Genomic DNA, 71,547 nt, shown 5'->3' on the forward strand with positions numbered 1-71,547 from the left:
ATTTGTTCCTCCTGGTTAAAGGCTAGCTTCTTGACCATCTCTGTCAGCTCTGATAATTCAGATGCAGGCTTGTTTCTCTCTCTTCTCACGTTCCCGCCATCCTCTGATGTAACATGCACCTGTGTGAATGTTTTCTTGGTTTTGTTGAGGGGTTGGAACTTAGGAACTTCTCTCGCTAAGTGGCAGAGTCTGGGTGTCATTGGTGCAATTCTCATGTACACCTCCTCGTCGGTTAGCCCCCTCATGAACTGCCGCGTGAGTTTGCTATCTCGGTTGGGGAAAGGCTTTCCCCCTCTTTCCTTGTCTTCCACAGTCCGCAATTTCGCCTCCAGTGCTATGGCATAAGAGCAGGCGGACTCACCTGAATTCTAGCTCCGCTCATAAAAGTCAGCTAATGGGTCTAGTGAGCCTCGGGTGTCACTGTACTCTGCCCTCAGTTCCTGAAATGCTTTCTCTGGGGTCTGTTCATGGGGAGGTAGGTTAAGTACCAGCTTTCACACAGGTTATAAGGTGAATAACGGTGCAAACACATGACAGCGTAACGATACGCTTCCAACGCTTTGAGTGGGCGTGGCGTAGCGTGTGGAAATAGCATAACAGACTGGACTAGTGAGCTAGTTAGCAGGTGTTGTGGCGAGAATGGGATCTCACTACACCTTTTCTTTCAATCAGAAGACCGGAGACTGGATGTAGAAATCTGGAGGTTTATTATTGTAATCAATAAGCTACAATAAGGAGATGGTCCATGGATTAGTTCGATCTCATTGTATGAACGTTTTGCATGCAATTTTAAGGCCTGTAACCTGTGGGATGTGTCCTATCTGGCTGTTTGCCAAAACCAATCAGAAATATAGCTGCAGGCAGCAATGGCGGGTTCCTCCTCAACATTCCAATCATTACAAAATTGACATGACACTGACATGTATTTCATACATGTACACAACATTGGACAGATAATTGGATCAATGGCTGATTTGAAGTCATTTTTTAAAATTATTCACAAATTGTCACTGTCGAGAAATATCCATGCTGGTGACATTATGGGTTCTTGAGACTTTTTTGTTTCCCATGAGCAATAAGTGATGGGTACCAAGTTTTAGACATTTTGGACTGACAGGGTTAAAATGCCACCCTTTTGAAAGTGACAAGTTTGAAGCGTGTTCTGTCAGGCCACCTGTGCTCTGGTCAGGCCCTTAATGCAGAGATCCATTCTTTAAAAGCTTTGATTACAACAATAACTGTATGAAAGTGAGGATACACTTCACTAAAGGACGTTTGTAGGTTATGTACTACTACTGCTTGCTCTGCCCACACACTTTCCCCATCCATGCTGTTTCCCTCTTTCCCAGTGCAGGTCACGCCAAGGGATGAATGCGGCGGCCGCATGAGGATTAGAAGTAGCCCAAAAAAACATAGTCCCACATAATAACACTCTTTTCAAAATTTCCCAAAACTGGTTAAAAATCCATGGTTATAGGAACTCTCCCTGAATTGACATCTCTCTAGTCTCAGTCATACACAACTGACAAGAGGCATGCAGTGAACTGGACCAAGGTACAGCTAATGTCCAGCTGTTTGCAAGTGTACCTTGTGATGGTACAGCAGCTTGACAATACTTTATCATGGTCAGACTCTCTCATCCCATTTAACTACACAACATGCACAATCAGGGTGACCAACAGTATTATTAACATGAAAGCTTGTCTCGGGGGGTCATGCATCTCACTACAAGCTTTTGATTAAACGTGAGGACCCTGTTAGCAAGTTATTTCTATTCATGTTTTGTTTGTGATTGAATGGTAATGTCAGCTAGCTAAAAACAATGTTAGTTAGCTTGGCTAAAATGTTTTTTATAGCAACAGATAGCAACAAATCAGATCAATGGAACTTTATTCAGAAAGGGGGGTGGATGGAACATATACAGTAAAGGTGAAATGGTAGGCATTGTTCTGCCCTGAAGCTGCATGCGCATCCTCATTGTTTGTAACTACCAACCCATCTAAATGTAAAGATAATATCCAAGCTAGCAATTTTGCCAAATTTGACTGCAACTTTTTAGCATTGTAGGGCAAACACACTCACTGCAAAGTGTACTAAAACGTGTCACCACAGAGCTGCCAACTTTTCAAAAAACCTTGGAGTGAGAAAATGTTGCCGCGCACGCAGCTACACACGTTGGGTGGCTCAGATATCAGGGAATTGGAATTAATTTGGCGTTGTACCCATGTTGTGCTCTGCATTCTGTTGGTTTTTGGGGCCCAAAGTCTGCCTAATGTGGGGCCTACTGGAGATGGACAACATTGGTTACATTCTGTGAAGCAAAGACATAGCTGAAGGTCCACCCCCAGGACATTTTGGTTTAAGTGGATGTTATTTCCTGCATTCTAGTGGATTTTTGGGTGGTATGCTAAAGATGTGCAATACCTGAACTTATTCTGATTCATGTTCATCTGATCATGACTTGTAGGGCCTTTTAGACTTGAGCTGAACATTCAACCAGAAAACTATTCTTGTGCCTCAATGACTGTCTATGTACCACAATATAGCCTAATTAATAGACCTGTGTTTAAGATTTTACCAAGGTAGGTTGATTGACATTTTGATTACAATGGTATTCAACTAATTCTTAACTGGAACCTAACCTATATTGTTAATAATTGTATTTAATGATTTATGAGCACTTCATTTAAGAGCACTTAACGATTTATGAACAGCAAAAAATGACACAAGATTAGTTAGGGAGAAATATTTTTCACTATTCAAAGCCTCCCACCACACGTTCCATCAAACAAAAAAGTGCAACAAATAAAGTGCTTAAACAGTAGCCTTTTTAAGCAATAAAATAGATCAACACATGACAAAAATAACTAAAATGAGGTATCAGGTGCAGATCAGAACCTGGTTAGTCATTTTCTAAGATCTGTGGGCAGGGTTGTACTGGCCTGTGGCCTTCTTGGAGGCCTTGATGACCTCTGAGGGGGGCTCCCATCTGAAACAGGGCTCCAGGTCGGCCATCTTTATGGCCATTATTGAAGACAGGGTGCCATCCAATGCCAGGCTATTTCTGGTCTTAGTTTTGTTCAGTCCCACTGAACACTGAAAACACCCTCTCAGCATCTGCATTCGAATGGGGCAACACCAGGACCAGCTTGGCGACGGCAACAAGCCTCTCAAATTCTTTGGTTCCTGCCACCTATTGAGAATGAACAAAGAACAAAATGGAAAAACATACCATATTTTGTTTTGAATAATACTGTAAGTACACTGTAACAAAGTTCAGATACAACATGCATAGTTTGCATCATGTATGACACGATATAGGCATGCATCAATAATAGCAACAGATGTAGCCAAGCCACACCTGCCAAAAAGAAAGCCAAAAAAAAGTATACCTTATGTTTCCGTGTTGCCATTCCAGCCCAGAAGCTTTCCATCTCAGTTTCGTCCTGAAGGGAGGTGGTTGGCATGGTCTGATAATTTAGAAACTCCTCACCCAGGTGGTCGTGCTCCTCTGGCCCATGGTATGGGAGGAGATGGGGAAACCTATTTATGAAAGTAGAGTTACAGGTTGTTAAGTTATAGGTATATTGTCATCGACCAGCAGCAGTTCATACACATGTCTGAGGAAAAGCCATATAAGAATAACTCAGGTGCAGTTTAGGAGTGAACATACCTCATCAATCCTGTCTTTATGTTAAATTCTTTGGAATACATCTTACCTGTTCAAAGTGTTGTTTGGAAAAGTCTTCAGAGTGAGTCCTTTTCTTTGGCCTGTTAATAAAAAGATAAATGCTATGTGAGCAGCCTAAATAAACAATGCTATGATGATTTGAGCATGCAGGATACCACGAGGTTAACAAGGTGCTCTCCTGCTGCTTGTAATGACAGCTGAGTTTACATTCACCACACAAAATCAAGTTCACACACACAAACACAAACGAATAATTTCTTTCAAGATTTAAAGTTTAAGAGAGTGAGTACTTAATTGAACCACATGTCATTAACATATCTAGTCTCTGCTCAGATTGGAAATGAAGATTTTCTTCAGCGATAGATTCTCTTTGCGAGTTTCTCCCGCAGTTGTCTCTCTTTGTAACTAACGGCACTTTTCTACCGTTACATATGTTTGAAGCACAACAACTACGACAATCCAAATCCTTATTTAAACACTTCCACAATATACAGTACCTAACGGCACTTTTCTACTGTTACAATTACTTAAAAACATTACTTCTTGTGGAAACCACTTGTAATGAACCGAAGTTTGTTCGAATTATTTACTTTGATGAATATGCTAATCGCTAACGCAGTCTCTATGGAATTTCACATATAAGTTAGAAACTTCATTAGCTTAATGCTATCACAATTAAACATGCAATGCTAAGTGATTGTTTTTAGAAACGAATGTTACGAGATGAGATTACTAAAATGTATTCTGTATGTCTGCTCAGTTTTACAGTGCTTCCTAAGTAAAGGTTTGAAAAGAAAGCTTCAGACTTTCTCTTGGAGAAACAGTTATCTATCTGCCAAGCCAATGTAGCAGGTTGTCATGTTAACCCATTATTAAACTGAGCATATCGATTGTTACTGCATTTTTAAACTTATAATTTAGAGTGTTTAACAGAACAGCCGTTGTTTGACACTGTCCGGTAACTGACATAGCTATCTGCCGCCACCTGCCCCCGCTCGTCAAGCGAAACGTGTCCGATAAAAGTGCATCTTCTCGGACAGGCAAAACAACCGTCAGTTAGCATACACGTAAATATTAGCCAGCTAGCTTAGCATAACTGTCATGCAGATCCAATGGCATCTAATGCTACCTAGCCTGGTATGCTAATTGTCGGTATACATCGCTAACTCCACCAAATACTCATGACGCTAGCTTTAATCTGAGAATGGCATGTTAGTAGTACATTTAATGTCAGTAAATTGTTTAATTACCGCTGATACTTACATTTACGGTCTGCAGCCTCGTGAGCTATTGCTAGCCACCGTAGCCATCTCGTCCGCCATTGTTTTAGAAATGAATTGAAAAGCTGATGAAACAGCTCCTCCTCTTTCGCGACGTAGCCAAGATGGCGCCCGTTTAGGGCAAATAGTGCCACATTTTTACACTGCAATATAAATGCTTTATATCAATCATTTTTGAAGATATGAAGTTGCATTTGCACATGGGAACATGTTGTAGTGTCTTCCACGTGCATACCAAGTTTGGCGTTGATATCTGAAAGATTTGCTGAGATATGACTTCACTTCCTGTTTGATGGCTTTTCTGCTGAAATTCAGTGGCTGTACCGGACAAACGGTTGTGAGGATCAAAATTCTGTTGAAGAACTTTTGTGAAGCTTGGTCTGAAGATCATCTCTGGTGATTTTGAAGAAGATTTGACAAAAATTGTAGGAGTTGATGCCTTTCAAAGGTTTTTGATAAAACCGGAAATTGCGGAAAATCTATATAACCGGAAATTGACGCCATAGGGTGTGTTGAATTCGTCTTGATCCAAGGAATCCAATGGTACCTCATTTTTGAAAATCGTCAAACGGTTTCAAAAGTTACAGTGTTAACAAAAGTCCAACTTTGACCCGTTGGTGGCGCTAGTGTGGTCTAGTGGGAGACATGAAAACTTGGTGTGAGTAAGAAGGGACTGTCCTTAATGAGTGTGCCAAATTTCAGAAAAAGTTACCATACGGTTTCTAGGGGCTGCCATTGACTTCAATGGCACAAGAATAATAATAAATATAGCTGCAGGCAGCAATGGCGGGTTCCTCCTCAACATTCCAATCATTACAAAATTGACATGACACTGACATGTATTTCATACATGTACACAACATTGGACAGATAATTGGATCAATGGCTTGATTTGAAGTCATTTTTTTTTAAATTATTCACAAATTGTCACTGTCGAGAAATATCCATGCTGGTGACATTATGGGTTCTTGAGACTTTTTTGTTTCCCATGAGCAATAAGTCATGGGTACCAAGTTTTAGACATTTTGGACTGACAGGGTTAAAATGCCACCCTTTTGAAAGTGACAACTTTGAAGCGTGTTCTGTCAGGCCACCTGTGCTCTGGTCAGGCCCTTAATGCAGAGATCCATTCTTTAAAAGCTTTGATTACAACAATAACTGTATGAAAGTGAGGATACACTTCACTAAAGGACGTTTGTAGGTTATGTACTACTACTGCTTGCTCTGCCCACACACTTTCCCCATCCATGCTGTTTCCCTCTTTCCCAGTGCAGGTCACGCCAAGGGATAAATGCGGCGGCCGCATGAGGATTAGAAGTAGCCCAAAAAACGTAGTCCCACACAATAACACTGTTTTCAAAATTTCCCAAAACTGGTTAAAAATCCATGGTTATAGGAACTCTCCCTGAATTGACATCTCTCTAGTCTCAGTCATACACAACTGACAAGAGGCATGCAGTGAACTGGACCAAGGTACAGCTAATGTCCAGCTGTTTGCAAGTGTACCTTGTGATGGTACAGCAGCTTGACAATACTTTATCATGGTCAGACTCTCTCATTCCATTTAACTACACAACATGCACAATCAGGGTGACCAACAGGATTATTAACATGAAAGCTTGTCTCGGGGGGTCATGCATCTCACTACAAGCTTTTGATTTAACGTGAGGACCCTGTTAGCAAGTTATTTCTATTCATGTTTTGTTTGTGATTGAATGGTAATGTCAGCTAGCTAAAAACAATGTTAGTTAGCTTGGCTAAAATGGTTTTTATAGCAACAGATAGCAACAAATCAGATCAATGGAACTTTATTCAGAAAGGGGGGTGGATGGAACATATACAGTAAAGGTGAAATGGTAGGCATTGTTCTGCCTTGAAGCTGCATGCGCATCCTCATTGTTTGTAACCACCAACCCATCTAAATGTAAAGATAATATCCAAGCTAGCAATTTTGCCAAATTTGACTGCAACTTTTTAGCATTGTAGGGCAAACACACTCACTGCAAAGTGTACTAAAACGTGTCACCACAGAGCTGCCAACTTTTCAAAAAACCTTGGAGTGAGAAAATGTTGCCGTGCACGCAGCTACACACGTTGGGTGGCTCAGATATCAGGGAATTGGAATTAATTTGGCGTTGTACCCATGTTGTGCTCTGCATTCTGTTGGTTTTTGGGGCCCAAAGTCTGCCTACTGTGGGGCCTACTGGAAATGGACAACATTGGTTACATTCTGTGAAGCAAAGACATAGCTGAAGGTCCACACCCAGGACATTTTGGTTTAAGTAGATGTTATTTCCTGCATTCTAGGGGATTTTTGGGTGGTATGCTAAAGATGTGCAATACCTGAACTTATTCTGATTCATGTTCATCTGATCATGACTTGTAGGGCCTTTTAGACTTGAGCTGAACATTCAACCAGAAAACTATTCTTGTGCCTCAATGACTGTCTATGTACCACAATATAGCCTAATTAATAGACCTGTGTTTAAGATTTTACCAAGGTAGGTTGATTGACATTTTGATTACAATGGTATTCAACTAATTCTTAACTGGAACCTAACCTATATTGTTAATAATTGTATTTAATGATTTATGAGCACTTAACAATTTATGAACAGCAAAAAATGACACAAGATTAGTTAGGGAGAAATATTTTTCACTATTCAAAGCCTCCCACCACACGTTCCATCAAACAAAAAAGTGCAACAAATAAAGTGCTTAAACAGTAGCCTTTTTAAGCAATAAAATAGATCAACACATGACAAAAATAACTAAAAATGAGGTATCAGGTGCAGATCAGAACCTGGTTAGTCATTTTCTAAGATCTGTGGGCAAGGTTGTACTGGCCTGTGGCCTTCTTGGAGGCCTTGATGACCTCTGAAGGGGGCTCCCATCTGAAACAGGGCTCCAGGTCGGCCATCTTTATGGCCATTATTGAAGACAGGGTGCCATCCCAATGCCAGGCTATTTCTGGTCTTAGTTTTGTTCAGTCCCACTGAACACTGAAAACACCCTCTCAGCATCTGCATTCGAATGGGGCAACACCAGGACCAGCTTGGCGACGGCAACAAGCCTCTCAAATTCTTTAGTTCCTGCCACCTATTGAGAATGAACAAAGAACAAAATGGAAAAACATACCATATTTTGTTTTGATTAATACTGTAAGTACACTGTAACAAAGTTCAGATACAACATGCATAGTTTGCATCATGTATGACACGATATAGGCATGCATCAATAATAGCAACAGATGTAGCCAAGCCACACCTGCCAAAAAGAAAGCCAAAAAAAAGTATACCTTATGTTTCCGTGTTGCCATTCCAGCCCAGAAGCTTTCCATCTCAGTTTCGTCCTGAAGGGAGGTGGTTGGCATGGTCTGATAATTCAGAAACTCCTCACCCAGGTGGTCATGCTCCTCTGGCCCATGGTATGGGAGGAGATGGGGAAACCTATTTATGAAAGTAGAGTTACAGGTTGTTAAGTTATAGGTATATTTAGAACGCCGTCTCACAGAAGCAAAAACTATGTTCAAATTAGTACTACTGCTAACACTTCAATAGCTAATCGTATCAAACGAACAATTACAAAAATACTGTACTGTAGTTCTATATGTTTTCAATGGAGCTTCTAAACGATCAAACCTTGAACCGCTTAATACGTAGCAAGTACAACAACCATGGTAGTGTAGCTACCATTGCTACGAGTTTAATGGTAGGTAGCCTAACTATACAGCTAATTAAGGTAGCCTAGCTAACTAGCCAACTACAGTTTCGAAAAAAAGTACTTGCGCTGTGGAGACCGTCAGAAAAACTTGGAACGCACTAATTAAAACAACACAATTACATCCACAATGACATGTAAATATACAATAACCCAACCGTACAGGTACGTAGAGTACGTTAATTTGAAACGCCGTCCACAGAAGCAAAAACTAGCCTATATGTTAAGGTTTGTAGTTATACTACTAGCTTGCTATGCTACCATACAACATACTTTCTACTAGCAAAGATGAATTATTTACTGTGTCGTCTCAGTTACACTATCAAACCTTGGAAATACTGTGACTTGCTCAAGTAACGAAATGGCTAATAGAACATCACATTTCATAATTATTTCAGTGAATGAAACAGCTCCAAGACCCAGTGAAATATTAAATACAGCTAACTTACATTAGATAGCTACAACAGCACGGAGTCACAAAGTGATACTGGAACAAGTCAATAAAACACTTAATTTGTATTCATCAACGCAAACGAACTGTGTTAAACTTCTGGCCTTTGGTTAAATCACTTTCTGAACACAATTCCTCAAAATGTACCTATCGGTACCAAAGTTGCCTTCTCCCTAATGCTAGATAACTATCCAGCTAACTAAGCTAGCTACCATTTCGACCCAAAACATCTGCGCTACCTCAAATACACTAACCAAGAATAAAAACAGAATAAAATCGTCTTGCAGTTATCATACGAATTAAACAGTAATAAGTATGCTTTTATTACTTACGGTCAAATGTAGACGAAAATCTTCTCCACACCAGAAATCGTCCTCTTCTCTCGTATCCACAAAATAGTCTCAATAAAATTGTGTCTGTCCGTCTCGTGCATGTCGCGCGCGTGTCAGGCAGCATTCATAACAGCACGTCAACCATTGGCTGCCTATAAACTCCTGGGTCCTAAAGCTACCCGGTTACATATTCACCATTCGCGTTAGCGATTAATGCAATTTGCTTTATATCAATCATTTTTGAAGATATGAAGTTGCCTTTGCACACGGGGACATGTTGTAGTGTCTTCCACGTGCATACCAAGTTTGATGTTGATATCTGAAAGATTTGCTGAGATATGACTTCACTTCCTGTTTGAAAGCTTTTCTGCTGCATTTGAGTGGCTGTGTCGGACAAACAGTTGTGAGGATCAAAATTCGGTTGGAGAATTTTTGTGAGGCTTGGTCTGAAGATCATCTCTGGTGATTTTGAAGAAGATTTGACAAAAATTGTAGGAGTTGATGCCTTTCAAAGGTTTTTGATAAAACCGGAAATTGCAGAAAATCTATATAACCGGAAATTGACGCCATAGGGTGTGTTTCATTCGTCTTGATCCAAGGAATCCAATGGTACCTCATTTTTGAAAATCGGCCAAACAGTTCAAAAGTTACAGTGTTAACAAAAGTCCAACTTTGACCCGTTGGTGGCGCTAGTGTGGTCTAGTGGGAGACATGAAACTTGGTGTGAGTGGAGAAGGGACTGTCCTTAATGAGTGTGCCAAATTTCACAAAAAGTTACCATACGGTTCTAGGGGCTGCCATTGACTTCAATGGCACAAGAATAATAATAATACCTACAATAACAATAGGTTTCCTCCTGACGGAGGAACCCTAAATATAGCTGCAGGTAGCAATGGCGGGTTCCTCCTCAACATTCCAATCATTACAAAATTGACATGACACTGACATGTATTTCATACATGTACACAACATTGGGCAGATAATTGGATCAATGGCTGATTTGAAGACATTTTTTTTAATTATTCACAAATTGTCACTGTCGAGAAATATCCATGCTGGTGACATTATGGGTTCTTGAGACTTTGTGAACCAGGGAAAAATGTATATTCTGCACAATTTGTCACTGTATAGAAAAATCCATGCTGCAGACTTACCAATGGGATATTCAATTTGAAATGCAATACTGTCAAGATCCACAAGGCTTCAAGCTAAGGAGGGGGCGGGGCCTTGGTCAGGCCACAATGTCATGAAATGGTGTGTGTGCGTCTTGACAAGTGTTTGGTGTGTCAGGTGGAAGTTTGTGTCTGTGAGAACTGGGGCAAGCCGCGCGGGGAGCGAAGGAGGAGAGAGGGAGACATTACACTGGAAATGGTGGTAGCAATTAGCCAAGCATGCATGTTTCAAATATTCACCAAAAATCTACTTTTCATCTTACAGTCAACTTTTTTTCAGATTTGTGTACTAAACATTCTCAAGTGTCTTCATATGAACTTGTGATTGAATCAGAGTATCACTTTTTGAATGAAAAATGTGTAAAGCATTATTTTAGCGTTAGCGATTAATGCAATCTGCTTTATATCAATCATTTTTGAAGATATGAAGTTGCCTTTGCACATGGGGACATGTTGTAGTGTCTTCCACGTGCATACCAAGTTTGGCGTTGATATCTGAAAGATTTGCTGAGATATGACTTCACTTCCTGTTTGATGGCTTTTCTGCTGAAATTCAGTGGCTGTACCGGACAAACGGTTGTGAGGATCAAAATTCTGTTGAAGAACTTTTGTGAAGCTTGGTCTGAAGATCATCTCTGGTGATTTTGAAGAAGATTTGACAAAAATTGTAGGAGTTGATGCCTTTCAAAGGTTTTTGATAAAACCGGAAATTGCGGAAAATCTATATAACCGGAAATTGACGCCATAGGGTGTGTTGAATTCGTCTTGATCCAAGGAATCCAATGGTACCTCATTTTTGAAAATCGGTCAAACGGTTCAAAAGTTACAGTGTTAACAAAAGTCCAACTTTGACCCGTTGGTGGCGCTAGTGTGGTCTAGTGGGAGACATGAAACTTGGTGTGAGTGAAGAAGGGACTGTCCTTAATGAGTGTGCCAAATTTCAGAAAAAGTTACCATACGGTTCTAGGGCCTGCCATTGACTTCAATGGTACAAGAATAATAATAATAATAATAATAATAATAATACCTACAATAACAATAGGTTTCCTCCTGACGGAGGAACCCTAATAATACCTACAATAACAATAGGTTTCCTCCTGACGGAGGAACCCTAATTAACTACTCCCTCTTCTGTAACTCCCCTGAGTACCCTTGTGTGTGTGTGTGCTTATGTGTCAATGTGTGTGTCTGTGGGTGTCTGGATCTCCTGAGACCCCCTGACATCCTCTGTGACCCCTGTGTGTGCCTAAGGCTCCTCTGAGAACGTCTGACCCCTTCCCCATCTGGTGCAGATATCCTGAGGCCCTCAGTTAATTGTTAATTGGTGCCTGTGTAATGGTCTATGTCTGCTTCCTGTTAAGTCTACTCTTCCTAAAGTGAGACTCTCATACTGATAAGCTAATCCATGTTCATCTTAACACAAAAAATATCCCACACAGGCTAGCCAGCTAGTAGGCTATCTAGTCACTTGTCTTTATATCAAAACTGTCATTCTGTTAAAGTAAACCCAGGATTAAATATCTAACATACCAGGAACAACAAAAAGCCCTTACAAGGCCATCCAAGCCTTTCTTTTAGGCAAATTAAACGACCGAACGACGCCATAATCCTGCAATTTTCAACCCGTCAGAGACAACACCAAACAATCTGATTGGCCGCTGCCGGGGAAAACGCTCCTCATTTGCATATGATTAATCTTTCCCCAACTTTTTGTGCTCGCTACGCCCAAAACGGTTGTCTACGTCATAATGGATTGCCTCCCGTTGAAATGAATGGGATTTAGAATTACGCTTCCAACGCTACGCTGTCATGTGTTCACCCTGTTAGTCCACACTTTATTTTCACACTTTAAAGTCCCTATGCCTCCCCAGTGGTGGTCGTGACCAAGAAAGATGGGTCATTAAAACGATGTGTTAACTATAGGAAGCTGAACTCCTACAGCACCCGAGACACATTTCCCCTGCCAAGAATTGAGGAGGCTCTAGTCATTGGGTCAAGCCAAATACTTCTCCACCCTTGACCTCACCTCCGTTTATTGGCAGGTGGAAGTATCAAAACATGACAAGCACAAGACCGCGTTCAGCACACCCATGGGGCTTTTTGAGGCCAATAGGATGCCATTTGGTAAATTCTCTGTTCTAACTGATAAAAATGTGATGACCTCTGCCAAACTAGACGCTACAGGCCAGCGTTGGGTGTCCCACCTGTCCATATTCGACTTTCAGACCCTCCAGGAAGTTGCGATCGCACCAATTCACGCAAATTCAACAATTCCCCGCGAATTCAGCGCAACGTTGCAATTTTAACACATCACCGCAACTTTCCCGCAAATTTGACAAATCATTGTCGTCTCCCACAACTTTCTCCCTTCCGCTACACCAAGGGCGGAAATTCTGCCCTGTGGACACGGTGCAGACACTAGCAGAGTTGTAATCCGTTGTAAACAATGAGAATGGCTACACCAGACATGGAAATTTAACACAGCCCATGTCCACACTGAAGATTCCGAAATAGATCTGGCTTCAATTTTTTATAATTTTCCGCAAGGTGTGCGTGGCCCTTTTAATAGATCTATGAAATGTAATGAACATAATTTATTTTGCTGTGAATAATGAAGGAAGCAATACATCCGATTATTTCCCAAACCCTCGAGAGCTGTTGCCATGGAGATTTAACATTACTTTCGGATTGAAGATAAGGTAGCAGCTAGTGTAGAAGAATGGATTACTTGAAATTGGACGACTTTAAATTAATATATGAAATTGAACAACATAAACACCGGAACGGATATGTGAAAAAACGCTCAAGCCGGCCATCTCACGATGTGGGATGTAGGCTTCTGGATCGTGGTTGCAAGTAGTCAGGAGAACACACAGCGCAGGAGACAGTGGCTTTCTTATAAAAATACAGCTATATTTATTTACAAAAAATAGGGACTCGAACCCCAAAACCATATATACCAAAAACAGGGACTTGAACCCCAAAAGCAAAGAAACATACACCAGGGTAATCCCAACCCCAAAAACAAAGAAACATACACTGAACAAAACTAAAGCTTTTAAAACAGGCCAGGTACAACTCTGTACTCTTGACAGGTTTCGTCTATGTTCCTGCCTCAGCTTCTTGCAGTCTGTCCAGTCTGTCTCTCGAACAACAATGAGTGCGCCTTTTAATAGTGGCAGCACCAGGGGCTAATTTAGCCCAATCAGTCCCAATTAGACCCGTCCACAGGTGCAGGGGAACAAAGTGAGAAGGGGGAGGGACTTCACCTTTTCACAGGATAAAATAAATAAATCAACAAGGATAGCAAAACAGATGGATAAGCATAGAATGAGAACGGCAGAAACGCAGGCAGGACGTCAGGTGACGAAACGGATCACAGTGACACAGGCTGTTTTTTTTCCGTTTTATGTGAAGGCTGAGATATTCATAACAGTTTATTCAGTCTTACTTGTGGTCCTTTTGTAATACCAACATGTGCACTTCGTTGTGAATAAGTAAATTCTATGTACTGTTCCCTCTACGTGTTTAGCATAACATAGCATAACTAGCTATGTTTCTAGATAACTGTCTAACAGCTGTTGCCATTCCCACGAGACAAACATTTGAATGATGTCAAAGTAAAAGTCCTTTACTATACTGTGTTCGTTTCCATAACAACAATTCAAGCAATATACATTTTCTGACCTAAATAAGCAGATGGCAGAACAGCCTATTATGCTACATTTTTGTGGTCCTGGTAATCTTTTGTTTGGCACGTTGGTAAGGTTATTTAGAGGACCATTTCTCAATATTTTTTTTTCTTTAAAGAATGTTTGTTTATTAATTGTTTATTTTTCAACAAATAACTCAATTATAATTACAAAGAGGGAAATTCGCAACTTTCACGTGCTCCCGGAATTTCATCGCAACAAACACCTAAAAAACACTGCAACTTTCACCGCAACTTTTTGGAAAAGCCCCCGCGAAATCAGTAATTTTAGGCCGCAACTATCACAAAAAAGGCCCGCGAAATCCTGGGGGGACTGGACTTTGTTCAAGAGCGGCATTGAAAGTTTAGTTTTGTCTGCTTTTGTTTGTTCTTTAAGCAGGCCCTGTCTTCACCATATCTCCTGTACAGTTGACTGAGAGCAAATTCCACTTGCTGGAGGTCAGTGTTAATCTCTACGCAGGTCAGAGTTCAAAGTTCATCCACTGAGTCCTCTCTGTGTTCACATCATTGTGCTGTCTTCCAGAAGGCAGAGATTTCTGTTGGGGTGATAAATAAGGAAATACGGTTCCTTCCTCCTCCATGTCCTGTTGTGGGGTCTAGAATGTGTGTATTTGTTTGTTTGTTCTTCAACAAACCTGATAAATATTGCCATCTACTCTGTGCTTTAATGCAATGCTGTACATGTTAACTGTTAATAGTTTAGTTTAGTTCAAGACAATTGGATATGTCCTGTGTCCAAGTCCTTGAGTCTAAGATGAGCACTCTCTGGTTCGTACAGAGCTTCACCAAAGCCAGGTCCCAGTGTTAGAGATGACGGACGTCAGATCTCCACATTGGGGTCCGTGAATCCCTTTTTACTCTCATTAACAAGCACAGGCTTTTCTGTCCTGGTGTGTCAAACAAGAATCTTAGTGCAATTGGCCGCCTTGGGCTCCAGGTCTTTGAGGGTGACCAGCTCTCGTAGCAGGCTGTTCTCCTGGTAGCCCCCCTTGACCCCATGCAGCTTGAAGTAGGCCTGGGGCTTGAAGAGGATGAGGCGCAGGTTGATGGCTGGCTTCGCCATGTTGATGGCGAACGGCCGGTGCGGATCAAACACGGTCTTCCAGCTGTAGACCTTGCCGGCGGCGTTGACCTTAGGCGACTCGTAACGCAGACCACCCACAAACGCCACGGGCCAGACCGAGACCTTCCATGTGGAGCGCATCTCCTCAAAGAGCTCCAGGCTGTAGGTGTCGTCATCGTCAGCAAAGTACATGATGCCCGGCTGGCTGAAGGTCTCCCTGAGCCAGCGCAGCGGCAGGTTCCGTTGCATGGTGCCACAGGGGATGCGCAGGTCGCGGGCATCGCCCCGCAGCTTGTAGTTGCGCGGCTTGTCCACATTGAGGTGCGTGTAGTTGAGGCCCGTCTCGCGAAGCAGTCGGGCCACCAGCAGCGTGTGCCGCTGCGAGTCCTCCACCAGGATCCAGTGCAGGTTGGCCACGTGCAGGAAGGTGTTGGCCAGCCGCGTGAGCTCAGCTTTTTGCACGGGCCGGCTGTACGTTGGCATGATCATGTGGATGGTGTGTAGCACGTCGGACCAGGGCGGCGGCTGCGTGTACACGTACTCCGTGGGCACCACCTCCACGATGTCCTTGTCCGGGGAACAGTACTCCTTGGAGTCCCCAGCCGTGCCCGCCTCCCGGTGTCCTGTTGCACCGTCATCCTTGCGAGTGGCCAGCAGTGGTGCTATCGCGTTTTGGTGCCAGACGGTGATGAGCAGAGTCCACGGTAACACTATCAACACGATGGCAAGAATGTCTCTTCTCTTCGGCATCTCCAGGGTTAGTGTTGTGCCTCGTCATTGCCCCAGACAGTCATACCCTTCACGTGGACGGCTGACCGACGCTTCAGGGGTTGGGCTTGGCGCTGTGTTAGCGCAGGTCCAGGGCGGACTGGAAAGAGTTATCGCGTATGCGAGCAGCAGAGGTGTAAAGTAACGAATTACATTTACTCACGTTACTGTAATTGAGTAGTTTTTTTGTGTACTTTGTATTTTTTTAAGTAGTTAAGTAGATTTTGACTGAAGTATTGTACTTCGCTACATTGGAAATAAATCCGTTACTGAGTAAAAAAAAAAAAAAAACATAGTTCAAGGCGGAAACCGAGAGGCGGGAATCGCGCACGACAATTCTCACTGCAGTGGTGGATGCTGCATAGAGTGGATGATGGAGTCGATGCAAGCCGCCGGTGCCGAGTCACGAGAGATAGAGATGGAGGAAGATGAAAGTGCATACTACCAACAAGCTGCGGACGACCAACAAGCTGAAGCACCGAAGTTTCCGCCAGTTGAAATTAAAGAAGATGAAGAAAACCCGTGGCCACATCTCAGCAAGCAGTTTGCCTTCCAACATAAAAGAGGAAACAGCTATATAATGCTGTGTAAGCTGTGCCTGCCTTGCCAGACAGAACTTTCTGCTTATAAAAATTAATCTTCAAATCTGCACAGGCATGTGTTGGTAAGTACAGTATTTTTCCCTTTCCATTAGTAGTTCAGAGAGCGTTTTTGTTGTTTAGTTAGCTTTGCTCCATTAAGCAAAATATGCGTTTCATGGCACTAGTAGCCTAATTTTGGCAAACACTTGCAACCGCCCTGACTATGCTAACGTGGACGATAGTTAGGCTAGCTATACACTCGTGCACCACCCTCATGTCCATTCTTCTGTTAACAGCCGTCATCCAATAGACTAATAATAATTCCATTCCTGTTATCTAGGTGGTGGGCCGAAGCCCCGTATCTGTTCAACTTTGTAATTTAAAATGGGACAACGTTTTTTTTCTAAAGTTGGGGTGATTATGTTATTTCTAACGATAAACCAGTTGTTGCCAGGAAAATTATCGGCACACTTTGTCAAAACCATAGTGTAAAAGTTTGTTAAACTCGCCGGCAAACACAGTTGCCTACTAAATCAGTCCAACCAATAACACAATGTAATAATGGCGTAAGAACATTATTAACCAATCAGATGCAGCCATATTGACACCCGTTTCACCGATGCCTCAGCTGTTGGTAATATTGACATCTTTCACTGCAGCCGCGACAGCTCCAACCCATTAAAACAGAGACGTGTTGTAATTAATAATTTGATCAGTATAAGGCCGTTTTAAAACATGTTTGTTTTCTAAACCGTCTTTTTCATACGTGAGTGATGGTGTAAAATGTTTTAGTTCGCTAACGAGCCGTAGTTTGTACTATATAGGCTAGCCTACTGTTAGCTATGCTATCTGTTAATTCCTCATTAACCTTTTCTCTGTCAAGTTTAATCAACGTTATTCACCTTGTATGGGGTAGATGGTATTCTAGGATTCAGATAGATTTAGCATCAGAGGTAGGTTTTTCTGAACAAATAGAAGCATCTCTGCCTTTTCACAGGCTATTCTATTCCTCTTTTCATCCATCACGTGGGAGGCAACGCTATATAGCCGTTCGCTGTCAACACTTGTGCTGGGTGCACACAGGTACTTGCGTGCAGCACGCGCAAGAGCAGGGAATCTGGCCTGGTTGCTTCTCCAGTATTCCAAAGGGCTGGCAGTACTAGGAATTGTGGGTTCAGCTAGGTACATGTGTACCTACAAAATAACAGAAATAGCAGACTGAGTTTTGGCAATGATAAAGCAATAAATTAAATTAATAAATGTACAGCCCGATAGCCTACCTGTGACGCGATTTCGGTTTAGGCTTGCCATTCAAACACCATGTTCTCCTCCAGAATTTCGTCATATACATCCAGCAGCGATCCTGTTCGGGTCTTCTTTTCTGGAGGATTCCCCGTACCGCCATCTCCACTGCTATCCATTTCATTCAAGACTTTCAGAAGCAGGTCGCGAACACTGCTCTTCTCCTCCAAATCGAAGTAGCGATCTTTGTAACGAGCATCAAGCATGGTTGCAACCGAAAAAAGTGCCTCACGTTGCACACCGTTAAAGCGCTTACTGATAGCTTCCAACAGGGTACGTTTGGCTGTCTGTACGCCCCTATCTGTGTCACTGGGCCGGCTAAGTAGTTGTGTAAGGGCCACAACAGCGGGGATCACACCAGCAGCAGAGGCCTCTGCAGAACTTATCTCTCTGGTCAGCTGCTCAAAGGGAGCGAGAAGAGTGATCATGTTTTCAAGAATTCCCCACTGATTTGCCGTCAAAGTTGCAGGGAGCTCGAAATCCGCGGCATATGCACCCAATGTCCTCTTCTGTTCGACTAGGCTCTGCATCATATAGTATGTCGAATTCCATCTAGTCACGACATCCTGTTGAAGTCGTTTTATTGGCATTCCGAGCTCCCTCTGTACATCTTCTAAGCAACTGTATGCAACCTGAGAGTGCTTGAAATGCCCCACTATTCTCCTTCCCATGGCCACAACATCCGCGGTGCTACGCTGAGACACCTTCATGCACAACCAACTGCAATAGCCTGCTGAAGCCAACATCTTCCACCACACTGAATGGTTGATTGTCAAGAGCACCTTTGGGTGGTCGTTGCTAAATTTCTTAGCTTTGTCAAATGACTGAAGTAGAGGCTGCTGGCAGTTCTTAGCTGGCGCCGGTTTTTCTGGCTTAGTTTTCAGAAATGCTTTGTGTAGGTCAGGATGATGGCCTTTGAGATGTGAAATTAAGTTGGTAGTGTTAAACGAGTGTCATCTCGCCCCTCCTCGCATCACTGCCACTTTACAACCTCCGCAAATAGCCATTTTGTCATGATCCTCTGATACTGTGAAGTACTGCCACACAGCCGACATGTTGAATTACGTTGTTGGCGCTCATAGTAACTTAAACATTTGCTTCGCGTGCGCAGAATTTGCACGTCACCATATCGGCCAGGTACATCGGCAGAAATTTTCATATCTGCAGATGCCGATAATTAAGTTTTGAAGTTTTTATCTGCCGATACCGATGTCGTGCAGATATTATCGTGCATCCCTAATTTTAAATTAACTACTTTTACTAGGGCTGGGCACGTTAACGCGTTAATCTTGCGTTAACGCATCAATTAATTAACGCCGACAATTATTTTATGGCGCGTTAATGCAGGTTTTATTATTTATTTTATTATTGTAAAAGTCTGTTGCTCACAGGCTTTTATTTTGTAAAAGTCTGCTGCTGATTGCTGCGGAACCGGGAAAGAAAGTCATTGGCTGTTTAACAAACATGGAGAAGAGTACGGAGATTTTAAATGGCCATTTTCAATGTAAAGTTCTTAAAGACGGCGGAGTCGACAGAAACAAAGTCATATGTAACCACTGCCAAGATGAATTGTCTCAGCAGCTGCCCAAAGGCACTTGCAGATGGTCGCTACCGCTGGCGGCATGATCAAGTGCTCAAGGCAGTTGCGGAGATAGTAGCTTCGGCTATAACGACAAGCAAACAACGTCGTCCAAAGTCCATCAACTTTGTCAAGGCGGGAGAGAAACGCACCCCACAGTCAAGAACAACGACTGGCCTCCTTGCCTCAGCAGCCGACTGGCAGCTGAAAGTAGATCTGGGGAAGCAGCTGCGTTTTCCAGAGCACATCGCCTCAACAAGACTGCGTCCAGACATGGTCATCTATTCAAATTCCACCAAACAGGTGATCATGATGGAACTCACTGTACCCTGGGAAGAGCGCATGGATGAAGCTCAAGAGCGTAAACGTGCCAAGTACCAGGAGTTGACAGAGGAGTGCAGGAGGCAGGGCTGGATCACTCGCTGTGAGCCTATTGAGGTGGGATGTCGGGGCTTTGCAGGCCAGTCCCTCTGCAGAGTTCTGACAAAGCTAGGCATCTTGGGGTTGTGTAAGAAGAGGGCCATCAAATCAACCATTGATGCCGCAGAGAGAGCCACTAAGTGGCTCTGGCTGAAAAGGGAGGCCCAGTGGTCAAATGCTGCTGGGATGCAAGCCGGGGACTGATCACCCCTGGCTGGGTCGCCTGGGGGAGGGTGTCTGATGTTCGAATAGACCCGAAACACCCAATGACCCCAGGATACATCACTGATGATGCATCCCAGCGCTTCCGCAGGAAGTATTCTACAAGTCTTATCACCGGAGTACTTCCAGTCTTAAATATCATTTAAATGCTAAACACACCGTTGATGCCAGCAAATCATACAACCAAACACACAGTGGAGCGAGGCTTCGGCAGACTTCCTTAGATGCAGGGAGGATTATAGATAAACAAAGGCAAGAGAAGCTAACCAATGCTATAGCGAAGTGGATAGCTACAGACTGCAGGCCGATTAGTATTGTGGAAGACGTCAGTCTGAGAAACATTTTGAGAATCGCAACAAATGACGGCAGGTATGAGATGCCATCAAGACACACCATTACACGGCGAGTTGTATGAAAAGGAGAGGACTGCAAAAGCGACATTACAACGTGCACCCGCTCTTTATCATCTGAAAATGTTAATAATCTGGTGTGCCTTAGCAACTGGTTTAGTGCAGAGGAGTAAAAAACATCAATTTAAAGGAATCTACAAACTGCACTGAAAGTGTTTTCTGGTTCTTTTTTGGGTTAGTTTTAGCTAGTTAGGTTATTTTTAGCTCTTTCTCTCAGAGAAGAGGGCTGATGTTTTCAGGATTAGGTCCTCAACGTAGTTTTCTCAATTAAATTAGGCCAACGGGTTTCTGAATCATGGCGCATTGTTAATAGCTGGTTCGTTTACACACGGGTGCAAACTCGTCACCTTTCGGCGAAATTCGCCGTTTTTGATCCAAAATAGGTAATTTGTGTGATTCGTGTAGATCTGCAATACAAATATTTTTAGGGGGGGGGGGGTCCTCCAAGTAATCTGCGAACACAAGCTGTCATGAATATTTTTTTCAAGCTTGTTTGTTTGTCCAACTCCATGTCACCATGACAGGCACGCTTTTTATTTCGGGTATTCTGCCTCGATGCCGTAATAGACAGGTGTATTACAAGACATGTCTTTCGGGTGAAAGCGTTGGTTTCCAGCAGCCTTTTTAATATGGCATTTACGGTAACGTGTGACGTTGGTACGCTGTACTATCTAACGTAGGCTAACGTGCTAATGTCAGACAGTTGGCTGACAGACGCCTCGCAAATCACATCAACTATTTTTGCTGGTTACAATAACGGTGTTATCGGATAGTACAGTGTCTTTTTTCTCGGTAACTTTAGAAAAATCTAAGCGTGAAAACGCCGAAAAATGTACATTTACTTAAAAGACATGGCCGTCGGCCGAGTTTGGTCCGGAGTTTAGCTGCTAAAGTTATCTTCTGTCCTGTCGTTTGAAGCAAACCTTTTAGCTCTGGCATTGGTCTCCCATTATGTATTTATCTATCACTTCACTGGATTGGAAGTCCATTTTCCAGGCTATCGCACGCCCCCTTCATTGAGGCAGAGGTTAGGTTTGCCTCCCCTATGTGCTTTTTCACTGTGGTTTTATGACAGATCAGCAAGACTAAATAGCTTCTTCACATACGTGAAATACATTACATTACCTATTATATGGATACAAACGACATATAATAAAAGTGTCTACAAATATTTCAGTGATGACAAACAATGAGAAAGCAAAAGTCACGCGCTCAACCCAGTGTGTGAGGGATTACACAATCTGAGATGAGGCGCAGCTCGTCGCTGCCTCACCTCGCGAGTCGCCTCTCTGTTTGAACAGGACATGGTCAAATTCAGCGATTTTGATTATAAAAATGATCGGAATCATACAAAAAAAAATTATTTAAAGCAAAGATCAGTAGATACATATTAATATTTATTTTATCATTATTTGTTTTTTACTTTTCATGATGACTTTTACTTTTCATGAGGTATGTGTATGACCCGTTTTCTACTGCCGGGCGCTTCACTGCAACTGAACAAACTTACCACTCTCCTATTTCAGTTTGGTTTCAGAATGAGAGAATTTTAGGAGGAGGATGCCATTACTGTGGCTCAACTAGGAGTCAGGTGCAAATGGGCCTTGTCCTGACAAGCTAGACTCAAAGAGCTAGACACAGCCTCTGTTGATTTTCTCTTCCTATAGTTGGCCCTTTTTTTTGCTTAATACCTGATGGAGATCTGTGACGTAATGTGCTTTGGTGAAATAGACTGGAGTGGGTGGTCGGGAGGGTATTGGGGTGGGTGGTTGGGTTGGCCTGTGCCCGTGCAACATTAAACACAGGAATGTTTATGATGAAACTGTTACCAGAGCACAAAATTGTTTACAACAAAGTTATTCATAGATCTAGCCTCATCATTTTGTTGTCAAAGTGCACCAGATTGATGCATTGAACTTTAAAATGTGCAAAATGTTCTTATATATAAAATATATTCCCCCGGGGAGCATGCCCCGGACCCTCCTAGGGGGTTCGCATCGTTCTCACCTTTTTCATCCCTGATGAGTTTGCACCCCTGTACACATGAAACCCATGTTACCCTCCACGTTTGCTGTTGGTTGAGTTAATCTGATTGAACTGTAAATCTCGTTCATAGCCTACTGTAGGACTGTACAAAGGGAAGAGCTATGTTAGAAAATATAAAATGTCTTTACAATTAAATACACCTTGACTAACTTCCTTCTATGTTTGTCGTTTTCTGGTTTACGTAAATGTAATCACATTTTTGGTGCTTCACCACACTCTAACATTAATGCCCTGGCAGTGGCAATAAGCTTTAGTTTTGTGTTTGCTTTGATAACATTGTTTAAGTTGAGATTTACACAAAGTATTTATTTTATTTAACTGCTACTATATACAAATGCTGATGTTAAGTGTTTGTTTGCACAACAGACTTTATAGCACTTTAGTTCATATGGCAGTACATTTAAAATAAGTGTCAAGTTCTAGGAATTGACAAACTGCACTGAAAGTGTTTTCTGGTGTCTCACTCTAACAGGGACATTTGGTACTAGACTGGTTATGCTGCTCCATGAAGAAAGTACAATGCTGTTACCACAGAAATTGCATTACAAATGCACATCAAATGTTATGGCACTTTCGTTCATATGGCAGAACATTTAAAATAAAAGTGCGCTATACACTACTTTTGAATTAATTATTGGATTTTGCGATTAATGCGATTAATCAGGGAAATCATGCGATTAATCGCGATTAAAATTTGTAATCGTTGCCCAGCCCTACTTTTTACTTTTACTTGAGTAGACTGTAGATGGGTAATTTTACTTGTACTTAAGTAAAATTTCATCAAAGTAATTGTATTTTTACTTGAGTACAACATTTCAGTACTTTTTACACCTCTAGACTTAAGTACACTAACAAAGTATTTCTACTTCGTCACTATACACCACTGCCTAGAGCAGAGGTCGCCAACCCGTCGATCTCGAAGACCTTCCCTGTCGATCTCCAAAATATTTTTTTTTTTTTTAAATACAGAAAAAAAAAAAATTTGAACATTTTCTGAAGTGTCTTTTGAAATGTTTTCTTTCGGACTTCGGAAGACCAACGTCAGAAAAGATCTCCGCCTGATTCATAAACGCCAGCTATTTAAATCCGAGGATGTCCGTAGAGTTGATGTGAACGTAATCACCAACGATTTTTCACAAATTAGGCCCTCCCACTAAATGCCCCTTCTTAAGCAGCTTGCACACTGCCCCGACAAACGGCAACATTCTCCAACAAACGCCAACAGTTGGATCAGCGTGCGCCAGCAGTTGGTGTTTGTTGGTCATTGTCAGGTACTGTCGGAAGAGTTCAACATGTTCAGTCGGATTGGGTAAAGTTTCAGAATGTCTGCCCAATGTAGAGAGATTTCCAACATTCTGACAGCTCGCAACTAGGCTCAACTCGCGTGCATAACTCGAGCTCTCTTGGATGTCGTTGCTATGTTGGTTATCGGCCAGTTTGTTAAAAAAAACAATATCCTAAGTCTATTTATAGATTAACGTTATGTATTAGCTTACCCAAACGAACGGTTTTCCAGGCAGATATTTGTCTATTTTAACTTCTACGACGCGTTTAACACTGCAATGTTAAAGGTGACACGTTACATGAGTACTTTTGCGCTTATATTAGTCATCGGCCACTCCCACTTCATTCCAATTACCGTGTTGGTTTTCAAAATACTAATATGCACGCATACTGTCATATTAAAAGTTTTGGCACCCCTCTGAGGCTGCATGATAATTTAGTCTGTCTTCACCAAAAAAAGATCACAGTGGTATATTATTAATTTTCTGGTTAACACTGAGTACTGGGGTGTTTTCCAGACAAAGATATTTAGTGTAGCAGTATTTAATTGTGTGAAATGAAATCAAATGTGAAAAATAGGCTGTGCAAATATTTAGGCATGATTTGAATACCTGTAACTACTCAATACTGAATAATTGTTAATTGGTAAAATAATTGGTAAATCTTGCCCGTCACCACGGCAGAGGTCGTGATCTTTGGCCAAAAAAGTTCGGTGACCACTGGCCTAGAGGATTGATCGCAAACATTAAAAGATAAAATGGCGTCCTAGGCAAAACACGCATGAACCCTATGGGTTATCAGAAGGTACAACATTAATTAAAATAAACAAATGATAAAACAACACAACAGGGCTGCAGCGCCGCCTGGCGGCAAGGCACATACACTGCCTTACATTAAGGTGACCAGATTTCTGTGACAAAATCCGGGGACATTTTCAGTTCAGACACGTAAACACCTCCAAAACAGTGTAATGAGGTTTCGGTGCACCACCCTTTCTGCTTCTCCATTCTCCAGATGCACCACATACACAGGCAAACTGGGCCGCTTCTTTACCACAACGTATGGGCGTGCCCCCATTGGTCCCCTAACTTCTGCCTCCCCTCCACATGACAGACTTTGACCAAGACTCTATCCCAGGGCTGAAATCTTCACTCTTTGCTTTCTTATCATAGTATTATTTCCGTTGGTCTTTAGCATTGTGCGAGGTCTGATTGGCCAGGGCATAGGCCTCTGTCAGAGAGTCATGCAAGGTCTGGACGTATTCCGTGTAGTCAAATGGCTTGTTAGTGGCAAGGCAGTCGAAGATCAGACCGACTGGGAGTCTTGGGTGCCTGCCGAACATGAGGTAGTATGGGCTGTACCCGGTGGAGTCGTGTCGTGAGCAGTTGTAGGCGTGCGTCATGGCATCCACATATTCATGCCACCAAAGCTTCAAGCGCGGCTCTAGCGTCCCCAGCATGTTCATTAAGGTCCGGTTGAACCATTCGGTGGTCCCGTTGCCCTGGGGATGGTAGGGTGTGGTGTGGGTTTTAACGATGCCCGTGCACTTACACAGCTCCTTCAGAATTGCACTTTCAAAATTGTGCCCCTGATCCGCATGCTTCTTACTTCGCAGGGAACCCAAAACGGCAGAAAAAGTTCCTCCATAGTTCCCGAGCCACTGTGTCTGCCTTTTGGTCCTTCGTGGGGTAGGCCTGCGCATATCTGGAGAAGAGGTGACGATGAGCACATTTTCAATGCCACCCTTAGACTTCTCCAGCGATAAATAATCAGTGCAAACCAGCTCCATGGGGGCACTGGTATGGATACTGACAAGGGGAGCTCTGACGTTGGCGGTGGGGGTCGTTCTGAAGCAGCACCGCTCACACTGCTCGCACCAAGGCTTGATCTCCTGAAACATTCTCGGCCAATAGAATCTTTATCTTATCGTCTGTAGTCCCGCTTCGTCATGGAGAGCTGTTTTGACGGCTGCCCGCAGCTTCTCTGGTAGTATTAGTTGCTCCACCACTCCTCTATGGCAATCTCTGACATGGCGATATAAGATGCCTCTTCTCTCATAGCAGGCAGTGCCTCCGTCCCCACATCTCCATACGGCTCACCGGACTCCAGCAGCAGACTACTTCCATGCTCCTCCACAGCAGCACTTTCACCCAGAGCCCACTCCGGTTCTGGGGCAGCTTGAGCCTCTCTGTGCCTTGGACCACCTGTCTGCTGGGGGCAGGTCTGCAGGACTTCCGTCACCTCCTGATTGGACATGCGCGAGAGGGCATCGGCATTGGAGTTGTCTTGTCCCCTTCGATAATGGATATCGAAGTCAAATATGAACAGGTGGGACACCCAAAGCTGGCCTGTAGCGTCTAGTTTGGGGGAGGTCATCACGTACTTCAGGGGATTGTTACCAGTTAGAACAGAGAACTTGCATCCGTAAAGATGGTTATGGAATTTGTCGGTGATTGCCCACTTGAGGGCGAGGAACTCGAGCTTGTGTGCTGGATACCTCGTCTCAAGTGGGCTCAAGCCTCTGCTCGCCAGAGGTGTAAAAAGTACTGAAATGTTGTACTCAAGTAAAAGTACAAGTACTTACTTACTATATAGTGCAAAAAAGGACAAGGGGTCATAAATCCAACACAAAAACTAGTTATTTTTAATTAAAGGAGAATCTTTAGAAATATAAGTGCAATGAAATTAAACATGTCAAACATTAAACATGTCAAGACAACATTTAAAGGACCCATCGTATGCCCATTTTACCACAAGTTGATATGGTTCCTTGGGGTCTTAATGAAATGTCTGTAACATATTTTCGTCAAAATACCAAAAGGATCATTATTAATGGCATCCTTTTTACCCTACCAAACACAGCCATTCTGTCAGCGAGCTGTTTTGAGTGCCTATGCTAATGAGCCAGCTAACCCCTCCCCCCGCCCTCCTAGTCGCTGTTTGAATCGCTGTTTGAATTAGTCCCCCATACAACATGCTAACGTCGTTAACCACCACACTGAATGGGCAAGTAACAGAATTATTAAAAAAAAATACTTACATTTCCCTCGCCTGAAGTCCATTCAGGGACATTGCCTTCAAATATGAATTCAATCCATTTCGCTCGTGTGTTCTGAGGCTGGAACGTGATGTAGAGATCTGTGCAGCCCACCACAGCGCATCTTGAGTACTTAGTTTGCTGCATGCTGCTAGCTAGCTAGCTATTCAAAGTATATCCGAGCGTTACAATAATGGCTTGCGCTCTGGCAAATATGTAATGAGTGTGGGGGGGGGGGGTCCAAGGCCATGTAGGGAACCTCCCAATGTGTTGTGACAGGCCAACACACGGGAATCTCATTCGCAGACTCAATCATGACGTTTCTGACCTAGAGGAACCATAACAAAGATCGCCAATGGTTTTTCCCCAGCGTTTTTGGGTTGGTAGACATGCCAGATACCCAAATGAACGTGTAGAAGCACTAAAAAAGTGGAATTTTCATTATATGGCACCTTTAAGAACTTTTGGGAGGACATGACATGAACCACGACAGCTAAAATAAAAAGTTAAAATGCCGCTGCCCCACTGTATATTTAAACTTTGGTTACTTTACTTGTGTCCACCTTTAGAGCATTAGTCTACAAACGTCTTGTTGAGTTTGAGCAGCAGCTGATTTTCAAGCTGAGTAGAGTTCATCTGGGCTCGCTTTGCAGTGAACAGCAATCCAGCTGAAGAGTCGCTGGCAGGCGGCCGGGGCAGGTAGGCCAGTATTGAGTTTCAGGGAGTTTTTTGATATTCTAAAAAGGAGTTCAGCAGATCCATATTGACAGAGACACGGGCTAGGTACCCTTCTAACTCCCCAGTACCTTCTCACCTTCTGGACTTCATTGAGGAAAATAAATCATCTTCATCTGATGAATATTGTCCAACTTGCTCCAGCCTCTACCATCCAGTCAAAGACGTGCACGTTGCAAAGCCACCACGTATCGTTATCAATATCTGACTAAACATCGTGATAAATCCCAGATAACGACATACACATTGACTTGTCCAAATGTCTGAATACGATGGTGTGCGCATTCACATCGTTTCTGTTTCAGGGCATGGGAGGCAGCCAAATGATTAGCCTAATATCCGTTTATGTGGTGTATTTCATAGCTGATGACTGATCTGCAGTTTTTAACACAATATGAGAGACTGAACATAATAGTGCTAGGACCTGAAACGAATTGAAGACAGGAATGGAATTATTATTAGTCTATTGGATGACGGCTGTTAACAGAAGGATGGACACGAGGGTGGTGCACGAGTGTATAGCTAGCCTAACTATCGTCCACGTTAGCATACTCAGGGCGGTTGCAAGTGCTAGCCAAAATTAGGCTACTAGTGCCACTAGTTAGTCTATTGGATGACGGCTGTTAACAGAAGGATGTACACGAGGGTGGTGCACGAGTGTATAGCTAGCCTAACTATCGTCCACGTTAGCATACTCAGGGCGGTTGCAAGTGCTAGCCAAAATTAGGCTACTAGTGCCACTAGTGTCCATACTGTCAAGTATGGGCATTTCTGGCAAGGCGCACTCCTGGTTTGAATCGTACCTCACTGGGCGCTCGTTCAATGTGTCATGGCAAGGTCAGCTGTCTGTACCTCACCACCTTACCACAGGGGTGCCTCAAGGCTCGGTGATGGGACCACTTCTCTTTGCCATTTACACCACTTCGCTGGGCCCTATCATCCGCTCGCATGGTTTTTCCTATCATTGCTATGCCGATGATACTCAACTGTTTCTGTCTTTCCCTCCTGAGGACACCACTGTCTCGGCGCGGATCTCGGACTGTCTTGCTGATATATCCACATGGATGAAAAACCACCACCTTCAGCTGAATCTGGCCAAAACGGAACTGATGGTCTTTCCAGCCAAACAGGCCATCCACCACAACATCAGCATCAATATTGACTCCTTGTCTCTTGTTCCATCCAAAACAGCAAGAAACCTCGGGGTCATTATTGATGACCAACTGACTTTCACGGACCACATTGCCTCTGTCTCTAGGTCCTGCCGCTTTGCGCTATTCAACATCCGCAAAATCAGGCCGTACCTAACCCAGTATGCCACCCAGCTGCTGGTGCAAACCTTGGTGAATTCACGCCTTGATTACTGCAACGCCCTCCTAACGGGCCTGCCGGCTTGCGTGGTGAAACCACTACAAATGATCCAGAACGCGGCGGCGCGTCTGGTGTTCAACCAACCGAAGAGGGCACACGTCACCCCGCTACTCATTGAGCTCCACTGGCTGCCGGTAGCTGCTCGCATTAAGTTCAAGTCACTTATGCTTGCCTACAGAGTGCTCGATGGTTCTGCTCCCACCTACCTAAATGCTCTTGTAAGGGCAAATGTTACACCCAGGATGCTGCGCTCTTCTAGTGAGCGTCGTTTGGCACTGCCGTCTGTGCAAGTACGGCAGTCCAGACTATTCTCATTTGTAGTTCCACGTTGGTGGAATGAACTACCCAGCACTACCAGAGCAGGGGCCTCCCACTCTACCTTTAAGAAGCTTTTGAAGACCCAACTCTTCAGAGAGCACTTCCCGTCCTAACTGGCACTTCGACTAGTGCGCAACTTGCAATTACAGCAGTTACACTTCTGCACTCTTTCTTTCTTTTTATTTCATTTTGTTATATTTCTAATGTAAAGTAGTATTTATTTATTGTTACACCAGGTTCTATTGCTCGTAGCTTGAATATTCTCTCCCTTGTACGTCGCTTTGGACAAAAGCGTCTGCTAAATGACTAAATGTAAATGTAAATGTAAATGTAGTGCCATGAAAAGCATATTTTGCTTAAATGGAGCAAAGCTAACTAAACAACAAAAACGCTGTCTGAACTACTAATGGAAAGGGAAAAATACTGTACTTACCAACACATGCTTGCGCAGATTTGAAGATTCATTTTTATAAGCAGAAAGTTCTGTCTGGCGGGGCAGGCACAGCTTACACAGTATTATATAGCTGTTGCCTCTTTTATGTTGGAAGGCAAACTGCTTGCTGAGATGTGGCCACGAGTTTTCTTCATCTTCTTTAATTTCACCTGGCAGAAAGTTCGGTGCTTCAGCTTGTTGGTCGTCCGCAGCTTGTTGGTAGTATGCACTATCATTTTCCTCCATCTCTATCTCTCGTGACTCGGCACCGGCGGCTTGCATCGACTCCATCATCCACTCTATGCAGCATCCACCACTGCAGTGAGAATTGTCGTGCGCGATTCCCTCCTCTCGGTTTCCGGCTTGAACTATGTTTTTTTCTTCTTCTTCTTCTTCTTCTTTTTGTTTTATGGCGGTTGGCAAGCAACTTTACTATGTTTTTTTTTTTTTTTACTCAGTAACGGATGTAATTTCCAATGTAGCGAAGTATAATACTTCAGTCAAAATCTACTTAAGTAAAAGTAAAATTACCGATTTCAAAAACGACTCTAAAAGTTACAAAGTAGGCTACACAAAAAAACGACTCAATTACAGTAATGTGAGTAAATGTAATTCGTTACTTTACACCTCTGCTTAAGTCGTTTTCTTGGATATCTGTACTTTACTTTTATTTATATTTATTATATATTTATATTTCTGTTGACTTTTACTTCACTACATTTTGCAAAGAAAACTGATACTTTTACTCCAATACATTTCCCCTGAAACCTTCCTTACTCACTACAAAATCAAATCTATCTTTAGAAAAAAGAAAAAAAACAATAATGACAGCAATCAAGCAGGTTTGGCGAATCCGTGGTCCTAGTTTGCAAGTTAAATCATTGGTTAATCACGTTAATGGGCAATTGCAAACAAGTGCTCTCAAAGCCACGGTTTTTTGATTCCGGAGTGATGCCCAGGATGCTAGCTAGCGAGCAACTAGAATTCCACTCTACGATGACTGATTTCATGATGGAGGCAGAAATGGAAGCTCCTGCTACGCCCGCAACAAACGACGGTAGTGACGAAGACCAACACCCGTGGCCTTATTTGCGAGAAATGTTTTCTTATGTTGGAGTGAAAGATTCTTCGTACCGGATGAAGTGCCTCTTATGCTTACCCAAAGCTAAATATTGGCATTCAAAAACTCCCCATCCAACCTCAGGAAACATATTGAGGTAAATTAAGATTAATCCCATGAGCAGCAACGTTAATGTTTAGTTATCATATTTAGCATAAACCTGTTGAGATATCAGATTCAGCTTGAGCAAAACCTTTGCCTATTGTGTTCAAATCAGGCCCATAGGAGTTTACAAGGCAGGTGTCCTTTCTCAAAACACTGACCTGATGCATCAAGTTGATATTTTTTGCTGAACACAATATTCTGCATTTGCCCTCTACATCCTCTAGTCTAGTCGGAATAAGCATACCTATAAACGCACGGTTACAACTCCTTCATAGTGTCATTGCTTTTCGGAGAATTATGATAAGTTCATAGAAGATGCAAAAGTATACTTATGTACAATATATTATGTTGAACATTGTTTCTCCTGGATGGATCACAGCCAACCCAATTCTTTTTTTTTTTAACACAACTCCTTGTCCTTGGTCATGGTGGCCACAGCACTTAAAAGAATAAACTTCATAATTCTCAAAATTCTGACCCTTGGCTTTTTTATTAACAGAATTTACTTGCACTTTTACTTTCAGTACTTAAGTACATTTAATATCAGAAAATTACTTTTGATACTTAAGTACAGTAAATATCAGATACTTTAAGACTTTTACTCAAGTAGTATTCTAGGTGACTTTCACTTTTACTTGAGTCATTTTCCGGTAAGGTATCTTTACTTTTACTCAAGTATGGATTTTGGGTAGCACGTAATTTTCACCGTAGAAATAGCATTAACATAAACCAACCGACAACACAACGCAGAGTAGCAGCGGGCCGTACGATAGCGAGAGAGGGTTACTTACACTAGCAACAATCTTAGATGAAATGGAGTTTTTCCTAGTATTTATAACATATAACAACTTTAGGTAACTGTCTAAACTGATTTATACACGCAGACACACGGAGGAGAAATTCAATTTTCTCATTCAATACTTAGCTTTTAAAAAAAGCCCTCACAGCTGGTTACAGCCATCGGTATGGCCCTGTTTTAGAGCACAAAACTCTCCAACTCCAACTCTCCATAAAGAAGATCAATAATAAATATAGTAAATACATATACTTACATTTGTGTCGACTTTAAATTATATTTTTTGGTTGAAGTTGGGCCAATGCATAATCAATACTGATGTAAACTGTCTGAATGCACTGATGAAGAACACTAGATGGCACCAGACACTAACAACCCTTACTTAATTCCACTCACTAAAAAATGTATGACGTAGGTATGTAGCCTACCAAATTATCGTAGATAGGTCAGTATCGGCATGGCAAGATTCAGGATGATTTTTAACAGTAGATGGCGTATTGAGCCTTCAACTCATAATATGCCGATCACAGTTTAGCCAAATTATTTAGTTTACAGCTAAAAAAAAAGATTAATTTTAGAGTGACGTTACACTTCAAAATATGTATATGCATATGTTTGTGTTATGTTGTGAAGTGTTCTTTTTGGATAAAAAGAAGGTTCGAAGAGCGTTCCTACTTCGCATATCTCTGTCAAAGTCAAACTTCAAACTCGATGTTCAAGGCTCTTTCATTTTCAACACGATGACATTATGACGTAGGTGAGGGTTGGTGTTGTGTGCCCCCACGTGTGCTTGAGGAGGGATAAATGTCAATGGACACATGAAACTTTCAGATGCTGTGAAAGCTGTCCTCAGAACAGTCCTCTGGGGTTCGCAGTGTCCTTCATGTTTAGAATCAATTTCTGCTCATACAACTAAACGTCTCTTCGTTAATTGAAAAGGAATGGCAGGGCTCTCTACAGAAAATTCAGGAAAACTCTTTACAATCGGATGTTGATTCGGGTAAGGTAATTTCATGTAAGATGTGCGTTGGTTACAAGAAAAGTTAGCTAGCTGGCTAACCTATGAATCCGAGGTAGCTCCGTCGTGACAAAGCCGGTAAGAAACCCTCCTGTCATTGGCTTTTAGTCAAATTAACGCCAAAGACCACAGAACCATTAGAACCATTCTACACGCTTAGAGCCACTCAACAAATCGACAAGCGCAAGCCGATGCATTGCAAATCACCACCCAGGTGAGAACATGGTAGACCTCCAGTCCCTCAAATCCTACTGGCCTCTCATCCGTTTTCTGGTGCCGTTGGCTATCACCAACATAGCCATCGACCTTGGGGAACAGGTAAGTTGGCACACGTAGACTATACCTTTATCTATGTTGTCACCATGCAATTGTTGGGAAATAATGCATAGCTCATCCAAATACTGTCTTAGGGTGTCAGGATCAAAACAACGTTAACTAATTAGATCACATCATGAACAAGGGCAATAGTACTGCAGACAAAGTTGATGTCTGGCTTCAACTCAGTTTGACATGTTTTGTCAAGACTACACATGTAGTTCGTTTGTAAATTAGTGCGGAAGGAAACAAAAATCTAACATTCAATTACGCCATTGCATTCAGGTCACTATTTAAAACATAGTTTTTTGGTATATTGGTAAAAGGAATTAAAAAAAAAGTTTTTTGCCGATTAGAACATAACTTAAATAGGATCTACAGTATACAGCCATGGTCACATGCAGACTCGATTGTGGAAAAAACCCTTTGACCAGAACATATCTGGCAGGAAATGAATCGGTGTTTTTTAATGTCACGTAGTTTTTTATTCCGGAACAGATACTTTAAAGTCTGGTTTTGTCAATGCAATATTAATGAATAAGACTACCTTAAAACTACCTTGATGATTCTGATGATCACAAAATATGAATTACGTCTGCACACTATTTCACAATAGTGACTGCCTGTTCCACCTCATAATATCAAAATTCTCCTGTCAGTATTTAGCCTGGGTCCATCTCTTAACGTTATGACTATTCATTTTAAGTTAAATGGTTCATTGAAATTGGCATTTTGTGCCCCTGATCACTCATCTGGTCCTGTATAACTTTGAATCCAAGCCTACCTTTATTTAATTTGTTGTGCTTTGATCTATGTGCTACTCAAGGCACAGCACTTGCCAATACAACATAAGTGTTACTCTGTGGTTAAAAGCTGTCCTTCAGGTCAGCAGGAAGATTTAAGAATACAGGTGTAGCTGAGCTATGGTGATTGGTAGCTCACAATGTGGGCATGGAATGTAATTAGTCAATATCTTTGGATTTGGACTGGCTGATGCGTTTACATATTGGCTTGTAATGTGTGCTGAGCTCTGGCTTACTTTAGGTGAGAGAATGTTGTGTCTCCTGACACTCAGACGGTGTGTACCTGAAGTCTCCAGTGCTAATTTGTCCTCCGGTCCACAGAGACCGCACTATAAATAACGTCTCTTAACTGCCCTGGCCTTTAGATTTAGGCAAGAGAAAAGGGGAGACTTTGCATTCAGTGGGGTTCCCCCTGTCACTTTCGATTTCAAATGTAAAGATGCAATACTGTCCTTAACACTGTTGCCTTCCTATTATCTTCACAACATCTCATACCCCACCTTTCTAAATCATTATTTGTTGGTTAGACAGAGCCCCTCATACTACAGGGTGAAGATGAATGCACCAGGCTCTGGACCATAATACTCCATTCAAGTGAGGGGAAAATATACACCAACCAATGACTAATGTCATGCATAGGTTTAGTTTTTCTTGGTGTTCTGTTTTTTATGTCGTCAGCCACCAATTTTCATTGAGTGTAAATTGAGTCCCAACAGCTAAACTGTTGCATTTCTTGTTGATTTGAGCAAACAATGACAACAGCATTCTATTCGCCTAAAGTGGCATCTGATAAGTCAGCCTTTCAGTGCTTTTTACTTAAAGAAATGAAATTCAGGTCCCATGCCAGCTGAAGTGACTTCTCATTAGGGAGAGCGGAAACCTGAGCACCAGTGTACTGTATCAGTCCCACCAGGATCTTGGGAGGGCTTGTTTTGATTGTTGTGGCCAAAAGTGACCTGAATTTGCTGCAGGAATTCTCCAAAATTGTGGTTAAAATTGCAGTGACTTTTAGTTGTTTTTATGCAATCGCAAATAATGCAATATTTTTTTAATATAGTGCGATAAGAAGAGGAAAGTGCAACCTGCAATTGCGGGAAATCCTTAAACTGGCGTGAATTTGTGAAATTGCAAGATCCTGTAAAGCAGAGTTAATTGACCTCTGGGCCAGTCAGACATGTATTGTCCTGTGCTGGTGTTTCTGTACTGTCCAGTGAAGGGTAAGAGGCCCTATTAAACGCCACCGTGTGGTGCAGGGAGACCAGGGATTAAGCTTGCATAACAGCCAGTTGAGGGTTTAAAAATAGTACTCCCCTCACTCATTGTGCTCCTGCAGCTGTGTTTGGTTGTAAAGTCAATCTGATGGGAAATTAAGTCTCATTCATTCAGTCATCCATGGAAGCAGGAAGCAAGGTGGAGCATTTATCCTACTTGTGGCCCAACAAAAAAGAGTGAGTGTACGTAGTAAGCTTATAGTGCTCCATGTACCTATATGTTTGTGAAGAAAAAAAACATTTGTTTTTGGCTAGCAGAAGAGTGTTTGTTTTGAACTGGTCACTGTCTGTTCCTTGAGCGTCAGTACTCTACATTGGACTCTTCCCAGATGACATCACATCTGTCTCTCTGTGATATTTTTCGTTTGCATGCGACATGAGGTGACACCCCTGACATGACGATGCCGTTCAAGTTGAAAGATGTAATATAAGCAGAGCAATACAGAGTGTACAGTATAGTATTAGATAGTAGAACATTAGATAGTAGTGCCTTAAGGAACTCGAAATGCAGATCCTTGGGTACACATCACCAGACCAACAGTAGTAGTCTGAGAACCTGTGTTCAGATGCAGACTACTTATTGTATATTAAGGGGAAACTATTGTACATCAATGAAAGCTATGTATTCAAAGCCTAGAGGAAAGATGAGCTGAGCTGTTGATCTTCTTATATCAATTGAAACAAACTTCTCACAAATATCTCCTACTCCAAAGGCATCATAAGGTCTTGGTGGTTGGAATCTAGCAACAGTTATTTAAACAAACTGTATTTACACTCTGTCATGCAAGTTATGGACAATATTGAGAGTATGCTAAAAACTAAAACAATACAATTATGAAACAAGACTGTTTGTGGAAGTGATAATTTAAAAAGGCCCTCAAAACCCACCTCTTTAGCCATGCCTTCCCCAACTATCCATCACCCCCCCCCCCCCACACACACACCCCATGTTTTTTATTCTTGTCTTATTTTAAGCGTCTTTGAGAAATTTGAAAAACGATATATAAATGTGATGTATTATTAATGTGGACGTACAGTATCTGGTGCTACAGGAGATATCTGTTCCTCACTGGGTGTCCTAACACCAATGGCATCTGTGCTTGTCCTCACAGGCTCTGAACAGGGGCATTGCCACAGTAAAGGAAGATCGAGTGGAGATGTTGGCCAGCTATGGGCTGGCCTACTCGCTCATGAAGTTCTTCACTGGGCCCATGAGTGACTTCAAGAACGTGGGGTTGGTGTTTGTCAACAGCAAGCGGGACAGGCATAAGGCTGTGCTCTGCATGGGCGTGGCTGGAATCATCGCTTTTGTTTTGCACATCCTCATTGGTAGGTGTGTGAGTGAGCGTAATTACCTGTTTGAGTTTATTTCTATGGTATGTGTGGTTGTTTGGCAAACGGAAATAGTAATAACAAAGAAAGAGGGCACTAGTAAGAAATAGATGGAGAGGGTAGAAGAAAGTGAGCGTGTAGGATGATGCTTGACAGAGTGGGAGCACTGGTCCAGACACTGTATCCGGCTCTACTAAGAAGGCAGCAAGACAAACAGATATTATGTCAGCGAACCTATGCAGAGAAGCTTTATGAATGCACACCCCGGACTCACAGGCCCATTTGCCCTTTGGAACAGTGCAAGTAGTGTGAACCACAAACAACAAGACAATACTCTGTGAATTTCTGCTCTATGAGTAATTTAAACCAGATGTTAACCCATTTTACTGTGGTTTGGATGGCCATTGTGGGTGGAAATGTTTACTGACTTGTGACTAATTTTAAATAAGTCTTAGTTATTTTTAGGTCCTTTCTGTTTCCCAAGGAAGAACCAAATTTGGTATTTTGTTCCTGACACATTTGAACTGTACTTATTCTTAATCTAGCTTATACAGATCTTGGGTACTACATAATAAATAAGCTACACCATGTGGATGAATCCGTGGGCGGCAAGACGAGACGGGCCTTCCTTTATTTGTCACTGTTCCCAGTTCTGGATGCCATGGTGAGTTACCTGGATCCTGCTTTAGCCTTAAATCATAACTCCTCAAGTCTTTCAAAACCTACATAAGAAACATAACACCCTGATATTGAAATTCTGTCAGCGTTCTATGTACATAACTCTCCTACTTTCTTTTTAGGGTGGATAGAATCCTTGCTAAGATTCTGTATTTTTTAACCCTGGGTAACAGTGATTGAAACTGTATGTTTACTTTTTTAGGCATGGATCCATTCTGGAATTCTCCTCAAGCACAAACACAGCCTTCTTGTTGGCTCAGCCTCCATATCAGATGTTGTGGCACAGGTAGAATTTGAAAATGATAGTCTTAGCGTTGTCTTTTGTCAAACTCAACCTCTAACCTCTATTGGTTGATGACGTTTGTGGTGTGTGGGTGGTGCTACTCATTCATGTCTTCTCCTGGTTAGATTGTATTTGTGGCCATCCTACTCCAAAGTAACCTGGCGTGTGTGGAGCCTCTCCTCATCCCCATCCTGTCGCTCTACATGGGTGCACTGGTACGATTCACCATCGTGGCACTGGGCTACTACTGCAGCGTCCATGAAAACATTCCAGACTCCTGTAGCATCGAAATTGGGGTACGATCCCAAAGCCTACTTCTCTAGAGTGCTGTAATGTTTATGAATGTTGGAGCAAGATTGCAGAACACATTGCAGAACTGAGAGTCCCTGTAGTTAGAGGCTATCTTTTTCTTTCCCTTGGATTACACAGCTTTCGTAAGATCTATTGTTGCATTGTTCAGTGCACAGAATATAAGAATGAAGCCAAACGGTAATTGAGACTGTTGGCTCTCTCTAGGGAGATGCAACCATTAGGACGATGCTGAGTTTCTGGTGGCCACTGGCCCTCATTTTGGCCACACAGAGGATCAGCAGACCAGTCGTTAACCTCTTTGTGTCTCGCGACCTCAAGGGAAGCGAAGAATCTACTCAGGTGAGCCATTTCTCCACTTTCTAAGCTGGCTGATGTTCACTAATGGACAGTAGGCATAGCTACAGTGAAATTTGACTTCAATTGTGTGTGTGTGTGTGTGTGTGTGTGTGTGTGTGTGTGTGTGTGTGTGTGTGTGTGTGTGTGTGTGTGTGTGTGTGTGTGTGTGTGTGTGTGTGTGTGTGTGTGTGTGTGTGTGTGTGTGTGTGTGTGTCAGGCTGTTGCAGTCCTCACCGCCACTTACCCAGTGGGCCACATGCCTTATGGCTGGCTTACTGAACTTCGGGCTGTCTACCCTGCTTTCGACAAGGTGAGCCGTCGTGACCTTGATCTGTCATTGGAATGTAATGAACCAGATAAGGCATATTACTCTACTTGCATCCATCACGAGAGCGTCATAGTATCGGTGGTTTCGAAATCAACGTTTGTCACGAAACGTTTATTGGTTGTGGTCAAACCATTTAAATAGAAAATGATAACACTTACTGTTACCTGTGACTCAGTGAGCTGCTAGCCTTAAGGCATTTTCGGTTCAAGCACAAGTCAGGACATTGCGAACATCTTTGTAAATTTCCACTGGATGGTTTTGATATCACTGGACTTAGTCATTTTGTTTTTCATCAGTTCACACTCAATATGTAATTACAGTCTTGAGGTAAACTTGGCATTTCCAAGCCACATTCTTCTCTAGGCATTTCAGCGCCTCAGGAGGAGACTACATGTTTGCTATTCTGACGCTCTTCAAAACCACCATGAGATTAATATGGAAAGATGACAAAAAACATTTAGATCACCGTGTGTTTTGAATCAGTGAACCTTGAGTTGTACTTCTTTTAATGAAGTTTTTTTTTTCCTCTACCAAACACACTGGAATGCTGTTTCCTCCCGGCAGAACAATCCCACCAACAGGCGGCTCGTTGGCACCTCAGTCACCAAATCGCACATAAACAGATTCACACTCTGCTGCTTTTTGATCTCTCTCATGGTAAGTTCAGCTCGGCAGTAAACACAATGAATCAGCCGCTGTCACTTCTGCTGGATCCTCTCTGTGTTTGTGGCCTCTTAAAACACCATATACTTTACTACAGGGCTGTTGCCAAGTAAAGGGGACGGGGGAAATAGGAACTTGCTCGCCACACTGTATGTATAGATCAGATGTAGCTCACGGTTTTCCTGGAAAGTTCCATAGCGGAGATTGAGGCTCATGCTGTCACTTGGTGTCCTGCTTGCAGAGCGGAACATGCTCAGCATTCCAGCCAGTGACTCATGTCAGAAGTGACTTTGGGTGTCAGGTTTTTGTGTGAAGCAGTTAGGAATCAGACCACTGGCAGACAGTGAAGCACAGGGACTTGCATTGTGTTTGTGATGATATTATAATTAATTAAGACCTTTGTCAGGTTTTTCTAATGGCACACACGACAAACTAGTCGCTCTGAATCGCAAAACACATCTCTGAAATTCAAGTACCTCATTTTTTGCTGTGTACGGGCATTCTTCATTCAAATCTAGTTAGACGCTGAAGAGATCACACAGGCATTGCACACTAGCCATGGGAATTTAGGTTGCCACATTTACTGTACTGTGACCTACAGTACTGAGGTGTAAGTTCTTGGATAAAGGTCTTTGCTGCGATATGTAGGAAAACCTATGTAATGAGAGTACGGTATGGGTGGTTATTTCCACCGAATAGCCAAGCATAATGACTTGTATTACAGTGGTGTCTGTCTTTTAAGCCTTGTCCATAGTGGAGTGAAACGGAGTTGCAGAGTCCCAGCCACCCATTGAGCAGTGATAGCAGCAGACACAGCTGTGGAGATGGACAGGTTTTGGATGAGTTGAGATGGACATTCCATAACCTCACCAGACCTGTTTTGTTTTTCCTGTTTCGCTAAAGATGTTGGCCTACATGTGGGTACACGTTTGACACGCTTCAGCTGGGTAGCTGGGTAGATATGTCATTTTAATGCATTGTACTAACTGGAGATGAAATCATGCATGCCTATGCTTTCCAAATTCTGCAGTGTTGACTGCATGACAGGCCACATGCCTGGTGCATGATTAGAGTTGACAACAAGACAATGTAATGTTTTTGAAAGCATCTCCCCTCCAGTTTAATGAATAACTCACAGTGGGGGATTGCCACTGTAATTGACAGCAAGTAGCTTCACTGATGCACAGGGTACCTGTGGCTGTCGTTCTGGGCTGCTGCTGACCATTTGGGTTCCCTAGGGGGAATTTCTTTTCTACTCCATATGAATTATATTGTATTCATATAAGAGTTACAGTATCTATTAATTACTGCAAGTTTCTTAACATAATTAATCTATTAGCACCGACTTGATGTATTGATTAATGGTGTTTTATCACTTAATTTGGTGTAGGCCACGTTCTCATATTTGGACTCTTTGCCAAGATTTTAAACGGCTGGACCGTTTTTACTGTGTAGGCTACTGGCGGGGACATAGTTAAAATGATGTGAACCTGATACTACAAAAGAATGTACATTAAATGTTGCACTAAACGGAGTGCAGCAAGTCATGCTATACTTTAATGAATCCCAGATCAGATATAGTGCTGAAGTTACATCTGAAACAGGAGAGACTGATGCTAAGGCTAGGCTGTATGCGTTAATGTCTTAAACTACTTTTTTTTGAATAAACCAGACTCACTTACTCACTAACTTCAATGCTAGCTTGTGCTATCTTTTAACCCTTTTAGCTTGTAACACCTGGAGATCTTTTAGCTTTCTACCATTAGCTAAATTTGGACATTTCGTGTCTGGTATGCATGTGTTGTGTAGGCTAATGTTCCATTGTTTTAGGAATTAACATGGTCAAACATACATTCAAGGGATGCAAGACTGTCATCCCGGTTTTTGTATCTTCTATGCTCCTGACTCTGAGGCATGGTTGCCTCTCTACCATATCTTATAAACTGTAGCCTACAGCCCTAATCTTGTCACCAAAACAAACCACAGGGAGAGAGGAGGCGACGCCACAATCCTTCATGTTATTATTTTGGTTAAATATATAGTGTATAGTCTATTTTGGTTTAATAATGTAGTAGTCTCAAAGTAGATTGTATCATTATTATTATTATTCTTATCCATTTAAATGTACTGTCAGGTATTTATTTTTTGGTACGGTGGCCCTGCTGTCCTTGAGTTGTTTTTCCCAATCAGTTTTCCCTCGTAAACCAGGAATTCACAAAGAAGTTTGTGTGTACACAACTCCAAACCATGCCGTGTTTCAACAGCATGGTCTTACCCAAAGTGTATTAATGTGTGAGTGCACCTGTGGATACATCAGGCAGAATAGTGCCAAAACAAGCCTGACTGTTGTCTTCCCCCTGGCTTGATGCAAAGATAATGAGTCTGTTTAACTCGCCACAGATCATGATTTATTTGCCAGAACCACCAATGTGCCCGTTTCCCTGCATTCTTTGGGTCTCTGCGGTTGTTTTTGATTTCAGAGCCAAGAGAGAGAGATGGGAGAAACCTAATGTCAACAATAACAGTAACAACAACAGCAGCCTTGAGTGTGTTCTGGGGCTTGAGAGAGAGAGAGAGCACTGCTGCTGTAATTGTGTTTGCTGCAACAGTTCTTCACGCTTCAAAAACAGGATGTCGGTGGCTGGGGCCCTGGGGCAGTGGGTGGGGATCATGGAACCCAGGTTGCCAGATGTGGTTGCACGGCATGGTAAACAAGAGGGCGGGGCTTGTTGCCAATCACCTTCCTGCAGGGCTGTTTGGAGCGTGATCAGTCCAGCCACAGGGATAGACAGACACAGAGAGAAAGCAAGAGAGAGGTTGTCCACCAGAACTGAATCATCTGGCCTTGCTGTGACATGTTCCTGACACACCTGCAGAAACAAGTAAACGCATATTAGCTTGACAAGGCAAGATCAAGTGTGTACACACACAAATACACAAACATACAAAGTTGTCTAGAGCAGATGAGACAAGATTAATACACACACACACACTTGTAGTGACAAGTGACACAAGATGACATGCAGGGATTAAATCTTACGCACATACACTTGAACATGCAAAGACAGTTTTAGGGAGAGGAATGTGAGACAATTGTTTTTTTTTTGTGGTAATCTAAAGTGACGGGTTCTGAAATGAGACCTTTGTATTTTTGTGGGAAGCAATGAACAGTTTGAAGTTGGACCACGTTTGTTGGCTCTAGTTTTTCCCTTGGCAACGAAGTATCAACAGCGCCTTTTCTTTTTAGTACTTTAGCCACTAGCATATTTGATGTGAAAAAGTGACCATAGTTACCAAAGTTACCATATTCATTCTCAGAATATTCAGTTGTTGTATGTTACTAAAAATAGGCTTTCATCACATCACCATTTCTTGCACGGTAGAAACCGTGTTGGAATCAAATGGAACATTCAGAGGAACAGAATTGCATGATAAATTAATCGTATTGTATAGATATAGTGTGGGTCATACTATGCTTCTTCTGAATTATCCAGATGTGTTTCATATTGTTCTGGAGTCCTGGAATATCTGAGGGCATCTTGGTGAACATCATTGGGGTCGATACATCCTTCGCCCAACTCTGCGTCAATCCACTGCGGATCTTCTCCTTTTTCCCCCTGCCAGGTGAGGCGTCCATTTTGATCTACACAACTGATGGTGGTCAAAGTGTTTTTTTTTGTTTTTTTTTTACCCCCTGATTTTTGTTCAACGATACCGTATACTGAGACCTCACCAATCTACAGGAAACTTTGCATGACTGTAGCCCCACATGGCGGATACGGAAGGGTTGTGTCCCTAGGTAGGCATGTCCCTTTGTGCTGTCGCCTCCTAAAGTGGAGTAGGCTCTAAACACTTTTTAAGCGCAACAACCATTTCATCAGGATGTGCATTATCTTGGGTCATTATGATTAATTTGTTGAGTAGCACCACCTATTGAATAAGGTTCAATGCAAGAGTCTACCACTTCAGTACATGCTGCATTGCTACCACATTTTCTTAGACACACGGCAAATTTTGCAAATTTCGTCCAGATGGGGTGCTGCAACTGACGAATTTTAATACCTCAAGAACAGCTTAAGATAATGTTTTGAAATTTGGTACGTTTATATATTTGCTAACATTTCCTAAAGTTCGCTTTTTTTGTTTGTTTGTTTTGTTTTTTTGCCTTCGACAAAGCAAAATAAGAAGGTGCCAAAAAGGTTGGGGGAAAAAAGAGCCAACCCACATGAAATATTCTAAAACGTTCCAAATGCAATGAACAATATATCTGTCTGTCTCTGCACATGTCTGCTACAGTTTGTGTCCGTGCTTACTTGACTGGCTGGCTCATGACACTGAAGAAGACCTTTGTCCTGGCACCCAGCTCTGTGCTGCGCATCGGAGTCCTGATCATCAGTCTGGTGGTACTTCCCTACATGGGGTGAGTGTGTATGTGTGTATATGTGTGAGTCAGTCAGTGAGTAGAACTTTGACCCATGATGTGACTGATAGTCACGAGATGCATATTGCAAAAGCACCCATCTATGTAAATCTTTGAAATGAAGCTCAGCACTGAATGAAGTAGTATGGAGAACGGCTATTATTTCAATTGTGTGTTTGGGTAGGGTAGAAGAAACTGTGCAGATTTAAGAGTAAAGTTCAAACATGACTACCATATGGTTAATACTAAGAGTTTTTGTTTATGTTCTTCAGTTCTATCTCAAAACAATGAAAAATAGCTGCAGTAGGCAGAAATAACAGGTGGAGTTGGAATGGAATGGAACTCACTCAGAGGAACAGTTTTCCCCCCATCTCTCTACCTGGTTGGTCCCCCCTTATGAGCTGGGTTCTGCTCAAGGTTTCCTCCTGTTAAAAGGGAGTCTCTCTTTTCTCTAGGGGGTTTAGGCTCTAAGTGCTGACTAAGTGCCTTGAGACAATTTTAAATTGGCATTGGCGCTATATAAACAAAATTGAATTGAATAATGTACACTGTATATAATTATGCACACGCAAACTGCTGCAATTGGCACTGATGTGTTTTTGCTTGTAATGTTGAACCCTCAAACATATTTACATTACTTAACATCTTTATGGTAGGCTAACATTATGGTTTCTGTGCCTACAAAAATGCTGGTTGCCATGCATATTACACCATACAACAGGCATCTACATCACTAAAATAGGCATCTACCTCATTAAAATCCTGAAGGCCAGAAGCACTCCTACAGTTTGCCCATGGACAATTAGAGTAATTGGAGTCAATTAGAGTATGCTTATAGACTAATCGGAGTCAATTAGAGTAGGCTTATGGACTAATTTTACTTTCAGTCACTACTGTAATCAGTTAACCAAAGTTACATCTTTCAAACATACAGCTTTGTGTACAACATGATTCTTATCTCATATGTCTCATGACGGAAACAAATTCCTTACACGTAGATGCCAGTGGCATCTAGCTATTATCTTAAACTAGCTATTATCTTAAACTGTTTAAAGGAAATGTAGGTATTTACCTTAAGATAATATTCTGGTGCGATTACTGACTTGACACAGTGGTATACTCACAAAGGACTGGTACTGTGTGACTGTCCTATTGTTACCAGAAGAACCTTCCCCATAACATGGATGAAATGGCATTACACCTCATGTGGTTATATTGATATGAGCCAATATGTAGGTTTTGAAATGATGGCTCCACAATCATAAAGGAGGTATAGCTGTACAAGAAACAGTCATGCTCAGCCTCCTGGTAAGATGTTCATGTGTACCCTGTTGTTGTGTACATGTGTACCCTGTTTTTGTTGTGTACATGTGTACCCTGTTGTTGTGTACATGTGTACCCTGTTGTGTTGTGTACATGTGTACCCTGTTGTGTTGTGTACATGTGTACCCTGTTGTTGTGTACATGTGTACCCTGTTGTTGTGTACATGTGTACCCTGTTGTTGTGTACATGTGTACCCTGTTGTGTTGCAGAGTTCACGGAGCCACTCTGGGAGTGGCATCACTGCTGGCTGGATTTATGGGAGAGTCTTTCATGGTTGCTATTGCCGCCTTGTGCGTCTACAGAACACAGGTTTGGAAAAGCCCTTTTTCCCCCCTTCAGATTTAGTGTTTCTCACTCTTGGAGGGTGAGGTGACATCTTTTTAACTTTGTGAGGTCATGGGGAATCTCCATAAATGGCCAAAAAATCGGACGGAGAAAACAGATCTCCAGAATTCAAACTTCAAATAATGCAACTACTTTAAGGAGGTAGATTCAATTATTTCAGGCCGTAGCTTACGTTTTGTTTTGTTTCTCCTGCCTTCCTGATCAACGTTGAACGCAGAAGAGTAACAACAAAAACGAGCTGATGGCTGATGGAGAGAACTCCTCCCCCATGAGGGAGGTCAACCCCACGACCCAGTTAGACAACATTCAGGAGTTGGGAGAAGGGGAGGACCAATGAGAACACAAAAACAAACCCATCAAGCTGGCAAGTTCTGAAAACAAAAGTCTGAAGTCTTTGCTTGGATGTGATGGAGCCATCGGTTGCACTTTTCTTGGGGGGGGGGGGGGGGGCTCCGAGGTGAAAAAGGCACTCAGTGGGGGTGGGGAGGGGGGGGCTTCACTAACTCCTCTGGTGGTCCTCATGCGTGTGACCACATTCAGAAGCATGCGCACAATCTCCCATTTGGGTGAGCTATTGGTGACAACCCACACCGCTATTGGGGATCAACCAATCAGACGTGGTGGAGACTGCATCCATCTATCTGCTTTTGTCACTTCGACAGCAGTAAGCTGACAGCCCGTAGGCGCCTACGCAGGTATTGTCCGACATAACTGTGTTCCAAACGAGCTACATTTTGGCAGTATACTTATTGCGATGTGCCAGTATGTAGGAAAGTGACTTAGGCTTGTCCTTTCTTCCTTTTTCTCCATTGGTTGGCTTGTCTACACTTCAGTCACATTAACTGTAAAGGGCTGCAACAAAGCCAAAGGAGCTATAAGCACAGAGGCCATCTCCCTCGGAATGCAACGAGACATGTTTGAAACAGGAGAACACTGGAAGTATGTTCTTTGGCTGCCACTCAGCTGTTTGTTAACCTTTGAGCAGAACAGGGCGTTTCTCTGTGAAGAAAACAATAGCCACAAGGGAATATTTATTTTTATTGAATGCATTATCTAGTCAAAAGACTCATCTTAAAGCCTTGGGAATTGGGTTTCAGATTTTCTTTTTAAATGGACTTTTCTCCAAATGGCAGTTTTATTTTTATCAGATTTTCTTTTTTAAATCTTTGTAGAACACTGCATTTTTAAGTTTTCCTTTATCTATGTTTTATATAGATGTCAAAATGGAACCTGCATTAAACTTGAGTTTGCCTCTGAACTGATGCATTGACATGTCTGTCAGGTTTTTGCTTTGAGGTTGTACACACTGTCACTGTGTTGGAATTAGCCTTGCAGGGCAAGACATCTTTACCATAAATCAAAGTGGTGCACCTGAGCAAAAATGACAGACTTCAACCATCTACATATTTTACACGGTTTCTGAATTCCCCATACTGATTCTTCATATTGGACATCTGGTTAATCATCTTATACATTACATTATAGAGTTGCAATATCAAGTATACAGGCCATATTTTATAGCTGGTCACTTTAAAGTGATACATTTTTATGGGGAAATATGCTTTTTATCTTAAACTCTGGCAGTCCACGTTGTCAGCTTTGAATTTATCAAGCATGATCATGTGAAAGATATTTTAAACCAGAATCATCTGTATGTAATTATGTATCATGAATTAGAATCTTGTTTCTTAAATAAATGTATCTACATGGTCCATCGTGGAGTTCAACATACCACCCAGCTCTGGATTTATTGATAAAATGTGTCTTTTATTACAGTCCGGACATATTAAAACTGCACCTGTTTCACACACATTTTCAAAGTCCTTTTTGTTCTCCTTGTTTCTTAAACACCAGTATCGGATTAATGTTAACCTGCTAAAAGTTAATTTACATAACTAATGACCTAAACCTGAACTAAGTCAAAGTATAAAAATAGAGAATCTGTTGTTAGTCTAAAATCAGTAGTACAAGAAAATATTACTTGAGCTCCCTAGATGTCTTGTGTCCCCCTTTTTAATACATACGGTAGAAAAGCCTCAAAGGAAGGCTGTGTAAATCCACTTGTTGAAGTATTGGCACATTTCTATAATTCAAATGCTTGTTTTTTACAACCTTAAATAGGATTTTACTTCATAAGTAAAAAGACAAAAAACAGTCCTGTTGCTCTGTGTGAGAGAAGAATCAGGCATGGTTGAGGAATGCACAAATTCTAACCACAAACCATGATAAAGTGTGCTGGCCAGGCAGAGTTAGTCATTTTCTTCATGGGCTAGTGTCATTATATTGTTTGTCTGTAAGGGCAACAAACCATGATGAGAGCCACTTCATTTGAGTTATTGGTTGACAAGCTGGCCCAATGTCCCAACCTGTTCTTCCTTGACCAGTATGAATCACAGCCTTGGAGAAAATAGTGCATACATCTCATAGTAACTTATCTTCAAGCATCCTTCTCATATTGTGCTTAAAAGAATACTTCACAGCAGTCATCTTTTTTTTTTTTGCCAAGTTCTTCTGCATGAGGTATGGAGTTACTGTACATAGTCAACAAATGCCTCAGTATCTTCCAAAGCAAGACTTCCAGAGAAAAACTCCACAATACAGTAGTAAATATGATGCTGAGAAAATAATATATTTAAGTAAGCTTAAAATTGTGTAAAATAGTATCCTGAGTTGGCCATAATCTGACCCTGGTGTCTTGGGTCAACAATTAAGCTGCAGTAAAATAACTGGGTGGCCAATCACTGAAGTCCTCCGGAGAGGTCCTCCTGAGGATGGGCAGGCTCGCCAACTGCCACGTTATAATGGCGGTCGTCCTCGGTCACCAGGCAGACACAGGGCCAGTCCTGAATGTGGTCATCAGGGTAATGTGTGATGAACTCCTCTGTGTCGGCCATGTAGAGGCGGTAGGTCTTGATGGTGTGGTGCAGTGTGTGACCCAGGAGAAACATCTCCACCTATAAGAGAAAAGAAGCGATCAACTGTTGGTTGCTATATTAACCCAACAAATCTGATACAGCTTCCCATCTGGCAGTGAAAGGGTGCATTGCTACAGGCAACCGAGATGCCAGTAATGTCACACAACTAGTTTTCTTCAAATCTGCATTTAAAATCACCAATCAAAAACATATGGGTACACTAACAAGAATCTATTTCTTTATGAAGTAAACCACAGAGTGTCATTCCATAACAGTAACCATGACAAAGGTGGTCTAGTCACCTAGTTTTTTTGTTGTTGTCATACTTAGTTTGAATCGAGGAGAGTCTACAACAAATATAAATTCTTTTGTGTCAATCTGATTACATTATTCTCAATAATTAATGTTAAAATGCTATATTCAGCAGGAAAGTTTAGTAGTGGTGCAGTGGGTTAGGCAAGTGTACTGTGCAGCTCACCTGCTGTGCATCGGGTTGGCTGTTTGTAAAAGGTGTGGTAAGAGGGTTGATTAACCTCTGTCATCACTCCAAGAAGTGATTAATGCTTATGCAATTATTCTTATTATTGTCTCCTTCGTTAGGTTCATAGGCTATTTCTATTTCTCGATGGACACATATTGTGATATGGTGGGTGAATGTAGCATTGCCTTGATAACACAAAGAGAAAAAGAGTATGTGCTATTGTTCCCTAGAGACAAGGTGACGTGGTTTGAAATGGACTACAATATGTTTAGCATGTTTCCACATCCAGATTAAGGTGGTCTTTTAAGAGAGACAGGTCTTCTAAGAGGTAGCAAACACAACAACTGACAAACAACAACAACAACAGTCCCCCTGATCCCTCTCACCTGCTCCATGCCTCCACTGAATCCCACCTGGCTCAGGTGGTTGGTCAGAAACGTGCGTGGACATGAGGAGGTGTCACGGGCGAATAGCAGCCAGCAGAAGATGGGCACGTCATCGCCCCTCTGCATGGCCGCGTGCAACTCCACACCACAGGCTAACATCAGTAGCTTGAGCGCCTCCATGAGACCAAATTCATCCTCGTCGCTCTGGAAGAGCTGCTCACACACACGCCTGCGGCCCTCCAGCCCAGGGGAGGCTGCTGCTGCATGCCACTGTAGACACACACACATAAAAATGAATACACAGCAACCCCAATGTATACCTTGCCATAATGACAATCACTGTAATGACAATATGCGCTTGTCGATATGGAAAAATAACATCGACAAGCGCATATTACCATAAGTAACACACTATCCAACCAATATGACAATGCACAAATGCTTGTACCCATTTCTGGAGAAGGCCCAGGTAGTGTTTCATCAGATCAACTGCATTTTCGCTCCCACTGGTCTGCTTGCAAATGTCAGGAAACAACCATCCTTTAATCAGACCGTAACGAGCCTCCAGCTCCTCTGGGATCTGGGAAAAAGGAAAAGGCAAAATTTAAGAAATCTCAAAATACCAACTCTCCAGACCTGAGGTCAAAAACAGATATCTTGGGGGGCACTAAGCCCCCCATTTACGGGCTACAATGCCCACGGGGACACAGGTTCAATTCTGGCCTGCTGTCGTTTCCCGATCCTCTCCCCACCTCTTCACTCCTCCTCACTTCCTGTCCAAAATACTTCACTGTCCTATCCAAATAAAGGCTAAAAAGCCCATAAATAAATCTTTAAAAAAAACAATAGATATCTTGTGAACAGTATGGTACATTAAGAATCCTGACCAAAACCCCCAATACTATGAAATAGAATCAAATTACCACACCATGGTCGAGAATGAATCACAATTTCGAAGCATATATTTTGCTATGTGGCCTACTTCTCCACCTACACAAAATGAATAGATCTTTCAAAAATAAAACATATTTGAATTTCCTCTGAGACATGCAGTCCATTCTAAATAAGACAGTGGTAACACACCCAACTATGTATAGTCTGTACCCTCAAGGGTAGGGGAGATGGGCATACCAATAAGAAGCTCTCCTGCTGGACCCACTCAGGAAGCTGGGTAGTGTTCATCAGCACCTGGTACAGGGTGGCTCGCAGGGCACAGTAGTTGTCTCCTCTGACCCGCCGGATGCATCCAAAGGCCTGGGAGAGAACAGCGTAGCCCTGGAGAAAGACACACAGAGGGACAGAGTGAATGACAGTTAGTTGCGGGCCGGGCTGGATGGCATTTCTGGTCCAACTCGTTTAGTGGAGCAAGGAGTTCACAGGGATCAAGCACCGGAAGCAGTTCTATTAAAAGAGTAAATACTGCATCCAGCCAACTCCTATAACTTCCATACTATTCACTACAGTCTGATATCCATTGAGGCCACAGTCATTGAAGCAGGCAAATTCTTGAACATAAACGTAAAAGCACAGAGCCCTACGTTTCCCTGAGCACACTTAAAATGTAATATGTAATGTAAAAATGTAAAACAAACCTTTCTGATGACTGTGCTTTTGGTGGTCTGCCCTTTCCATTCCCTCTCGCTGTAAATCAAAATGGCCACGGGCGGGTCAAAACTGCATCGGTCCTCAAGTCCTGGAAATGTATTGAAAGGATAATTGAGAGGAGATAGATACTGATAATGCACATGAAAAAAGGATATATAACTGAAGTAGGGTTGTGAAAATAACAATAATAACAGAATAAAAATAACAAAAATAAAAACAGAAAAATGATGCCTCAAAAAGATTAGAAGATCATCAGATTAATCGCACTTTATGATGCCCCTTGACCCGATATATCACTGTGCACCATCTGCGTTGCGGTAATAGTCATAGACAGTGGTAATAGTCAGACAGTGGTTATAGTCATAGACCGCAGTAATAGTCATAGACCGCGGTAATAGTCATAGACCAGAGTAATAGTTTCCATTTCTCCAAATGCGTGATTTTGATGTGGTGCTAGCTTCAACTCTTTGGGCTGTATTGGGAGTTGGATGTTAGGTCTACAGCCTCATCTTGGATTTATTTGTATTATACATCGTTTTATACTTTTATTATTAGGGGTGGGAATCTCTTGGCACCTCACGATTCGATTCGATTCCGATTCAGAGGTCAACGATTCAATTCTAAACCGATTCTCGATTCTGAACCGATTCTCGATTCTAAACCGATTATCGATTATCAATTCTAAACCGATAAAACGATTATCGATGCATCTCAATTTTTAAAACATTTGAGTTTGCTACTTAGAGTCTCAAATCACTTCCTACTTTGTGTTTGATAAATCAACAGATCTATTTTTTTATTAGAGAAAAAGTTTTTCCTTGTCACAATTATGACTTTCTATGAACAATGCAATAATCGATGCAGCTTGCATTTCAACACAAAATGAATGTGTAAAAAAAAAAAAAAAAAATTAATTAAAAAAAAAAAAAATTTTATTAAAAAAATCGATTATGAACTTTTCTGAATCGAGACAGAATCGTTCTAAAGAGAATCGAGAGAAATCGAAAAATCGATTTTTTCCCCCACCCCTATTTATTATGCATCGTTTTATACTTATATTATACATCTTTTATACTTACATTATGCTTTGTTTTATTGTATTTATTATTACAGATAACTGTAAGAACAAACTGTTATTCAAGTATACTATTTAAAAAAAACGTCGCATTTGACCACAGCTAAGCAAAGTTATAAGCTAGCAAGACTTGATCAGTGCTTTATTTGGTGGTATAGTCTGACATTACCTAAGTTGGTTAACCTGCAAGTTTTACACAAACTGAGATGGGTTAATCAGGAATAAAGAAAATATGCTCTTCATTAAAAAAAGTGCATTGAAATATGTGTTGTTTGCCACTAATGTATGGTGAACATCACACGGCCAAGGCTTGTTTACTTCGTCTCTATAAGACAATGGCAAATCAGTATTTTTCTCACGGTAAATTGATAGATGTGGTTAATTTAGATTTATTAATCACAAACCAATCAAAAAAAATTCCTAACATGAAGCAATGACGGAAGGTTGTTTACCCGTCATTTCCATCAGTTTTCCCTTCTCCACATCTTCCTCAATCTCCTCCTCGCCACGGTAGAGATCTCCTTCGCTTTAGGGAGAAAGGTACAGTCAAATCTAATACAGTTGACATACAAGCTCCTTGACTGTCAATGCTTTAATTTATGTTTGGCTTAAACTGACTTGATCCAAAATTAATTTGTTAATCTAACATGGTAAACGGTTGTGGGATTGACATACCAATCAAACCAGGGCTCATGCCCATCCAACGTCGGGCTCGTCCTGCCAGCGCTCCTAGGTCTCTCACCCTGGGGACTCACGACCTGCCCTCCATCAGTGATTCCAGTGGCAACACTCTTTGCCTCTACGTCTAGCTTATGCTGCTTGGACACCTGGGATTTCACAGTCTCTTGTCCCTCCAATAGGTCACCCAGTGAAGACACAATGCTCAGGCCAGACACACAGTCCTGGGGGGCAGAGTCTGCAGCAGAGACTCTGTACACAAATAATTGTGTTGTGATGAAGGGATGTACTTTACTAAAGTTAAACTGATTATTGTGTGCATGCAATCTTGTGGTAAACAATTCAAGTGAGTGCTGGAAGGCCCCAATAAAATCATGTCATCCCATAGAACCACATCTGCATGACTAAATACCTGTTGTTTAGACATTTAGACAACACAGCCAGATATTAGAAACATTATTTACACATACATATTTCTATTCTATAATTTCATTCTACAAAAAAAATTGCCATATTGGCACACAAATCAGATATTAAATTGGCCAATCTAAGCCAATGAGGAAAAAACAGCAATGTAAAGGTTCTTTATCTAAACACTTCTTCTGATTAGCACCTCTTGAATGGAACTGAGTCACATGGTGTGAAACCCACTGGCAAAGGAATTGTTGTGTCTGCATGTCTCAGAACGAAAATATCTTTGGAATTAAAAACACACTGCAGAATTGCACCAGTCTTTTGTTGCCATCTGTTGGTGGCATCAGTACTTACCTAATCTCAGCGCAAACAGCTTGTTCAGCTGTAACCGAGGGGAGGGTGCTGTTCAAGTCTTCACCATTGCAGTGCTCCTCTGTGAAGTTCGAGTCCTTGTGAGTCCTATTTTTGTCCTTGCTAGCCTTCGCACTGTCAACCATAGGAAGACAAGCGTTAGGAAAAAAACTCAATCACTGTCTTCAAAACTTGCGTACTGGCAAACGGACAGCCAATTCCTTTTTAAATCTTGAACATCCCAGAGCTCTCAACAATTGTTTGAGTGGCCATCTATCATTGGTCTAAACAACATAGCTGTGTGTCTGACCTAAAACCTGATCCATCACATGTAACAGAAGTTCTATTACGGGACTAAACCAATCAAACTAACATGTTCCTGACTCACCTTGAAGAAGTGTCAGTGGGAGCAGAGTAGAGTTCCGGGCCACTCTCAGGGTACTGTCCCTCTGTGCTGAACACTTCGCCATTATCATTCCTCTCCTGCGAGATAGCCCCAGCAAGCTTAGCATCTATGAAGGCAAAACCTGTGCTAAGCACGTTGGGGATGAGCAGCCGCTCATCCTCAATGCTGTGTAGGGGGACATCCTCTTTGCAATCCAAGGCTGAAGAGGGTTCTAGCAGTGTCTGTTGCCCAACATTGTCCAACTGGGCAGCAATCTCAGTGAAAGGAGACAACCCCCTGGGAGCCTCATTCACCACCTCCTCAGCCAAGGAATTCTGAACCTGCAGGTCCGCCAGCTTTACAGCTGGTATAATGATGGAAAAGTCCTCTTGGGGTAGAACGACATCATCATCATCAATCTCCTTGATCAATATACCACCATGAATGTCATCCAATTTGACTCCATCCTCTTCCTGGGTCAATGGCTCTGTGATGGCTACTCCTTCGGTATTATTTGCCATCTTGGAGGAAGCTTCCTCTGTTAAATGCTCCACTGGAATGGCAGAGTCAAATCCAATGGAAAGGCATTTGGCTGATTCCTCAGCAAGAGAACCATTTAAGTCCATAACAACATCCTGCTGAAGTTCAGCAAGTGCTTCTTTCTTCACTGGAGCTTCTACCTTGACAGAGGAGCCCAGGGTCTCAGGGTTCTCCATAAAAACAACCCTTTTGTCAAGTTTTGCAAGGGACATGTCAAGGTTCAGCTTCTCAGCTGACACAGCCGGACTCACAATCTTCTTGGTGGACAAAGCCTGGCTCTCGATCGCGGAGGCGGTGGCAGACTGGCTCTCGATCGCGGAGGCGGCCTGGCTCTCGAACGAGGTGGCCTCGCTCTCGATCGGTGTGGCCCCGCTCTCGATCGGTGTGGCCTCGCTCTCGATCGGTGTGGCCTCGCTCTCGATCGGTGTGGCCTCGCTCTCGATCGCAGCGGCCTCGCTCTCGGTCGCGGAGGTGGCCTGGCTCTTGATCGCAGAGGCGGTGGCCTGGCTCTCGTTCACGGAGGCGGCCTGGCTCTCCATCGCGGAGGTGGCCTGGCTCTTGATCGCAGAGGCGGTGGCCTGGCTTTCGTTCGCGGAGGCGGCCTGGCTTTCGTTTGCTGAGACGGCCTGGCTCTCGGTTGCGGAGGTGGCCTGGCTCTCGATCGCAGAGGCGGTGGCCTGGCTCTCGATCGCGGAGGCAGCGGCCTGGCCCTCAATCGCGGTGGATGCGATGACAGTGGAAGTGGTCTGGCTCTCGATCGCGGTAGCAGCGGCTTGGCTGTCCAGCTTCTCTGTGGAAGAAGCATGGTTCTCAATCACAGCAGCAGCCTGGTTCTCAATCACAGCAGCAGCCTGGTTCTCAATCACAGCAGCAGCCTGGTTCTCAATCAGGATGGTAGCAGCCTGGTTCTCAACCACAGCAGCAGCCTGGTTCTCAATCACAGCAGCAGCCTGGTTCTCAATCAGGATGGTAGCAGCCTGGTTCTCAACCACAGCAACAGCCTGGTTCTCAATCAGGATGGTAGCGGCCTGGTTCTTAATCCCGTTAGAAGCCTCCTTGCACTCCAGCTTCTCAGTGGACACAGCCACGCTCTCTATCTTCTCCGGGAAAACATCCTGGGTTTCATACTTATCCAGAGCAGAAGCTGCATTTACATCCACATTACTGATAACAGCTGATGCCTCAGGCTTCACCTGCATGGACAAAGCATCTGCCTCCTCCTGAACATTTGCCTGACCACGGACCACCTCAGGTTGAGAGGTTTCCACTGGCAAGCCTGGTTTTGACTGGTCAGTCACCTGGTCATTTGTGGGTGAGGGTGTCTCAGAGCTGTAAAGTAGGTTATAGAGAAGGTTAGGATTTGAATAATGAATGCAGGTATAAAATCGCATACCCAGAGACTTGTCTCCTATCTTACCTCTCTGCAGTGGCACAGTCTGGGCTCAGTGAACACCCCTCCGACACTTTAGCGGAGGTCTGCGGGCTCTGGATGCCCTCATTTAGCAGCCGCTGCCCCTCATCCTGATGGTCGCAAGGATTTGCAGGACAACAGCAGCTAACTGTATTCCCCATGTTGTGTGCTGGGACCTGGCCGGGGTTTCAGCTCAGGTCCTCAGGCAAGGGACAGAGCCCTTAGTGAGATCCACAACATGGACCCTCTGCTCTGTGTAAATGGGAGAGATACAAAATGGGATCATAATTAGTTTGTAAACTGTTTCTTTTAAAATCACATTTTAACATCTCAATTGTTTCCCTCTTATGAAAGAATGAATTGAAAGTGAATTGAAAATTGTCACAAAAAAAGGATAATTTGCATTAGCGTATAGAAAGCGCAGAGAGAAGTGACACTTTGCAAAGTAGTGTTGTCAGAAATTAACAAGGCGGAGGGACAGTGCTTCCTCCAGAAAGACAGTGATCATAACAAGAGCTGCCCTAAATATTATATTATTTAGTAGAATGTCTTTAGATTTGTCTTGAAAATATAATGAGATGAAATCATACACAAAGCATATGCTAGGTACGGAAGGCTTTTTCTATCCACAAGTGCAACTATAGCCAACGCAGAGCGAACAAAACAAAAAAAGAAACAAGATACGAATAAGATTAAGTTAATTGACTTAGTATATCATTACCATGTACCGATTCAAAATGCACATTAAATGCTTACGCTACTTCTAAAGCTTTTCAAATGCATATTCGAATTTCGGTGGTGATCAGGGACAGACACCAAAATGTGTAAACCGGTCAGGCGTGCTAGTACCAGGCATGCAGTTGAACGGACGTGAGTGGAATAAAATCGTACGTTTACGTACAGTAGCCTGTTGTAGTGTATAATAACACAATCTTAGAAATGCCTGTGTAACAAACGACACGTGGATGCTTTAACGCTCAATAGCCTGGAAAATTAAACCAGCATAAGTCCATGATACCAAATATAGCCTAGTTGTGTTTCTATCACTGCAGCATTGTGAAGCCAAACCATCGCCTCGTGAGTGGGCGTTAGTCTAGTTCGGGTGTGTTCAGAGGGATTCAAGAGTACCGTATTTCAGTTTCTAACACATTTAAGCACACAAGGTCAAACACAATTTGAAACTATAGCATTTTGTTTCGTTCCCTACCCGCTCCTGAAGCTTCCCTGGTTGGTGTCTGATAAATGACGAACTGTTTGCCACCAGGAAGTTTCGTAGATTACAAGACACAGCAGTTTCACTTTCCGACGACTAGAGGCTGAACAGCGCTTGACACTCCTGTTGCCACTGGGTTCAGATTTAAAGTAAATGGCAATGTTCGAATGTCCACTTTATAAGAACGTTATCCGCTATGTTCGTAAGGGCTCATAATAAAGGTCACCGAATGTTGGCCAACTATGACGTGTAGACTAGAGGAACCATATATTTTAGTACAAACGTGTGTTTTGTACAGCGATCTGGGAAATTCCTCTAGAAAGGTTTTACCACCACGTGCAAGCTTATGTGATTTCCCCTAGGTTTTCCCCTAACATAGACAGCCTGTACCTGACTTATACGACCTAATGCCACTTGCTTATTCTATTTCAACGGTACATCATGCAGGTGCTACACTAAAATTCACCGCCATACATGATTTAACTAGACCACATGGGAGTGCGACTGGCGGGCTCTGGAGTTTCCTGGCGGAACTGCATGCCCATTCCTTCGACGGTGCCATCATCAACAACAAACGGATTGGTGAAACAGCGTCCCGCCGAGGAACTATTTTCAAAGGCTCGGCCAACAGTCAACAGAGCCATAACACTGTTGTATTAAGAAATATTTCCTTTGTAACTTGCATGGGCCAGTGGTTTTGTTAAATAAAAATACAGCTTAACCATATTCCTTCTGCAAAACAATATATCCTATACATTTTTGTCATGATGAACAATGTTGTTGTCCATTTCTCTTAGAATGTGAAACACTTTCTCTGTGCCTGCCTTTGAAGGTGTTACATATTTTTCCATATATGAAAAATAAAAGCCTGTTTTATTCCATACAGGTGTAACATAGTTCTGTATTTTTATTTACAAGAAACTCAAAGCTGTACTGCAAGATGTGATATTTACATCCTAACATAGTGGATATCAGTCCCTCAATCATGGTGGTAAATCAATACACTATTAATGATGTTCAGTCACACACGCTGTAGATGTCTTGCAAAGCATAAATTAATTTTCACATAATACCCAAAGGCAATGAACTCACTTTAAATGTCTGATCAGAGTATTTTACTATGTACAAAGTTACAAAAGATAACATTGCTGGCTATCCTATTTCCAGGAAGTCAATTCCTTGTCTACTTCTTTCCCATTGCAGTGACATCACTTCAATTCCAGGCATCTTTGTCCATTTGAGTGCTTTTAAATCTCTAATTGGGGCAGTGCAATGATGCCAAAAAGGGATCAGTCCAGTAGAGGAAGGGAACAATGTGATACCAGTCATCTTAAATCACTGGGTCAGTGTCCATATGTCTTCAGCTGCTGTATGTGACATACAAATTCCTCAGGCAGTTCCAGCTCTGTTGCCAGGTTCGCACACCTTGTGACCAACTCCTCCAAGCCCACCAGGGCAATGGAGGAACATGCTGACTGCTCTTTACTGCAGTGTGTGTCTTTCTTGCAGCAGTCTGTCTTGCTACAGGCCTGAGCCTCTGGTGGTTCCTGATCCATTGCCATCTCTAGGTCCTCCACGCCCTCAGAAACATCCCCAACACTGGGGATGGGCCTCTCCTGAGCCCTCTTCATGGCCTCCAGGATAGCCTCTTCATGTTGCACTACATCCTGCATCAGGCTGGATATGGAGGCTGAGGCAGAACTCCCTAGAGCTTGCCGCTGACACCAACACTGCAGGGCACTGTGTGTGCGAGGCGAGGACAAACAATGGATGTGTAGTCAGGAATAAAAGGGGAGGGAGACATGAGTTATTGCAAGCACAGACTTGTTCACAATGCCCAGTGTTACAGTCGCGTGACTGGGATGCCACTGAGCTCAGCTTTTACTGTGAAGGGAGAACACAACTGGACACTGAAAGAAACCATCCACTGGTTTTAGGCTGCGTAGATACATGGCTGATCTCACGCGAGACTATTTAACTTCCTGCACCATCTAAAACGCTTATATATTTCCTAAAAGAAAGCAGAAATTTCTTTCAAAAACTCATACATGTTCCTAATACCGAGACGAAAAGAAATTGATTAGAGTAAGTTGGGTGACTTTGCGCTTGCTGTTTCCATTGACTACTACATCAACCTGAACCACGGTGTTATCTGTCAAGTCAGGAGGAAATCAGGTTAACGTTACCTTACAATTCCTTTAAGTTGCCCAAAGGCCTTCATTCGGATTGCTCCCTCCCTGTAGCCCTCGTTGAAACCAACCTGAAGAGATGCCTCTTTCCCTGCGTCAACTCCATCTCGGTAGCCATCCTACAGAAATAAGGGTCGAGGACTTCAAAGTTACTTCGTTATTCCGTAACAGCCTGTTTCGGTACACAGACATGACATGAAAAACCTATGCTAGCTAGCATATCAATACCATAGTTAGCTATTCCCTGTTAACGTTACATCTTTAGCATGGCTAGGACAGCAAATTAACATTACCTTGACTCGTTTCTCCATGTTATGGTTCCATTCCTTGTTCTGTAGGCTAAGATCATCTGTATCTTCGTCGAAAACATCTTCACTACCAGAGGCCAACAATTTGACCCACGACATTGTTGAGGATAGCATCTACCATGCACTATACAGAAAATGTTTGACGTTACACCTAACACAAGGAAAATTAGTCTGTGGTAGCAGGCATAGCCCGCAAGTAACGTTAGCAGGTCGGTAAGTTATTCACCATGCTGCTCACACAGTGGGTCCTCGTCATCAAAATACGACACACTTTATTCTTTTTCGTGAATTACAAACTGTAAATACAAACAACATTAATATTTGCACTGCCATCTTGTGTTTTGGAGTGTTTGCAAAAAAAAAAAAAAAAAAAACGGTATTCTTGAAATCACCAGCAGATGTCACCATGGACATGATAAATCAGCTGTATTCTACCGTTACATATCTTTTTGTAAGATTATAGAATTTTACAGAAATTGTTAACAGTTATGCCTAAACTAAAAACAGATTACAAATAAATACGGGATTGGTCTATAGGCCCACCTTTTTAAGTGTGCCTCCTGCATAGTTTGAAATCAAAACTTATACTGTTGCTTTGTCATTTCAAAATTTAGCTTGATGTATGTCATAGTCTTATTAGTTAGGCCGAACAGTCATTTAATTGGCCTAATTGAAAATGTGACATCATCTCTTTTTTGTTGTTTCTTTTACATGTCTTAGTTCCTTCAACAGGTCTGCCTCAACTTTGTGTAGATGTGACTTTGTTGACCTGTTTCTTCTCTGGCTTGGACAGTCTGTAAGCCTATACTCGGATACCCTATGAGATGTTCTGGACAACAACTATTGATATCTAGTCCTAGGTTGTTATTTTCAATGATCCATTTTTGTATCAATTCAAGACATTTCCTGCTTGTGTTCTACATAGATTTTTCCTTTGAATGTAGGGAGGGAATACATCAAAGACATAGAGATTAATACTGAACATAAGTTCAAAGTTCAAAGTACTTTATTGTCATTGTCACAAAAACAACGAGACAGACGAGGCAGCATCAGACAGCTAAAAAACGTAAGTTGCTTTGCACACTAACTGCCATAGCTAAATAATAATAAATAACAATTAATAAATAGATAAATAAATATCCCTGAGTAAATAAAAAAAATAAAAATAAAAGGAAGGATGTTTTTAATTCTTTAAAAGAGTCAAAAATCAAACTCACATCTTGTAATTATCTTTTCTGCCCCTGGATGGACATCATACCATTCTCATATAGGTCTATGTATTGAAGAATGCATCACATTAGGATTTTTAGTTTTTTTTTAGAAAACACTTTTTATTTGGGTCTAATGAATAGGAAATCTCTAATGCCATTAGGTGTAGCCTACTATTAGGCCTACTTTACACATCATCTTCTTGGAATTTGTTTTCTTTCTCGCAAATTCGCAAATTTTAAGATGAATAGTTTGGACTGTACTTAATCCAAATTAAACCATCTTTAGACAGATGCATTTTGTCATGATCATTTCAAAAAACAAAAGGGATAGCATTTCCTGGCTGTGCCTGATGTAACTTGCAGGCATACTAGGCCTGTTGTATTGCATTCTGCTATCACAATGATTTGTTTACAGTCCATTGCAGTGTGTCTCACTTCAGCCATATTTGTTGAGACTCTCAAAGGTCAGCAGTCTATCTACAAGACATATCCATAATGAAAAGGTTTTAGCACAACTTTGACTTGAATGTGCATTGTTGTTTAATGACAAGGGGAGGCCCCTGGTCTCTATCTTCTTTTCCCCATCCATTTAAATGAAAATGTGTTATTTGTGATGACAAACATATTACTCTGTTCATCAATATTGCATCTCTCCTTCCCTTCATCTTTACCGTAGAGACGAGCAGAAAAGGTCCCTGCTTTGTTTTTAAGATGCTCCATTCTTCATCATGCGCTTTAAAGCGAAACACAAGAGAGACTAGAAAGGTCTGGCAGACAAATGCATTTCACCTAGGCGGAAGGCATTTGCAGCAGCCGGACAACAATAGCCCTGAGAATACCCAGAAGGCCATGAGGAAATGGAGGAAGTCCGTGGACCTTGCCTCTCCTTTTGCTCTTCTCTCTCTCTCCCCCTCTTTCTTTCTCTCTCCCCCTCTTTCTGTCTCTCTGCCACATCTCACCTTCCTTCAGTCCTTTTCCTAGTGCACTGAGAGCAAAACAACCAGCCGGGGCAATCACCTGACACATTTCCATCCAATTTCCACTGCCGAATGTGTTCATTTTCGGCCCTAATGGCATGTCATTTCGCCGGAGCCTTTGGTCAAGAATTAATCCTGGAATCAAAACAGATTTTCCGGGGAGCAATCTTCCATCAAGTATTGATTTTTTTACACTCACGGAGCCTGTACTCCCTAATTTAACCTGACAGCCTGCAGCACAATGGACTAGGGAGCACCTTGGCGACTCACAGAAGGAACTCTTTCTCACTCTCTCTCTCTTGCTCTTCCCTTCTTCTCCCTCCCCCTTAAGAAGAGCAAGAGTGGATGAGGGTGGAGGGAGTGTTAGGGTCTTGAGGGAGAAACTTATAAAACAAAGAGCTCTGGTTACAGTGAAAAGAGGGTGGTGTGTGTATTCATGTGTGTGTGTGTGTGTGTGTGTGCAAGCGTGTGTCTGTGCATGTGTGTGCAGAACTGGGGTGGGGGTGAGGAACAAGAGTGAGAGAGGTAGAGAAAGATAGAGAGAGCTTCATGTCCACTTTTTACCTCTAATTATGTTTTCAAGTGTAGTGCAACTCGGGCAGGTTAGTCTGAGAGGGGAAAGGGAACAGAGAGAGCAGAAGAGGGAGAGGAGAGCACAAGAGTGGAAAGTGTGTTCCGGTCACCCATCTGGTATCATTATGGGCCTGTTGACATTTCCCAGTCCCAGAGTGATCCCCATGTGTGCTCTCTCCCTCTCCTCTCCTCTTTCTTCTCCTCTCTTCTCTCTCTCTATCCTCCCCATCTCTTCCTCTCCTCTCCTCCCCCCACCTCTCCCCTTCAACCATTTTCTCCACCTGAGATGTGTGTAGTGGGCCTCATCACACACACCCAAGTGGAAGACGTGAGTGTCCATGCCGCGGATGGCTGCTAATAAGACAGCGAAGATACATCCAAGAAACAACCTCGCTCTCTATCTCACTCGAGCCATCTTCACGCCTCGTACTGTCCATGTTTGTCTCTATCTCTTATTCTCTCGACGTGCACACAGTCTTTCTCGCACTGTGAACTTTTTTTAATCTCTTTCTGTCACATTTCACAATGTGACATTTTCTTAATTTGCATCAATTTAACTGAATTTTAACTGAATATCAAAACAACTAACATGAGCATTATGGTTTACAAAAGGATCAAATAATTTGCTGTTATTCTCAAGACGGTGGATGTGTCTAATTCTGGACAGACGTTTGAGCATTATCCTCCTTTAGGCGCCATGTCATGAACGCCTATTTCTGAGATACTGCACTCTCAAAGTATGATGTTCTTGTGCCAGGAAGGTTGACCTTTATCCATGTGCCATAGCAGGTTTATGAAAGGCTGCTACAGGAAATACTGCAATTGTGTTCATGAAATCAAAAAATCAGGTTGGGATATTATAGCGGTTCAATTAAGCAGGTAAGACAAAATCAGCTTACTCAAAAGTCAATCAGAAGTCTTTGGACTATCTATTTCTATAGTAGGTGTGGGTGGTCTGGGTGGTTTTTGCCTGGCCTGGTCCTCTCGACAGCTGAGCCATCCTACAAACAGACAGGGAGCTGTTAGAAGTGGGTGGACCTGAAGCTAAATGGACCGAGAACTACCCGATCCGCTGTACAATCCACCACAGCAGCAGCATATCATCAAAAGCCAGGGCATTATTGTCCCTCCTTGTCCAAAGCTAATAATGGGGAAAGAATATAAACACAGAGATGGAGGGAAGGACAAGGACAGAAAGACATTTTGACTCTTTAATACATCAAGTGAAATAAAAACATTCCATATCAGTGATGCCCCCATAGGCGATGACCACTTAGAACATCAAATCCCCATCTACCCCAACAGTCACCAAAGCTCCCCTAACACACCATAGTTTTCAAAGGCTGGGACATTGTCTATTAGCTTGTAAAAAGCATGCTCCACCGTAATGCGTGTTTTTACAAAACTCTTAAACAGACAGACAACGTTCACATGCAATCTTTCCTTGGACCTATGACACTTTAAAGCCGCTAAGTTAGCAAGACCTAGAGAAAATTAGACAATTCAAATTCCCTGCGATTAGAGCAGGTGTGTTCACTACCCAGAATGTATGCGGTGAAACCGAATTACAAATTACAACCACCCGGCTTTGTAAACAAACCACCAAGAAGAACTAACTGTGGCCTATGTCCGGTGCATTCAGAAAGTGAGAGAACACCTAAAAGCGCCAAGGATTCTGAAAGCAATCCTGGCTGACGAGAGACGGACGTGCATTGCTAGACTTCCTGGTCAACCACCTGCCACCAGGCATGTCAAACAAATCTCTCAGTCTTATGCTTTGCCTTGGGATTTCAGTATGCATTGAGACTGAGCTATGTGAGAAATGGTAATAGCCTCTCTGCATGAAGGTGTGCAGAGCGACAAAGGCAGGTGATGCTTGAGGTGGCTGAAGACCTTGTTGTAAGTGCATTTGTGTGTGTGTGTGTGTGTGTACGTGTGTGTGTTGGCCTATTTGTAATGGTCCACACATAATTCTGTATGTATTGTGAGAGAGTGTCTGTTTTTGTGTATTTGACTGAATGTGTTTGTGTGTGTGTGTGTGTGTGTGTGTGTGTGTGTGTGTGTGTGTGTGTGTGTGTGTGTGTGTGTGAGAAACATCTCAACCTTGAGCGGGAGAGATGGCGGGTGAGAGATGTGGCGACATTTCATTTTGTGAGAACATCAGCCCTGCACACGTCCATTGCCTGGGAGATAAGGCAAGCGAATGCTTCATACCCAATAGAAAAACAAAGAGACCAATTTAAAACCATCTGCATCCGACACACAAACACATCCATACACTTCTACACTTTCACTCACTTTTTGCTCTTGCGCACAGTGTGTCCCGACTGATATTGAAACATAATCCATTTGGATTGCTGACATGTCATAATGTTCTCTCTCTCTCTCTGTCTCTCTTCCACTCTCTGTCTCTCTCTTTCAGGCATTCAAAGGAAATGTAATGTGTTTGAACAGAGGCCAGTGTGATTCTGCCTCTTCTGAATGCAAAAATATAATATGGTGATAATTAGAGTTCTAAGTCCAGCTAATCAGCAATCGAAGGAGATGAGTCAAAGTGCCTGTATTTTTTTCTCAAATATTTAGCCAATGATCCACAGATCAGTGACTTTTGAGAATGATGCGGTGGAAAATTGATCTGGATATAATCTTTTTTCTGTTCTGATTACTGAATTTTGACCCAGTAGGTCTACAGATGAACACTAGGTGTCCATTTGTTTTACTTTATTCCAAAATGTGTAGGATTATTGGATGTAGACTAAACACTCTGCTCTCACTGGATATCAGTGGTGGAATTTGCTGTCAAGTGGAACCAATTTGATACGCCAAATTCAAACTGACATGTTTATCAATCAATGAATCATTAATTAAAAAACACGATCTGTTGTTTTTATTATTTGTGTTCTATGCTGTTCTATGCTGGCTCCTGCTCCCTCCTTTCTCTTTCTTTTTCAGTGTCATGTTCACCTCTTTGTTTAGATTGTACAGTAAGTATTTAACAGACATAATTTTTAGTGATTTTTAGTGGCTATCAAATATTTTATGCCTTATAGGCTATAATGCGAAAAATAATTGATGAATAGGCCTAGTCGACAGAGACTAGCAGCCATATGACCCATTCTCATTATTTCATAAAAGGGATAGTTAAACATTTGAACAATTTACATGTTTGTTTGACTGTAAATGGCTAAAATGAAGTCAATGTTAACTCAGAACATTTGCGCACTGACTAGTTAAACCTGGGAAATTGTCAAACCTTCAGTGGGACACGTTTAAACATTTTGCTCTTTATGTTCAATTAACACCTAGCATGACACAGACTCACTCCTCTCTGCTCCTGCCTCTTCACTACTCGTCATCACGTGCAGCAGACTACTTTAAAAAGTCAGTTATTTATGCACTTTACGTCGACAACCAACAAAAGCTTTTACTGCCGCTCCTTGTCTGCAGGAAAATTCCTGAACTTCCCAATGGCCATTGTCAGTCAAGTCACTGCAACTGAACTAAAAAGGTCAGCAGGTGAATGCAGGTGTAATCTTCATTTTAAAGGAGAAACATGCAGATTTTTCAATAATGTAATTTTATTTGTTCACCTGTTCACAACCATAACAAACTTGTTAAGAGTTTAGAACAAATGAACAGCTTGCAAATCCAAATTATCCTATACGTTGACCTTACTGATGCTGTTATCTCAGGTGACCGCTGGTGTAGGCTTGGGTTGTAAACAGAAAGGGTTTGCTCAATTAAATTAAACACAAAAGACTGTGAGAGATGGGTCCAAGTCAGCTGTCAGTACTGTGGCAGGTGTGGCGAGTGATGTCTTGTATGCATCAAAATGTAAAACTAGACCAAAAGAAAATGTGAATGGATCAGACATGGGGATGAAAGCAGTGCAAACTAAATTTTGACATAATTGTGTTGAACAAACTATACATGAACACACATATATCCATGAATAGACACATCTCTTTTGTCATCATTACATTACTATAGTTACTCATTTACATCAGTCAGCTAGCATCTCCTCTGCAGGGACAGTGGTGCGCACACAAACGCATCATATAAATGTGCAGTCTCCGTGTCTCCAAAACACAGGTGATTTTTGTTAATCAATACATTTTATGTAGGTGTGTAGGCAATATGTTGGGGTGTTCTTATTTATTCTGTTAAACAAGGAATGTGTGCACATGTGGTATGAAGACAGATGGGCGATGAACTCAGTATTACAGGGAAACTGTGCCAATTAAACAGAGTTGGTAGTGAGCTAACACATAACAAAGAAACCTGCCTTCACTTTCTTAATGTTTCTGTCATAGTATTAATGATATATATTTTTTGCAATAGGATGATGCATATACCCTAAGATATTTTAAGATTATCAACTGTTGCATGCTTTGAGTTTACAGGAGTCACAGCTTTTTCCACATCTCTGTCATCCATAAAGAAAAACGCCAGTAGAAGTCCAGGCAAGAAACGTGTGGAATAATAATAATAATAAATATAGCTGCAGGCAGCAATGGCGGGTTCCTCCTCAACATTCCAATCATTACAAAATTGACATGACACTGACATGTATTTCATACATGTACACAACATTGGGCAGATAATTGGATCAATGGCTGATTTGAAGACATTTTTTTAAATTATTCACAAATTGTCACTGTCGAGAAATATCCATGCTGGTGACATTATGGGTTCTTGAGACTTTGTGAACCAGGGAAAAATGTATATTCTGCACAATTTGTCACTGTATAGAAAAATCCATGCTGCAGACTTACCAATGGGATATTCAATTTGAAATGCAATACTGTCAAGATCCACAAGGCTTCAAGCTAAGGAGGGGGCGGGGCCTTGGTCAGGCCACAATGTCATGAAATGGTGTGTGTGCGTCTTGACAAGTGTTTGGTGTGTCAGGTGGAAGTTTGTGTCTGTGAGAACTGGGGCAAGCCGCGCGGGGAGCGAAGGAGGAGAGAGGGAGACATTACACTGGAAATGGTGGTAGCAATTAGCCAAGCATGCATGTTTCAAATATTCACCAAAAATCTACTTTTCATCTTACAGTCAACTTTTTTTCAGATTTGTGTACTAAACATTCTCAAGTGTCTTCATATGAACTTGTGATTGAATCAGAGTATCACTTTTTGAATGAAAAATGTGTAAAGCATTATTTTAGCGTTAGCGATTAATGCAATCTGCTTTATATCAATCATTTTTGAAGATATGAAGTTGCCTTTGCACATGGGGACATGTTGTAGTGTCTTCCACGTGCATACCAAGTTTGGCGTTGATATCTGAAAGATTTGCTGAGATATGACTTCACTTCCTGTTTGATGGCTTTTCTGCTGAAATTCAGTGGCTGTACCGGACAAACGGTTGTGAGGATCAAAATTCTGTTGAAGAACTTTTGTGAAGCTTGGTCTGAAGATCATCTCTGGTGATTTTGAAGAAGATTTGACAAAAATTGTAGGAGTTGATGCCTTTCAAAGGTTTTTGATAAAACCGGAAATTGCGGAAAATCTATATAACCGGAAATTGACGCCATAGGGTGTGTTGAATTCGTCTTGATCCAAGGAATCCAATGGTACCTCATTTTTGAAAATCGGTCAAACGGTTCAAAAGTTACAGTGTTAACAAAAGTCCAACTTTGACCCGTTGGTGGCGCTAGTGTGGTCTAGTGGGAGACATGAAACTTGGTGTGAGTGAAGAAGGGACTGTCCTTAATGAGTGTGCCAAATTTCAGAAAAAGTTACCATACGGTTCTAGGGCCTGCCATTGACTTCAATGGTACAAGAATAATAATAATACCTACAATAACAATAGGTTTCCTCCTGACGGAGGAACCCTAATAACACAACAAGATGATCACAAGCAATCACCCAAATGAGAATGGCCCCCATCAGGAGAGGAAGCAGCCCTTTCAACGGATGAGACACCTGTGCACCGATGCATCTCATAGCGCACGTCCATCCTCCTGGCACACCTGCAGACAAAGACCAGAAACCAGACAGAAGGCCTTGCAGGCAGTAACAGACACCTTTTTTTGAGCTGTTATTAATGACTCATTGTCCATGCATTTGTAACTTCACTGATTGGAGAGAGGGAGAGTTAGCCTAACCATAACAATGTTATTGTGCTATGCGGATAGATTCTTATATTTATAAATTACACGTTTTTTCAACAATTCAGCAGTTTACAAACCTAAAGCTTTAAAAGTTTGAATAGCAAGCCTTGACACAATTACTCAACTAATAGAATGAAATATGATGAAATTGAGTAGGGAGACAAAACAAAAGAATATCAAATAGCAAATAGCCCATGCACTACCTCACCACTTGAAAAATACATCTGCTCCTCTAAAACGATGAGAAAAGGCAACAAAAAAAAAGACACAAACATCTTCAACATCAGCTCTCTCAGTCTAATGTTAATAATTTATGTTGTGTGGGCTTTTTCTATGATTATTTTTTATTTATTTACTACTCCCTCATTCGCCAGCCAGTCAGTTTTTCAAAGGCTTTGTGGACAAGAAAGCTGCCTCAAACTTTTAGAGTTTAGTTTCAAAAGGCTTCTCAGCCGAGAATGCGTCGCCCCTCCTACACCCCCACACCCCAGTTGTCTCTTTCTTTTTTCTCCCTGTCTTTTCGACTTGCCTCATTATTGTTATCTGTTAAAAATAAAAAACATGAAATATTTATAGGAAACAACCAAGTTGAGATTTCTCACAGCTGACCCGGTGGATCTCAGACTGAATTGCTCGCTGACCCCTCTGAGGACTGGAGGACGTCAGTGCGCTTTTAGGCACAATCTCTATGTTTATTAAAGGCTGTTGCCGGCAGATGAAGGCCATTGTAGAATTTCCTTTCACTCACAGTTACTGGCAGCGTTGAAATACATTACAGGACCAAAGGGAAAACTGAAAATATGAAGAGGGTGATAATAGATGATAGGGCTTAAATACAAGGGAGGGAGACAGAGTGTAAAGAAGATGATCCTATTTCTTGACAATGGTAGATGTTTTTGCACTGCTATGCTGTCGTGCTAATAGGGCAAGCAAAGATGCTGTGACACCATGTCATATTGCAAACAACCTTTGTGTGATGTATTGGTAACGGGCTGCTTTGCGAAATCCTACACTTTTAAAAAGTGATTTACCTTGTGTGAAAAAAACAAAACAAATGGAAAAGCAAGCCAGCATTTTTTTTAAGTACTGCATTGCATATTAAATGAAGAAAGCTTTTATTGTACCTGAGGTTATTTGCAAGTCTCATACGATATTGTAGCAATGTTGAAGCTGCACATATGCAGTCAGTCACTCATACACACACACAAATGAAAACATAATAATTTCTTTAGACCCACATAGCAATACATATGGTCATATCAACATCACCTTTAATCCACATGTTCAACTAGACATGCAAAATATATCTTAATTACACAGACAGATCAGATTTTAATGTTCCATACATTGAATATTCTAATAGTGTTAACACATTTCTGAGACTCCTCTCCACTAACACAATTCAAAAATGAAGAGGTAACAGTAAGAAAGCCAGCAAGCAAAGCCTTTCATGTCAAACAACTGTTTATTATTAATTATGGTACAAATAAACGTGACAGACTTGAAGCTGTTTAGAAATACACAAAGTGCAGCTTAACTGACCAAACAGATATTGCTCTATAGATTACATACAGTTTTCAGTCTATAAAATTTAAAGCAACCTTCACAGGTTTATCAGCTTTGGTTTCGAGGTCTTGAGTAATAACAATGTTTATTTTTTCTGACTGGTTCATGTGTGAATCTGTGAGAATTTCTTTAGAACAAAAAGAAAAGGTTTTTTTTTCATTTTTTTCTTTTTCATTTTCTTCAACCATTTTTCTTTAATAATAGCCGCAAAGCTATTGTGGTTCCCAAAAGTAACGGGCAATCCTAATTGACAAACCTGTGTGATTTACATACAGAAGCAAAAAGAAAAGAAAACAATAATAAACAAAAAAACAAAAAAAAATCTTGAACATGTGACCCTGGCAACATTTTCAGAGGGAAAACAAGGGTGGCAAAGATGTTCTCAACAGAAAAAAAAAATCCCAATGACACGTGAAGACTACTTACAAACATATACAGGAGTTTAGCTTGTTTGTTTTCTTCTTTTCTAGTTCATCCTAAAAGGGGTGTTCCCACAGCATATCTGGCTATGTACTGGGACAGTGCTGAGGTAACGTTTCCATGATATACTTTTCAAACATCTTTTTCAACAGTTTCATAATTCAAGATTGTCAGCAACACGTTAAGCCATTTCTCTGTACAATGTGCATATAACTATTGAGCTTTGGTCCAGCATTGACAACATGAGCAAAGGCAGAACTTACGTCTTTGTGTTTATTTCCCTCTTTTTTGGTTCAAGCTTATTTTGCTAAGCCGTTGTACCTGCCCATACAAATGTGAGTCTGCACCCAGCTTTACTCAGCACGTGGTTCTGTGTGAAGGTTGCGAAAGATGTGAATGAAAATAGGAGCAGAGATTTCTTTGAGTTTGTGTGATACTGGGCAAGCAGACGTTTTTTTTATAGGGGAAATGCAAGAAATAAAGATAACGTGAAAGAGGGGCTTTGTTGTGTGTATGTCAGAAAGAAGTTAGGTAGTGTTAACAAAGCCACATCTATTACACAAGTAGTCAGACTAAATGCCTTGCAAATTCCTGAAACGGTGATCCCTCTTTGAACACTGATTTCAACTTTTAAAGAGAATTTAAATACACCTTTGTAGCAGAAACATATGTATCCACAGTCAGGAGTCTTCAGACGAATTTAACTCAACTTTGTAAATAAAAAATATTAAAAGTAAAGTAACTTTAGCCTTATGCCTCCAAGAGGACAGATTATCTGGGATACATCAAAGTCCATATACTATGCACACACTTGGTCTATGATCATCACAGAACCATCTATAACCTTTGTTCCACCTGTTTGATTATGCCTCTCGGATGTAAACTAAAGCAGAATCACTACAATGAAAATGGTCACCTCTTTATTTAATTCGATTTGCACATGTGAGCAAGTATATAAGGGCATTCACTGTCCTGTACTCAGTCAGAGATGGGATGACAGCCAAATCTGTCTGTACCTACAGTGAGATCAATATACCTTTTGTGGATAAAAAGGAACATGTTTCACACAAACAGTGAAGTGTTTCAGCAGTGTTACATAGATGAGATCAACATTTTATCTATACCCTGTTCTTGATCATACAATGAAGCATGGCTAACAAGCAAACAAAATAAATTAACACAAAAATAAATAAATAAATACATTTACAGTAATGTTGACTACGTTTCAACCCTGCTGTGATGTACAATAGCCAGTAGTATACACCCATTGTAAAATAGCTTGAAAACTCATGATGGAGAGACCAACGCTTTATTTATTTGGTGTTATTTTCTGTGATACTGCAAAAGCAATATCA

General features: G+C 41.9%; 5 protein-coding genes across 9 annotated transcripts in view; 1 reads left to right on the forward strand and 4 right to left on the reverse strand.

Annotated features, from left to right (window-relative positions):
* Positions 1-15,100: 15,100 nt before the first annotated feature.
* Positions 15,101-16,427, reverse strand: LOC105889303 (galactosylgalactosylxylosylprotein 3-beta-glucuronosyltransferase 1-like). Its single transcript, XM_042710263.1, has one exon. The coding sequence runs from the start codon at positions 16,169-16,171 to the stop codon at positions 15,254-15,256; it is 918 nt and encodes a 305-aa protein (XP_042566197.1). The 5' UTR covers positions 16,172-16,427; the 3' UTR covers positions 15,101-15,253.
* A 16,305-nt stretch (positions 16,428-32,732) lies between these two features.
* Positions 32,733-45,805, forward strand: ankha (ANKH inorganic pyrophosphate transport regulator a). 2 transcript variants are annotated; one of them, XM_012815102.3, is made up of 12 exons: positions 32,733-33,284; positions 36,468-36,684; positions 37,233-37,351; positions 37,568-37,651; positions 37,774-37,944; positions 38,165-38,299; positions 38,514-38,606; positions 39,189-39,281; positions 42,782-42,911; positions 43,584-43,707; positions 45,241-45,340; positions 45,594-45,805. In XM_012815102.3, exons 1-12 carry the CDS (start codon positions 33,189-33,191, stop codon positions 45,711-45,713), a joined length of 1,482 nt encoding a protein of 493 aa, XP_012670556.1. In that variant the 5' UTR covers positions 32,733-33,188; the 3' UTR covers positions 45,714-45,805. The 2 variants fall into 2 exon arrangements, with proteins under 2 accessions (XP_012670556.1, XP_031440022.1); XM_031584162.2 differs by having other exon boundaries at positions 45,597-45,805.
* Positions 45,806-47,122: 1,317 nt separating this feature from the next.
* Positions 47,123-59,370, reverse strand: LOC105889273. 4 transcript variants are annotated; one of them, XM_031584153.2, is made up of 12 exons: positions 59,313-59,370; positions 59,091-59,138; positions 55,624-55,869; positions 53,670-55,535; positions 53,285-53,416; positions 52,514-52,768; positions 52,291-52,364; positions 50,751-50,851; positions 50,290-50,433; positions 49,607-49,738; positions 49,159-49,428; positions 47,123-48,330 (listed from the first exon to the last, which is right to left on the reverse strand). In XM_031584153.2, the coding sequence occupies exons 3-12, from the start codon at positions 55,776-55,778 to the stop codon at positions 48,115-48,117; spliced, it is 3,345 nt and encodes a 1,114-aa protein (XP_031440013.1). In that variant the 5' UTR covers positions 55,779-55,869; positions 59,091-59,138; positions 59,313-59,370; the 3' UTR covers positions 47,123-48,114. The 4 variants fall into 4 exon arrangements, with proteins under 4 accessions (XP_031440013.1, XP_031440016.1, XP_031440015.1 ...); XM_031584156.2 differs by lacking the exons at positions 59,091-59,138; positions 59,313-59,370 and adding an exon at positions 56,825-58,159 and having other exon boundaries at positions 53,670-55,081; positions 55,133-55,535; XM_031584155.2 differs by lacking the exons at positions 59,091-59,138; positions 59,313-59,370 and adding an exon at positions 56,825-58,159 and having other exon boundaries at positions 55,624-55,864.
* On the reverse strand, positions 58,174-59,426 carry otulina (OTU deubiquitinase with linear linkage specificity a). Its single transcript, XM_012815108.2, has 3 exons — positions 59,313-59,426; positions 59,017-59,138; positions 58,174-58,570 (listed from the first exon to the last, which is right to left on the reverse strand). Exons 1-3 carry the CDS (start codon positions 59,424-59,426, stop codon positions 58,174-58,176), a joined length of 633 nt encoding a protein of 210 aa, XP_012670562.2.
* A 10,226-nt stretch (positions 59,427-69,652) lies between these two features.
* pou6f2 (POU class 6 homeobox 2) overlaps positions 69,653-71,547 on the reverse strand; it is a 100,964-nt gene continuing 99,069 nt past the window's right edge. Inside the window, exon 10 of the mRNA XM_042710318.1 lies at positions 69,653-71,547. This exon is cut by the window's right edge and continues 1,885 nt beyond it. The gene's annotated coding sequence lies outside the window, so the exon portion shown is untranslated.

This window comes from Clupea harengus, chromosome 17 (genome assembly GCF_900700415.2).
Source record: "Clupea harengus chromosome 17, Ch_v2.0.2, whole genome shotgun sequence".
Taxonomy (NCBI): domain Eukaryota; kingdom Metazoa; phylum Chordata; class Actinopteri; order Clupeiformes; family Clupeidae; genus Clupea; species Clupea harengus.

Coding starts and splice junctions, on each gene's coding strand:
- LOC105889303 (XM_042710263.1), bottom strand. CDS start 16,171: ATGCCGAAGAGAAGAGACATTCTTGCCATCGTGTTGATAGTGTTACCG.
- ankha (XM_012815102.3), top strand. CDS start 33,189: ATGGTAGACCTCCAGTCCCTCAAATCCTACTGGCCTCTCATCCGTTTT. Junction 37,652..37,773: donor TATCAGATGTTGTGGCACAG/GTAGAATTTGAA, acceptor TCTCCTGGTTAG/ATTGTATTTGTGGCCATCCT. Junction 38,300..38,513: donor GAAGCGAAGAATCTACTCAG/GTGAGCCATTTC, acceptor TGTGTGTGTCAG/GCTGTTGCAGTCCTCACCGC.
- LOC105889273 (XM_031584153.2), bottom strand. CDS start 55,778: ATGGGGAATACAGTTAGCTGCTGTTGTCCTGCAAATCCTTGCGACCAT. Junction 52,769..53,284: donor GCTGTTTGCGCTGAGATTAG/GTAAGTACTGAT, acceptor ATTTGTGTACAG/AGTCTCTGCTGCAGACTCTG. Junction 49,429..49,606: donor TGGGCCTTCTCCAGAAATGG/GTACAAGCATTT, acceptor GTGTGTCTACAG/TGGCATGCAGCAGCAGCCTC.
- otulina (XM_012815108.2), bottom strand. CDS start 59,426: ATGTCGTGGGTCAAATTGTTGGCCTCTGGTAGTGAAGATGTTTTCGAC. Junction 59,139..59,312: donor ACATGGAGAAACGAGTCAAG/GTAATGTTAATT, acceptor TTATTTCTGTAG/GATGGCTACCGAGATGGAGT. Junction 58,571..59,016: donor CAACTTAAAGGAATTGTAAG/GTAACGTTAACC, acceptor TCGCACACACAG/TGCCCTGCAGTGTTGGTGTC.